The 72,089-nt window shown below is 45.9% G+C and overlaps 1 protein-coding gene, 2 long non-coding RNA genes and 1 pseudogene across 11 annotated transcripts; 1 reads left to right on the forward strand and 3 right to left on the reverse strand.

Annotated features, from left to right (window-relative positions):
• The first annotated feature begins 4,838 nt into the window (after positions 1 to 4,838).
• On the forward strand, positions 4,839 to 6,827 carry LOC140222227 (uncharacterized; annotated as a pseudogene).
• A 17,521-nt stretch (positions 6,828 to 24,348) lies between these two features.
• On the reverse strand, positions 24,349 to 26,815 carry LOC140222116 (uncharacterized). 2 transcript variants are annotated; one of them, XR_011897669.1, is made up of 6 exons: positions 25,589 to 26,815; positions 25,319 to 25,494; positions 25,129 to 25,237; positions 24,966 to 25,038; positions 24,791 to 24,892; positions 24,349 to 24,684 (listed from the first exon to the last, which is right to left on the reverse strand). It is a non-coding gene; the product is annotated as an uncharacterized lncRNA (long non-coding RNA). The 2 variants fall into 2 exon arrangements; XR_011897670.1 differs by having other exon boundaries at positions 25,315 to 25,494.
• Positions 26,816 to 27,646: 831 nt separating this feature from the next.
• LOC117848154 (uncharacterized) lies at positions 27,647 to 30,702 on the reverse strand. Of its 8 annotated transcripts, XR_004638820.2 has the most exons (7): positions 30,414 to 30,701; positions 29,133 to 30,321; positions 28,966 to 29,034; positions 28,432 to 28,858; positions 28,271 to 28,322; positions 28,073 to 28,188; positions 27,647 to 27,940 (listed from the first exon to the last, which is right to left on the reverse strand). It is a non-coding gene; the product is annotated as an uncharacterized lncRNA (long non-coding RNA). The 8 variants fall into 8 exon arrangements; XR_004638818.2 differs by having other exon boundaries at positions 28,432 to 29,322; positions 29,410 to 30,321; XR_004638817.2 differs by having other exon boundaries at positions 28,432 to 29,034.
• A 17,466-nt stretch (positions 30,703 to 48,168) lies between these two features.
• Positions 48,169 to 48,630, reverse strand: LOC117849197 (copper transporter 4). Its single transcript, XM_034730770.1, has one exon. The coding sequence runs from the start codon at positions 48,628 to 48,630 to the stop codon at positions 48,169 to 48,171; it is 462 nt and encodes a 153-aa protein (XP_034586661.1).
• Positions 48,631 to 72,089: the final 23,459 nt, after the last annotated feature.

Here is a 72,089-nt window from a genome sequence, read left to right on the forward strand (position 1 = left end):
GTTTGGACAAGAAGAGTTTTTTCTTTTGAAAAATATCACCCTCCCCCCTTTGTCCTTTTTCACGTAGGTGGTTTAGCCTGAGGATGGGTTACTCCAAGTGTTATACGCACTTGCTGTGGCCCTTCTATTCCTGAGCTGAAGCTCGAGGCTAATCACCGTAATGTCTTAAGCGAGAAAATACGTTTCCCCACATATAGTGCGCTTTCCAACGTTAGGCTATGCAGCATGCTTTAAAGTATGTTGCGTAGAAATGCAAATTTTCAACGCGTAGAAACACATGGTTGGGCAACTTGTTGTTGCATCTGAGATTTGCACAGAAATGCAAGTTTTCCTTCACGTGGAAACGTGAGGTTTAGGCAACTTGTTGTTGCATCTGAGACTTGCGCAGAAACGCAAGTTTTTTCAACGTGCAGAAATGTGAGGTTAAGCAACTTGTTGTTGCACTGAGATTAAGATCATGGGGGGGAACTTCATTTCATTGAATGATGAAAATTTTACAAGGATCTGCCTCATTAAAAACCTTACCTCCGGAAAGGAGCCCCCTTAGCAAGGAAAACAGTATAGTCCAAACTCGAAAATGTGATTTGCTAAGAAGCAAAATCATTACCCTTGGCATTATTTAAAACTTCACAAGCCGAGGGTATCAATGAACAACATGCTAAGGATAATACATACGTAAGCTATCAATATTCCAACAATGTGGCAGCTCCATGCCAAGCTGGTCCGCAAGATTGAAAGACCCTGGCCTGTTGCTTCGCGTGACGATGTATGGCCCTTCCCCAGCTTCCTGCAGCTTTTTGGGGCTTTCCCAATTTTTCTTCCTCTTGATGACAAGGTCTCCTACTTTAATTTCCTTATGCACCAACTTTTTGTTTCTCCACTTTCTTATTTCTTGCTATTACTTGTCCATGTTTTCTGCGGCTTGCGGTATTTCAAGCTCTATCATGTCCTTTTCAATTTTTACATTGTCTTCATTGACTTTAGAGTGCAATACTCTCAAGCTGTTGTTCTTGATTTCCTCTGTTGTAACATCACTGGACCCGAAGAGCAGCCTGAACGAGGTCAAGCCCATCACTCAAGACTCAGTGGTGTTGTGAGACCAGATTACTTTCTGGAGTTCATCGACCCACTTTCCTTTCTTCTGATCAAATAGACATTTCTTGATTGCTAGGAAAATCAAACCATTTGCTCTTTCCACTATGCCATTTGACTGGGGGTGGTATACTGAGGCGAACTTTACTTTTGTGCCGAGGCTGGCGCAAAATTCTTTGAAGTCATAACAATCAAATTCCTTGCCTTTGTCCACAGTTAGCTCCCTGGGTACCCCGAACCTGCAGACAATGTTGTGCCAGAAGAATTTTTGAACTGAACCTGAGGTTATCATCGCCAGCGACTTGGCCTCAATCCACTCTGTAAAGTAATCCACTGCTACTACAGTAAACTTGCAATTGCCCTGAGCTATTGGGAGAGGGCCTACTAGATCCATTCCCCATCTTTGCAAAGGCCAGGTTGGTGGGATGAGTTGTATTGGCAACGATGGTGCATTTCCCTGGTTTGCTTTTTTTTGACAGGCTTCGCAGCTTCGCATGAGGCTTTGTGCATCGTGGATAGCTGTTGGCCAGTAGAACCCTTGCCTTAATGCTTTGCTCACCAATGCCCTTGATCCTATGTGTGACCCACAAAAGCTGATGAGGACATCGCTCCTTTAGTTACACATGACACTCCTCCAATTGTTCTGCAAGGACCAATCACTAGAGCTCGAGCTAGACAATTGAATCAACAGGTGAGCTCATTCTTGTGTACTTCTTTTGGTAATTTTGAGAATGGGTTGCTACCCAATGATGTTATTGTGCTCAGTAATAATGGACATGACCAGGGAGTACTTGAGCAGAAGCATGAAGGTTGAGAGGTCCAGCAAGGGGTGTCCAAGTCACACAGAGGCCCAATGCACATCAACTTCGAGTCCACCTCGGAGTCGAGGAGCAGTTTGCCTTAGATTGGGTGCCCATGCTGCATACGGAGTCGGATTGCAACGTTCTATATAAGGATGGAAAGATAATTTTATAGACCTTCCATTGGAGTTGGTCCCATGCTAAAATTCGATCAGAGTCAATGGGAATCGTCAAAACAAGTGGATGTCCAGAATCTATCAAGATGTTGCACCACCATCTTTCCAGCTGTTGGGCCATGTATCGTGTTGGAGCCCATTAGGGGCGCGTCCAGGGGTCTTGCACGCCCCTAAATACTTTAGATTTAGTAGAGTTAGCCAAGTTATAGTTTGGATTTTGCTTAGATTATTTCTGTCATTGACAGTCGCCGTTCATCGGTTTGTGAGACCCCAACTTCGTGTGCTTAAATTCAATGTTTTCTGCAATTGAGTTGCATTCTTCCTTGCCCTTGGTTGTGATCTCGATTTGCATGCAGGGGATAGCCTTCGTGGTGTGGTCAACCGAGCTGTGCAGGGTTGATAGCCAAAGGAGAAGTGGTGCTTCGATTGCGGGTTTCGGATCTTGCTAATTAGAAGCCGGATCGAGTGTGTTGTTTCTCCACTATATCAAGAGTTACCCTCACCTGACGGAAGATCGGGCACCCTAGTTCCCATCAAGTGGTAGTACCGACTTACCCTAGTTTAGTTTGTTTTCACCTTCATCCAACAATCCATGAAAAATCCAAAAAAAAATCGTAGTCATATTTTCGTGTCCTACAACCTTTTGCTTAACCTTTGCACAATTTGGATTCGGAGTCCGCAGTTCTGAGTTTGTGTCCTTAGGTCGAGTCTGGTTGCTAGTTTAGATTGTTCCTGTTTTGTTTTTGTTTCATCAATCCGTCCGCTGCCATCCCCATCCACAATACCCCCCCGGAAATCCACTCAAAACCCTGATTCAGAGGTGCTTTCTTAAAATGGCCATAACTTTTCGCTATAGTCTTGAAATCAGGCAATTTTTTTTCATGTACATCTACATAACTTTCTTAAATTTTGGTTTTTCGCTAGCAGGGTTTGGCTGAAATTATATTTGCCAAATTTGCCTCAGAAGATTGTGTTTTTGAGCCGACAAGTTTGAAATTGATTTCCTATGCACCTTGCAGTTTTTCTATAGTGCACATCTTAGCTTCGTTTGAGCTCAAACATTTTGTGGTTCCTTCCTTTATCTCTAAACAAATATCAAAAAAAATTGAAGAAAACAATTGGAGTGAAAATAAAAAAAAGAAAAAAGAGAAAAATAGTTGCACAATGAGAAGAGACCCATGAAGTGGTGCTGTTTTGTGCTGTTTTGTTGGTGTTGAAGCTGTCCATTCATACTTGTGCTATCTTTGTGCTGTTCCTTACTTCACATACCTATTCTTGGGAATTTATATAGGCTAGCAACTAGGACAAGTGCTTTTGGACATTTATTCAGCATTGCTATCTGTCTCTACTTTGTGTGCCACATACTAACATATTTTTTGGCCGCCCAAGCTCCACATACATACACTTGTGATTAGTACAGCTTTCAACCCTGCAATCGCCTCATTCACTCCCTCAAGGTGAGAAACAACTACCGGTTGTACCGTCCACTGCACTGTGTTGGTAAGATCCTTGTAAGAGCTTGGTAAGATATGTGGGAGTGGGAGAGACTCCACTTCCCTTTCCTAGTAGTTGATAGGAGTAATCCTATATTCTTCTTCTGTTGTTTTGTGTTATTAACCATGACCGGAGAGGCAAACTTGGAGGAGTGCATCCCACGCAATGAGATGAAGGGATACATGACAGACTTCATGAAGGAGGTCATGCAGAAGGTGAACATGGCCATTGAGAAAGGGGTCATTGCAGCTTTTCAAAAGCTGGACATTGACAACAGCCTTGAGAGGTTGGACAAGCGGGTTTCAACAATGACGACAAGGATTGAGGCATTGGAGAAACACCCACCATCCACCACTACCACCGACACCACCAAGGTCGACACCACCACCAACACCAACAACTTCACCGCACATGATGAAGATTTGGGGTACACTATTGATGGTGAGTTCGATGAAGCAGCAACACGTGAGAAAACTCTACGTCGACGCCTTCGTAACAACACTCAAGGTATGGGAGGTAACAATAATAATGACCCATTTGCTAAAGTTAAGTTTACCATTCCATCCTTTTCTGGTGCTTATGATGTGGAGGCATATCTTGACTGGGAGATGACCATAGAACAAAAATTTAACTCACACCAGCTTACTGAGATACGTAGAATTCGACAAGCTACTACTAAATTCAAGGATTTTGCTATCCTCTAGTGAAATGAGTTGGTAGTACATGCTTAAGACCTACTAATTGGGAAGCATTAAAAGTTGCTATGCGTGATAGATTTGTTCCTCCTTCCTACCAATGTGATTTGCGTAAGAAATTGTAGCGTTTAGAACAAGGTAATATGTCTATTCAGGAGTACTATGCCGAGCTTCAAAAAGGTATGATTCGTTGTGGGGTAGTAGAGGAAACTGAGGACAGGATCTGTCGTTTTTATGGTGGGTTGAGGCATGAGATTCAGGATATTGTGGATTATAAGGAATATACTATTGTCAACCATTTGTTTCAGCTTGCTATGCTTGTAGAGAAGGAATTGTGGGGACGCCAACAGAAGAATAGGAGCACATTTGTCTATTCCTTCATGCCCAGAGCGGGTGTACTTGGACCCTCTCACACACCACCGCCTCCAGCGATTACGCGTCCTTCACCACCAGCACCTTCCCCAACACCGGTTGGTAAATCTCCTTCTTTGCAGGATCCAGCAAAGGGTGCCTCCACCACCACTGCCACCGGACGCACCTCGGGCATTCACTGCCACCGCTGCCATGGACTTGGCCATGTCATGAAGGATTGCCCCAGCAAACGGGCATATATTGCTAGGGATGATGGTTATGTTAGCATTGATGATGTTGAAGCATCGATAGGGCATGTTGACGATGATGATGAAGCTACTACTATGAGTACCGATGAGGGAGTTGCTCTTGGTGGTGCTGCCACGGAGACTTATAGGAACATCATTGTTAGTAGAGTTCTTAGCACTCACGTGCTACAAGCAGAGAAGCAACAACGCCACAACTTGTTTCAGACTTTCTTCGTCATCAACAATAGACATGCTCGTATTATCATTGATGGAGGGAGCTACAACAACTTGGTGAGTTCAGATGTGGTCAAGAAGCTTGGCTTGACCACACGTCCACATCCACATCCATATCTTCTTGAGTGGCTTAATGATTCTGGTCATACTAAGGTAACACACACAATAAGGGTGCACTTTTCCATTGGTCCATATTCTGATTTTACTGATTGTGATGTGGTGCCAATGCAAGCTTGTTCTCTTTTATTGGGCTGACCATGGGAATATGATACTGATGCTATACATCATGGTAGAAGTAATAAATACACTCTAATGCATAAAGGATAGAAAAATACCTTGTTACCATTAACACCTTCTGAAATTGCACAAGCTGAAAAAAAGAGAGCTACTGCTGTGAAACAAGAGCTTCATGTTAAATCTGAAATGCAACAAGGCATTAAATTGAAAGGTTCTGTTCTGCTTGCAACTAAATCTGATCTTGATGATATTGATGCCTCTACTGTGTGCTATGATTTGATATGCAAGGATGCTTTGTTTTCCATTGATAATATAGCTAGCACTTTGCCTCCTGCTATCACTAACATTTTGCAGGAGTATGTGGATGTGTTTCCCAATGAGCTACCACTGGGGTTGCCACCTTTGAAAGGCATTGAACATCAAATTGACTTGATTTTGGGAGCTACATTGCCCAGCCGAGCTGCGTACCGGGCAAACCCTCAGGAGACTAAGGAAATTCAGTTCCAAGTCCAAGACTTTTTGGACCGCGGGTATGTACATGAGAGCCTTAGTCCTTGTTCTGTTCCTATGCTTTTGGTTCCTAAGAAAGATGGTACTTGGCGCATGTGTGTAGATTGTAGACACATTAACAACATAACTATATGATACCGTCACCCTATACCTAGCTTGGATGACATGCTTGATGAGTTAAGTGGCCCTATAATTTTTACAAAGATTGACTTGCGTAGTGGTTACCACCAAATTAGAATGAAATTGGGAGATGAATGGAAAACTGCTTTTAAAACAAAATTTGGTTTATATGAATGGTTAGTCATGCCCTTTGGTTTAACTAATGCACCTAGCACTTTCATGCGATTGATGAACGAGGTCTTACGTGCTTTCATTGGCAAATTTGTGGTGGTTTATTTTGATGATATCTTGATCTATAGCAAGTCACATGAGGAACATCTTGATCATCTACGTGCTGTTTTTGATGCTTTGAGGATAGCGCGTTTGTTTGCTAACCTTGAGAAGTGTATCTTTTGCATCGATCAAGTTGCTTTTCTTGGTTATGTTGTGACTCCACATGGCATTGAAGTGGATGGAGAGAAGATTTATGCCATTAGGAGCTGGCCGACCCCTGAGACTATTACACAGGTGAGAAGTTTTCTTGGTCTTGCAGGCTTCTATCTACGTTTTGTGAGAGATTTCAGCACCATTGCTGCCCCACTACATGAGTTGACAAAGAAGGGTGTTCTATTTCATTGGGGTCCAGCATTAGACCAAGCTTTTGATGCTTTGAAAGAGAAGCTTACTTTAGCACCTTTGCTACAACTTCCTGATTTTGGTAAGACTTTTGAACTTGAATGTGATGCTAGTGGAGTTGGCATTGGTGGACTATTGATGCCAGAAGGTAAACCAGTTGCTTATTTTAGCGAGAAATTGCATGGGCCTAGTTTGAATTATTCCATGTATGATAAAGAATTTTATGCTCTTGTTCGTTCAGTAGAGACGTGGTAGCACTATTTATGGCCTAAGGAATTTATTATTCATTCTGACCATGAATTGCTTAAGCACCTTCGCATGCAAAGTAAATTGAACCATAGAAATGCTAAGTGGGTTGAATTCAATGAATCTTTTTCGTACATCATTAAACACAAGAAAGGGAAAGATAATATTATTGCTGATGCTTTGTCTCGCCACTATACCTGTTGTCTCAACTTGATTATCATATTTTTGGACTTGAATCAATTAAGGGGCAATATGAATTTGATCCTAATTTTAAAGATGTGCTTTTGAATTGCAAAGAGGCACGTTCGTGGAACAAATATGTACTGAATGAGGAATTTTTGTTTAGAGCTAACTGCTTATGCAATCTAGTTGGATCCATTCATATTTTGTTGTTGCATGAGGCACATGGCTGGGGTTTGATGGGGCACTTTGGTGCCAAAAAGACAGAGGGAGTTTTGGCCACACACTTCTTTTGGACAAAGATGAGGTGAGATGTTGAGAGGTTTGTGAATCATTGCACTACATGCTAAAAAGCTAAGTCACGCTTGAGGTTGTATATGCCTCTTCCTGTTCCTTCTATTCCTTGGGCGGATATTTCTATGGATTTTGTTTTAGGATTGTCTAGGACTAAGTGTGGCGGATCCACTTCGGATTAGCTTGATTAAGCAGGGTTAAGCCGCTTAACATGCGACACTCCTGCCTAAACCAAGTTAACACGAAATGCCGTCGGATTTCATCCGATTTAACCACTTGAACAGGATCGAGTCTAGCAAACCCACACGAAGGTGAGTGGTTCCAGAGAATACAACGAGTCCACTGAGTTAAACAAGTTTACCCATTTAGCTCGGCCATAAAATCCAACATCAGAGTTTTACAGGGTTCCAAGGAAAACAGCAAAAGATAAAACCACTAGCGGAAGAAATCGTCGGGGTCGGACATCCCTGGTGAGGCCAACCGGGACGTCACAGGTTCCTCTCCTCGCGTCCGAGGAGGGGTCCCACTCGACCGTCCAGCCCGGCGGGAGCTGGGGCGGCCAAGCGCCAGCAAGAGAGGGATCGGGAGCAGCAACTTCGCCTGAAAAACAGGATCCACAACAAGGCTGAGCTACTAAGCTCAACAAGACTTAACCGATAGGAGTAAGCTACTCCACACTTCTAGACATGCAAGGCTTTTGGCTGAGGGGTTTGTTTGCCAAAGCACTAAGTAAAACCTTATTTTCCAGTTTTAGCTCCAGTTTTAAGTTCATTAGCCGGTCTAGGTTTTGCAACCTATTCTAAGCAATCATAGAGCCAAACAAGAGGTGTAGATATATCAACAAACATGCCATCATCAGATTCCTCATTTACTCAGGGTGACATAGCGATCAAGCAATCTCAAACTGTGAGAGGCAAATGAATCGATTCGAGTTCTTTAACCATGCATGGTGAACCTAGCCTCACGTCCTCCGCGCACCCGGAGGTCGCTTCCTGTGTCGGCCTTCCCCATCAATCCCTAACCCGTGTCGGGCCCATTTCCTTTGGTGCAAGGTTCCACAGACCCGGCCTCTGCCGTCCTGTGACCACGCTTGCCACCACGTGCGACAACTAGCAGGGGAAACTCCGTTCCAAGAACAATGGGGCGACCGCTCACGTCTAGGTTCAATCCGGTACTAGGCTTCCTCATCCCATACTAAGTATGAGGCTAGTACTTTCAAACAATTGATCACGAACACCACCACTGTCGGGCCTTAGCATGTTTTCATAGACAGACGGGGCAACCATCCGTCCACCAAAGAGTTACCAAAACCCTGCCCCGTCCATCATCCTTATAGTTATAACAGGAGAGTAAACATACAACTCCTACAACTCGCGAGTGACAGGAGATCACTCGACTTTTACCGTCTCCTAGTTAAGCAGGGCAACTACTCGGTCCAACAGCTAGTGCTCAGATCATGGGGATAACTAGGTCATGCATCTAGGGTTTCAAACAACTCCTATACGTAAATGCACAAGCATGTTACAGAAGGCATGCGCAAGTCTGGTAAAACACATAGGGTTTTCATGCAACCGGGGCTTGCCTTCGAGCAAAGAGGAAGGAAATTGCTCGACTTCTGGGGCGACTTCGGCTTCGGCGGGCAGGAGCTCGGCTACACCTTCTCCTTCTGGTGCCGGGTGCAGCTCGTAGAAGCCGTCGGCGAGGTGCAGCTCTACACGAATGCAATGCAAAGTTAGCATAGACGGTTATTTCAACAGCAACACTGGCTCGCCTGAGCCCAGAAACTCGCGACAAAGAGCAGGAGGGTATGGAGGTTCAAGTGAGCTGGTGATGATCAAGAGGCAAGGGTCGGAAAGGAACTTATGATCTGATCCTTGAACTAGAGAATGTGATGTACTAGGGGTCCTCGTACGCAAGCGCTGGAGGGTTCCTAAATTTTACACATACACCCTCGGGTTGAAGAAAAAGATCACAGCCGAACCCTCGGGCGAGGCGGATAAGGGTCGGCGGAACAGACAGGGTCGGGCGAGACGGAACCGGGGTCGGGCGGATAGGAGGGGTCGGGCGAAGCGGACTGGGGTCGGCAACTCACCTTCTTCCTGAAAGGAAAGCTTGGGGTCGGGAAGAAGCAGACTTGGGCGGGGAAACTAAAGCTTGAACAACGGCTAAGACTGGGAATGCTACGGTGGCGGCGATGCTTCTTGCAGATCACAAGAGAGCTTTTACGCAGCAAGGAGGAGCAAGCGGCTGGGTGACTTGGAGAAAACTGAGAGAGAATCTGAGAGCAGAGCTCCTCAAGAACTTGGTGGGTGGCTCTAGGAGCTTGAGCAGGGAGCGAGAGAATGGCTAAGGCAACAATGGCGGAGGGAACTCCGGCGGCTGGCGCATTCCTTTTATAGCCGCTGGAACTGAGAAGGAAGCGGCGCGGGAGAGAGAGAAGGGGAGCGGCGCGAAGGCCGGGGAGAAGCAATGGAGTGCTCTGCCGGGGCGGCGATTGAGCGAAGAGGGTGGTGGTGCAGGACTCCGGGGGTGACGCCAGCAGTCATTGGGCTCTGCCGTCAGGGCGGCGTAGAAGCGGGTAGACCGGTGGTTGAGATTTGGCGGAAAGCGGGCGTCGCCGTGCAGAAGATTTGCTGGAAACGACCGGTTTAACGGCGCTAGAATCGAGGGCGCACAGGTGAGAAGACAGGCAGCCGCGGGAGCGCGGGCGAGCGCGGAGCAACAGATTGTCGGGCGGCTTCTGACAGGGCGGGGAAAGGAGCTGTCGCTGCCGCGGTCGGGGTTGGCGATGGGGGAATCGTCGTGTAGCGGAGACCAGGCGGCGCGACTGCGGTTGAAGTGACGAAAAAGACGGGCGACATCGGGCTCTAGGGCCGGGATCTAGCGGCGTGATGATGGGCGCGGGAGGCGAGGTTCTGCAGAAAGGGTGCAAAGGGGCTTCCGCTGCCATTGGGGAAGGGGGCGCGAGAACCCACTTGGTCGCGAGCCAGAGACAAAACTGCGCGGCGGGCGTCGGAGAAGACGAGCCACGCGGCAGGAAGACTCTGAAGTGGGCATGCAACTCGAGTGCGCCTGTCGCGGAGGATCTGGGGAAAAGATTCTTGCGGGTCCACCGGTGGATAGAACGGACGGTTGAGGAAAACTTAACAGGATCCGACGGTGGGCTGAGCTCGCCGGGGTCGGGAGAGGAGCGAAACGGGAAGGGGTCGGGTCTTCCGGGGTCGGAACCGGGCGGAAAAATGAGCACTCGGCGCGGTAAAACAAGACAGATGACTATGATCAAGGGCTCCGATTGAGATTAACTTGGAAGGTTTAGGGGTCGGTCGTCACACTAAGATGGGGAGGGATAGCATTTTTGTTGAGGTTGATCAGTTTTCTAATATGGCACATTTTATACCATGTCATAAATGTGATGGTGTTGTCCATATTACTAACCTCTTTTTCAAAGAAATTGTTCATTGCATGCTATGCCTTCTACTATTGTTTCAGATTGTGATGCAAAATTTTTGAGTCACTTTTGGCGAATGCTATGGAATAAGTTGGGAACAAAGTTGTTATTTTCAACAACATGTCAACCACAAATAGATGGTCAAATTGAGGTTGTTAATCATACATTATCCAACATGTTGCGATCAATCTTGAAGAAGAATTTAACGATGTGGGAAGAGTGTTTGCCGCATGTGGAATTTGCATATAATCGGGCGGAACACTCTACCACCAAGGTAAGTCCTTTTCAGGTAGTGTATGGGTTTAATCCCTATGCTCCTGTTGATATTTTGCCTCTACCTTCATCTGAGCGTGTTCATCATAATGCTAAAGAGTGTGCTGATTTTATTCTGAAAATACATGAAACTACTAAAGATAACATTGAAAATATGAATGCCAAGTATAAAATTGCTAGTACTCACGGTGATTTTGTGTGGTTACACTTAAGAAAAGATAGATTTCCTGAGTTGAGAAAGTCTAAGCTAATCTCAAGAGCTGCTGGTCCTTTTAAAATAATTGACAAAATAAATGACAATGCATACAAACTTGAGTTGTCTCCCGAGTTTGGGATTAGTCCCACATTTAACATTTCAGATTTGAAGCCATACTTGGGCGAGTAGGATGAGCTTGACTCGAGGACGACTCCAATTAAAGAAGGGGAGGATGATGAGGACATCGCTCCTTTAGTTACACATCACACTCCTCCAATTGTTCTGCAAGGACCAATCACTAGAGCTCGAGATAGACAATTGAATCAATAGGTGAGCTCATTCTTGTGTACTTCTTTTAGTAATTTTGAGAATGGGTTGCTACCCAATGATGTTATTGTGCTCAAGAATAATGGAGATGACCAAGGAGTACTTGAGGAGAAGCATGAAGGTGGAGAGGTCCAGCAATGGGCGTCCAAGTCACACGGAGGCCCAATGCACATCAACTTCGAGTCCACCTCGGAGTCCAGAAGCAGTCTGCCTTAGATTGGGCGCCCAGGCTGCATATGGAGTCAAATTATGACGTTCTATATATGGATGGAAAGATAATTTGATAGAGCTTCCAATGGATCTGGTCCCATACTAAAATTCCATCAGAGTCAACAGGAATCGTCAAAACAAGTGGATGTCCAGAATCTGTCAGGGTGTTGTGCCACCATCTTTTGGGCCATTGGGCCGTGTATTGTGTTGGAGCCCATTAGGGGTGCATCCAGGGGTCTGGGTTTGGGTTTGGGTTTTGCATAGATTATTTCTATCATTGACAGTCGTCGTTCATCGGTTTGTGAGACCCCAACTTTGTGTGCTTAAATTCAAGGTTTTCTACAATTGAGTTGCGTTCTTCCTTGCCCTTGGTTGTGATCTCGATTTGCATGCACGGGATAGCCTTCGTGGCAAGGTCAACCAGGCTGTGCATGGTTGATAACCAGAGGAGAAGTGGTACTTCGATTGCGGGGTTCAGATCTTGTTGATCAAAAGCCGGATCAAGTGTGTTGTTTTTCCACCATATCGAGAGTTACCCTGACCTGATGGAAGATTGGGTACCCTAGTTCCCATCAAAAGCCCGTGTGGATTTCAGCTAGTAGCTCTTTTCCACTTTCTAAGTCAATGCAGCAAAGCCAAGGTGTTGATATTCCCGCCTTGTACAGCTCCCCATCAATGATTGAGTAGCTCCTGGCCTTTTGCTTTAGCCTGGCTAGTTCAACTTTGTCATGAGGCTCGAAGTACCCTCTCATATAGGCTATGATTTGAGCTCTCCAATCGAAACTTTCAATTTCATTTATCATCTTCGAGGCTAGCTCTTTTGTTGGCGGAGTGTGAATGACCTCAAAGAACACATCTGGGGGCATAGGTTGATTCTGTGCTACTGCTTTTGCGAGCGCATCTGCCTCATTATTTTCTGCCCTCAGGATATGCTGTACAGTGAAACCCCTGAAATGCTTTTCCATCGTTCTCACTGCAGCAAGGTACTTCACTAGCTCCGGCTGTCTGGCCTCGCTGTCCTTCTCTATGTGCTCTTTGATTACCTTAGAATCCGTCTTTGCTATGAACACCTCCTTACCTAGAGCCTTCATTTTTCTTAGCCCCAGGAGCAGTGCCTTGTACCCGCAGCATATCTTATTTTAACTCCCGATGGAGAGGTTACAATGGTTGAGATTCCAGCCCTCCTGTCAAACCAAGAACCATCACAATGCATGACCCACGGAGTTTCAACCTTGTCTTGGCTAGCACATGGGGAAGTCCAATCAACGATGAAATCCGCTAGGACCTATGATTTTATGGCACTTCTCCTCTCAAAGTCCACAACAAACTCTGATAATTTCGATGCCCATTTGGTGATCCTCCATGAAGCTTCCCTATTTGAGAAGAGATCTTGGAGAGGTTGGTTTGTTACTGCCATGATTCTATGACCTTCATAATAATGGTGTAGCTTGTGCGCTACGATGACCACTGCATACGTGATTTTTCCTAGCTCTGAATAAAATAGCTTCGACCCGGTGAGTGCCTCTGATGCAAAATAAACTGTGATCTGTTTCAGCTTGCCATCAATCTCTTTTTCTTGAATCAGGGCAGCACTGTTGGCCATGTTCGAAGCTGAGACATAAAGCAATAGAGGTGATTTTGGTTCCAGAGTGCACAAATTGGTCATATTCCCCATGTAATCTTTTAGCTGTTGAAAAGTTTCACTCTGTTTCTCGATCCATTCAAACTTTTTGGAGCTTCTTAAGACCTTAAAGAACGCTAAGCTTTGCTCCACGGCTCGCGGATGAACCTGTTAAGGGCAGCAACTCTTTAGGTCAACCTCTAGACATCCTCCGAAGTTGGCTCCCTCATGTCAAGAAGCGCTTGGGTTTTATCCGGGTCAGCTTGGATGCCCTTTGTGGTGACTAGACATCCCAATACCTTGCCTCGCTGAACTTCAGATACACGCTTCTCAGGGTTGAGCTTCAGGTTCGCTGCTCTTAAGTTAGCAAAAGTCTCCGCGAGGTCAAGGATATGGTCTCTCCTCTTGTCATGTTTTACAACTATGTCATCCTCTTAAGTTAGAATGTTTCTGTGAAGCTATTTTGAAAGGATGATTGTGATAATTCTTGAGAAGGTTTGGTCCGCGTTCTTCAACCCCTATGGCATCCTTACAAAGCAAAATATCCCAAATGGAGTTACAAATCCCGTTTTTCCCTCGTCTTCTTCTTTTATTCTAATTTGATGGTAGCCTGAGAATAGATCCAACAATGACAACATTTCACTATTGGCGGCATCATCTACTACCTTGTCCACCCTTTCCAATGGGTAATCATCTTTCGGGCAAGCCTTGTTCAAGTCAGTGAAATCTATGCACATCCTCCACCTTCCGTTCTTCTTTTTGACTGGAACAATATTGGCTAGCCATTCTGGATAAATGATGGGCTGTATCATGTTAGCTTCGAGGAGCCTTTCAACCTCAGCCTTCACCCCTTGGGCTTTCTCATCGGACATCTTCCTAAGCTTCTGCTTCTTTGGCTTCGCACCAAGCTTGATATCGAGGCTGTGTTTTATTATCTCCTTGTCAACCCCTTGGAGATCACTCACGGACCAAGTGAAAACATCTTTGTTCTTGTTCAAAAAGTCGATTAACTCCTTCTCCTCTTCTGGCTCGAGGTTAGCCCCTATGGTGATGTGCCTGTCCATGATGTAGCCGTCCAAGAGGACTCTTTTGGTTTCACCATCCGCACTTATCTTTATCTTCTCTTTGTCCCTCTTGGGCTCTACATATGGCTTCTTCTTTTCTTGCTCTTCAGCCTCGTTAGGAGTTGTGAGATGGTGGACATTCTTTTGTCCCGGGGTTACACCCTTTTCTATGTTCCTTGCGGTTTGTTGATCACCAGAAACCGTGATGACTCCCTTCAAGGCTAGGATTTTCATGCACAAAAATAGTTGCCGGATGGCTGCATCAAACTTGTTAATAAACCCTCGCATGAGGATGGTGAAGTAAGGGTAGTACATTTCAACCACGTCAAATGTGATGCACTCTGTACTTGCATTGTCAAGGTTCCCAAATGAAATTGGAAGTGCTATCTTTCCCAGAGCCTTGACCGGCCTTCCCCCGAAGCTAAGCAGTAGGACTTCTGCCAGCTCAAGAAGGTGTGGATCAATTTTCATCTCTCTGAATGTATTGGCGAAAATGATATCTGCAGAGCTACCATTGTACACCAAGACCTTCCCTATCTTCCAACCAGCAATGATAGCCTCGATTACCATCGCATCTTTATGCAAGGCTGTCTTGAGCTTGAAGTCTTCTTCTGTGAAAGAATTGGCATGTGTGCCCACTCTAGCTTTGCTGAGGTGCCATTAGGTATGATTGTATTCACTTGTCTGAGATAATCTCTTTTTTGTATTTTGTTTTCAAACTCGATCGAAGAACCACCAGCAATTAGCATTATCATGCCATAAGTTGGTATATCATTGGAGCTACCCTCGCGAGGCCTGGACTACAAGGATCCCCCTGAGATTGGCATTATCATGCCGTAGGTAGGTAAGGCTTTGGGATTGTTGTTTGGTGGGTTGGGCTCAGCTTTTGGAATTTTGTTGGGCAGATTTGGCGGTGGAAGTGGTATTTCATGGCAAGGCTGTGAGGGTGTGAAGTTTGCATTCTGCGAGGTTGGTTGAATCTGAGGCTGGAACTGTGGTGAGTGTTGCCACGTCATGGTGGGCTAGAAAGTTGCGAGGTTGGTTGCGTTTGCGTAGTATGGTGGATGTGGCCAGAAAGTTGAGTCTTCGGTGCTTGGGCTGCTGCTTGGACTGCAGCTTGAGCTGCTTTCTTTTCTACTGCTAATCTTTTGTTGGTTTCTTTGACTATCGGGCAGAAATTCGTTGCATGGTCAAGTTGTTTGCCATGGAACGTGCAATAGAATGGTCTGTGCTGTCTAGTTTGGTTGTTTGGCCTCAGAGGGCCATTGCCTCAGCCTCTTCCTCTTCTAGCATGGTCGCCTCTTTGGGCATTCTCGAAGCTAGGTTGATGTTGGTGATATTGGTTTTGGTTCTGGTAGTGGTTTTGGTTTTGGTTGTGGTTTTGGTTTTGGTGCGAGGGTTGATTGCCTTCAATCGCGAGTACTTGCTAGGTTGGGTGTGGGTGGTGATGTTGTTGGTGGTTGTAGGGCGAGGTTTGCCAGTTTCTACCCTTCTCAGAATGCCTTTGGTGGTTTCTTTCTGCCACCCTTCTTCTGTGGTCCTCATCTAACTTGTCGTATTTTTCTAGCTCTGCAAACAGGGCTTCCATCATTTTTGGCTTTTTTATTGTTAGCTTCAAGGTTGTTGGACCTAGATTGAGTCCCAAAATGCAGGCTGATATAGTGACACTATCGTCCACATCTGGTGTTTGCGATCTGAACTGGACAAATCTCTTTACATAACTTGCTAGGGGCTCCTTGTCCCTTTGCGCGCAGTTGAAAAAATCCGCTTCGTCAGACATGGCTTGATGAAATCCTTGGAAGTTTTGAGTTCACTTGGTTTTTAGGTCAATCCAACTGTATACTGATTGTGGTAGGTGCAAAGAATACCAATTCAGCATTGCGCCTTCACACGCGATGATGAATGATTTTGCCAATATGACATCGTCTCCCCTAGCCAAGGCTATGGCCACTTCATAGCTCATGAGGAACTGGCGGGGGTCTGTTTGGCTATTGAACTTGGGTAATGTGACTGCCTTGTAGGTTGCTAGCCATGGCGCTGCTTGTAGGCAAACAGACAGCGTAGAGTTCTTGTCAATAGTTGCGGACACATTCGTTGTTGCTGGAGAGTTGTGCCCATCGAGGCTAGGGTTTGGATATATCAGGGGTGTATTGTTGATGTTACAAGTTTGAGGTGGTGGCTTCTGTGACTGCTGCAGTGTGTTGCGCAGGTACTCTAGCTCATTTAGTTCTTGTTGCAACTCTGCCAGCTGCCTTTTAGCCTCGTTGAGTCTTGCGAGCTTGTTGGCCGCCAGCCTTTGAGCTTGTAGTTCTTGAGTAAATCTCTCTTTTTCTTTCTTTAGTGCCTCTAGTTGTTTCAGTGCCAAGGCTAGCTCCTCTTCAGTTTCACTAAGCGATTCATCTTGCGTGCTTGTTTGCTGTGAGGTTTGGTTTCAGGTCCTCGGTTCAACTCCCTTTCTACGACCTTGTTCTTTGGTTGTCTTTGACTCTTTTGAGTTTTTCTGCTCTCTCAGTGTTGGTTGGTTCGACTGGGACAAGCTGCCTTTCTTGTCCAGCCTCATCTTCAGTAGTTCTCTTCTTCTTGTGGTGTGGCATCGTGGGTTACTTAGTCGCTCAGAACATGGTGGATGCCAATGTTGGGTCGCTAACCTCGGTAAGGTTCAGGCACAATGGGGTATGAGGAATGCTTATACTTTCATTCCATAAAAAAGTGAACGTAAAATTTTCAACGGGGTAGGACTCCCCTTTTATAGTGACTCAGAGGGCACTTTTCATTCCACATTTACCCCTACCCAACCACTACATTCCTAGAATATGCTTTACACGAAAGTCTTTTGGAGATCACGCTTCTCACGCCTCCTGACAGCTCCGAGAATCATGCTCTCACATAGTTCTATGAATTCCGCCTTGACTGCTTCAACGCTTCCATGCTTCTTGACCTCGTGTCTGAAGTCATGACCTCGTGTCCAAAGCTAGCCTAGCTTTGGGGGCCTGGATCATCTTAGCTTCGCATCCAGGAAATGCACAACCCTGCGCTTTGCTCCCTGGTCCAAAACTACAATCCAGCACAAGGTAGCAGACAACTCGGTACTCGTGGTTAGCTTCGAGTCCTCGAGGTCAGACTTAGTCAAAAAGATCGGCGAATGTCTCTTGGCTTTAGGACAAGGTTGCTTCTTAGCATTATGTTTTCCATCCGAGGTTAAGGGGTCTTACCCGAGGTTAAATATCCCAATGGGTTGATGACCTCGAGGGTGACCATCTTTTTGGGCGATCCCCAACAGACTGCTGGTTTTTCACATTAGTTTCTTCATTGGTGCCTGGGTCTTTCTGCATGGTTAGTAGTGGGTTGGTTCCGAGATGGGTTGCCCCATCTAATGGTAACTGCACTGACATTCTCTGGTTGCCTCAGGATTTTCCTAGGTTCTGGAATAGGAACATCAGCAGCAATTTGAGCTAATTGGGTTTCAATCAATTTATTAAAGCTCACTTGATTGTTAAAGGCTGAGGAAAGACTTTCTATTTTAGCATTGATACTTTCCAATGTTTTATCATTGGCAGCAAGCTTTTTAGAAAGAGATTCATTGATTTCCGCTTGGCCAAGGACAAGATCTTTTAGGGAAGGTTGGTTTGAATTGTAATTTGAATTATAATTACCATTATTACCTCCCTGGTATGGTGGACGCGACTATCGGGGATAAATCCCCAGTACCCGCAAGGAAGGAAGAAGACGGACTCCTACTAGGATTCCCCTGTAATCCTACTAGGACTCATACATTGTAATCCTACTAGGACTCCTCGTAACTGACTAGTAGTCCCGCCCTCTGAAGTATATAAAGGAGGTAAGGGTCCCTAAATCGGTAAGCCAAGACCTCATAGAACAACAATGGAGGACCAAATCCTCAATACCAAACAACACCCAAGCGTAGGGCGCAATATACAACATCCCAAATAGGACGTAGGGTATTACACTACTTTGGCGGTTCAAAACTGTATAAATCTGTGTCTTGTGTCCTCGCTCTTATCTTCAAGTTCCAGGTCTGACGATCCCCCACCAACCAATCTACTATCTCGGGATACCCCTCGGTAGGTTGCCGGGCATAAAACACCAACATCGGGGAACTAGTCCCTATAATCCTACTACTTCAACTACTCGTCTCGGCTGGAAAACTAGTTGAGGGTGGGCCTCATACTGTAGACAACTAGTCGAAATCAACTACATCTAATCTGCTTCATCAACAATCGTTGCGGCTTCATCGACAATCGTCCATGAATCAAACTAAGTCACTTTTTTTAATAATTATTTTTTCTTTCACTTGTTTTCAGCATTGTTGGCTAATGCGCTAACTACTTATTTGTGTACGTCTATCAATGAGAATTACCCTCTAGAGTTACACTTTGCCAATTATTCCGGGGGCATGTTAATCAACAGCCATATGCTTGGTACACAAAATTACCGAGGCTATAACCATGGATTTTGTGCACTGAGTTTCGGAAGCTCCGCCAATAGGCTTGGTAAATCGAATTTCGGAGGCTATAGCCACAGGTTTGGTGCACTGAGTGCTGGAGGCTCGAAGCGGCTACACTCTAAGGAGGCACAAATCCTATGCGCGGCAACACACGCTCTACTCGTCAAAAGGCAGAAAAGTCTTAATGACTACTTTACGCGCAATCGCGCTCTGTTTTTGTCATAATGTCGACTACTTATTTTTGTTGTCTCCTATTAGTGGTCACTAATCTACTCGAGCAGAACACGTCTGAATCCATGAAAGCCTAGGATCTTCTGTCATACCTAAATACTAGGACGCATACATGAGAGAAAGATCTCAGACGTGTAGCAGTAGTGCCAGTACCCATACATGAGACAAAGATGTCACACGCAATGGCAATAGCTAAACTAGGACTGAGAGCCCAAACATAATAGGCTAACTACTTAGGAGAAATACAAGAGTATGACATACAATATTTACATTCATTACTGAATAAATTTCGGTAGTATCTTCAAATTTCTAAAAATATGCTACATAATGTATGGATCTCTTTTTGCATGTCAAACTTTAGCGATTACTTTCCAGGATGCTCAGCGTACCTCCAATGGCTCCGCTACTCCCAGGCTCGAGGGCTAAGCACTAATTACTACTCGAAATATCTCCAGTAGCTTCGCTAGTTCTCAAGCTCGGGGGCTAAGCGCCAAATAACTACTCAACGTGGCTTCTACGGCTCACCTGGCGCATAAGCTCGGGGCTAGATGACGCAATACAACTCGAATGATGACTTGCGTGAAGACTAAAGACCCTTGGATTGATTATTTAATCATTCCAAGGCTCGAGGGCTGATAAACTATAGCCAACAGTTGATTTTTTCAAGACGAAGAAAGAAGATTCAAGATTTTAGTGACCTGAGCCTAATTCTTCGATTCAACATAAGGCTCAGGACCTACTCCATATGGAGTGCGATTTTCACCGCCCTCCATATCACATTCCAAAGATAAGGATTACAAAATCAAGATGATCAAGGGCATAAGCTCATGGCAGTTTTGAAGAACTTTGAAGATTCAGCTAGATAAATTACTTGAGAAGCACTAAACTACTTGGTGAGGATCCGAAAAATACTCAAAGACTGCTGCATTAGACTATGAAGCGCTCGAGTGCTTGTCGGGAATAGATCCCCAGTACCAGCAAGGAAGGAAGAAGACGGACTCCTATTAGAATTCCCCTATAATCCTAATAGGACTCATACCTTGCAATCCTACTAGTACTTCTCCTTGTAACCAACTAGTAGTCATGCTCCCGGAGTATATAAAGGAGGGCAGGGGTCCCTAAATGGAAAGGCCTCATAGAACCACAATAGAGGACCAAATCCTCAATACCAAACAACATCCAAGCGCATTGTGTAATATACAACACCCCAAAGAGGACGGAGGGTATTATGCTACTCTGGTGGCCTGAACCTGTATAAATCCGTGTCTTGTGTCCTCGCTTTTACCTTCAAGTTCCAGGTCTGATTATCCCCCACCAACCAATCTACTACCTTGGGATACCCCTCGGTAGGTTGCCGGCACCGACATCTGATTCCATCCTTGACCTCCTTGAGGACGGTACCCGTTGTTGTTGTTGTTCATGTAGGCGACAACTTCTCGGGTCTCGGGGCAGTCGTTTCCCGATTGTCCTCCATTTCCGCAAACCTCGCACGTGAGGTGCGAGTCCTAGGCTTGAACGGGTTTGAGCATGAGTTCTTGAGGCTTCTCTCGTTTGTCCATGCACTTGAGTAGGAGATCAAGCTTAGCGGCTAGCATGTCCGTCTCCTTGATGATGTGCCTGCCCCCCATACGAGGTTGGAGTCATTCTTTGCTCCACTCCTATTTGAAGGCTATCTTCTCGACCGGGGCCGTAGCCTTGGAAATGGTGAGGTCAAGGAAGGCTCCTCCAGCAGCAACGTCAACATGGGCTCATGGTGACGTGCTTAGCCCATTGTAGAAGCTTTGGAGGAAGAGCCCGTCGTCCATCCTGTGGTGTGGGCACGAAAGGATGCATTGTTGCAGCCTATCCGACACATCTGGGATCATCTCCATGCTTGACCGCTAAAGCTAGAAATCCTTCCACGAAGGGCATTGGTTTTGCCCAACGGAAAGAATTTAGCGAGGAACACCGTTGAGCATTTAGCCCATGTGTTGACAGCACCCTTATCCTTGTAGAACCACTATTTCACCCTCCCGAGGAGGAAGAACGGGAACATGTAGAGTTTGATGGCATCTTGAGTGACTTCCCTGATTGTGACGGTGTCACATAAGCCAAGGAAGTGTTAGAGATGAGTATTTGCATCCTCGTTCAGCTTGCCACAAGAGGGGCTAGCCTGCACCATGTTGATGAGGTTCGTCTTCAGCTCGAAGTTCACATCCCCAAGTCGACACCTAGAGGATGGAGAACTCGCGAAGAATCTTCTCAGCCATAACCTTAGGAGCGGAAGGTGCTGGGATGACTGGTTTAGTTGCCAAAAGAATGATCTGAGGAGGGATGGTGTGAGATCGGACCCTTCTCACAAGATGTTCTAGAGACTAATTAACGAGCTCCAGTAACCGTACGTTGGAGCTCCACGTTGAGACAATAACGAGCTCCCGAGACACCACTTAAGAGGCAATAACGACCTGGTATTTCTTTAACAAACTGATCGCCCCTCACCAGGCCAAGCTCGCCGGATACGAGAGGGAACTCATCGGCCTCGTAATCGCAGTCCGGCACTGGAGGCTGTATTTGTGGGGGCACCACTTCGTCGTCCCTACAGACCACTGCCCTACGTTTCCTGTTGGATCACCGGCTTGCCACTATTCCTCAACACCAGTGGGCCAGCAAGCTGCTTGGGTTCCATTTCTTGGTACAAGCCAAGGTGCTCCAACACGGGCGCTGATGCATTGTCCAGACGGGATGAGCTGCATGATGAACTCCTCGCCCTCTCATTTCCCCACTTTGACCTCTTCAACGAATTGCTCCAGGAGATTGAGCAATCAATGGACCTATCCACGCTCCATGCGGCCATATTAGTAGGTGACAAGCCAGCATGCTGGTCCGTGGTGGATGAACTAATCATCTTCGATAGAGGGGTGTATGTGGCACCCACGTCTGCATCCTTGCCTGTTGTGTTGCAGCTCTCACATGGGGTTGGTTAAGGGGGAGTTCAGAAGACATTGCATCGCCTCCGCCCAGACTACCATATGGTCAATGACCGCTGGGCTGTCCAAGAATTTGTGCGCGCCTGTGTCGTCTGCCAGAGGACCAAGGTCCAACACCTTCAGCACGCTGGGTTGCTACAGCCGCTTGAGGTGCTGTCAGCAATCTGGACGGACATATAGCCATGGATTTCGTGGATGGACTGCCAAAGGATCAGGGAAAATCGGTGCTCCTCACCGTGGTCGATAGATTTTCCAAATAGGCGCATTTTATTCCACTCGCTCATCCGTACATGGCCACATCTGTTACCAAAGTCTTCATCGCTTAGATCATGCATCTGCACGGCATACCGGTATCCATTGTTAGCAACCGGGATCCTGTGTTCACCAGTGGGTTTTGGAAGGAGCTATTCCATCTGTCGGGCGTCCGGTTGTAGCTATCCTCCGTGTTCCACCCATAGTCGGATAGCCATTCAGAGGCAACCAATTGCATCATCGCCATGTACCTCCGTTGCCTGATGGGAGATCGGCCGCGCCACTGGCTCCAGTTGCTTCCTTGGGCCGAATTTTATTGCAACACGGTGTTCCAGGCATCGCTCCTCATCGCCGTTCCGGATTGTGTATGGCAGGGACCCACTGTCTGTTCATTCCTATGAACCAGGCTCAGCCCGCCTGCCTGCCGTCTCCGAGACCTTGTTCGAGCGTGGTGAGTTTCTGGCTGAGGTGAAGAATTGGCTTGAGCAGGCGCAACAGCAGTACAAGACCTTCTAGTATATTTGGAACTATATTTGGTAGTTGCAGATATGCGTATTGTAGACTACTATATGTATTGGGGAGCCTTAACATCAAGTCTCCGTAATCTATATACCGGCCGAGACCTCGATGCAATATAATACATCAATTATATACAATTTATCCCTCCTACATGTATCACGAGTTTAGCATTTTTTGATCTTAAACCACAACTTCCACTGTCCTCGCGCGCCCTTGAGGAGATCGATCTCTACCAGGGGCAGCCCCTTTTTCAGTGGCAAATTCTTTCATCCTTCTGCCTTGCAACGTCTCAAGCAACAACAGATCGGAAGCGGCGACGTCGAGGTTGTCGCTGTCGCAGGCTCCGCAGTTGGGCCGTGCGTCACTCCGCCCGTCGGACTCCGCGATGCCGGTTGCCATCCTCAGGCTCTTGCGTTGGCGTCAGGCTCTGCTGTGGGATCCATTGGAGCGGCCCGACCGTCTTGAGTGGCCTGCTGCTATCTTCTCCGTTCTCTCTCTGTGCCAACGCTCGGTCAACATGAGGAAAGGAATATAAGGTGCTAAGGGCTAGGAGCACCCGCATCTTTACCCGAGATGTGGTGCTGTTTTTTTAGTTTTTTCGATCCGAGATCGGGTTTGCGTTGCCCACCGCAAATTGACTCTGCGCACCTCTTCTTGGACATCATCATCAGCCTTCTTCTTCGACACCCGTGTGCCCCGGGATGGCATGCAATGCGCGTAGGGACACCTCCAGCATGGCCGTTAGGCCCCTCCACCACATGGTCCCCATGCAGGTCGTCCCGGCATCGCCGCCACCACTCCGACCTACGCGGCATTGTCATCCGTCATCTCGTATGTGCGCTCTCGGTCTGATTAGCCGATCAGTGCACGGTCGCGGCACGTGCGTATCCTGAGTACGCGTCCATCTCCACCGACACGAGGGTTGCAGCTACGTCACCTCTTCAGGCAATAGCGCCGCCCTCCTTGGTCCTCCCCGTCATTGCATCTTCATCGTTGTCGATTACGTGCTCGACCATGTCCATGTCATCTTCCTCGACAATGTCTGCGACCTCGTCCACGACTATGTCATTGTGTGCATCGGACGCATGGTCTTCATCAAGCTATTTAAATTCTTTGCCGTTTCCTTCGAGCTCCGCTGCCAAACCATCCCCTCAATGTGTCACCGTCTTCGTCTTCGAGGTCTTCCCTTATGTGCCACCATCCTCCTGGCACTTCCTCGTGCGCCCGCGGCTTCACGTGCGGCTTCCTCATCTTCAGCAACCTCGATAGCTACATCGACCACGACTATCCTACGCACAGCATCCTCAACCATAGCTATTGACACTCATCTCGGCTACAAAAGGGGGGTCCTTTAGTCCTGGGTCATTCACCCGGGACTAAAGACCCTGTTAGTCCCGGTTGGTAAAACCAACCGGGACTAAAGGGGGCGCCACGTTCAGGCGCATGCACGTACCCCCTTAAGACATTTTTTTAATTCTTTTCCATATTAATGCTAATTGTGGCTTCACATATATATACGTATACATACTTAGTGTACACTACTTACATGTATACGCTCGTATTGTATGCATGTCGTACATATATTTCATGATAATACTCTCTCTCTCTATATATATACACACATCAAACTTATACAATTACTATATATATAATAATTTGTCATCTTCATTCTTAGAATCCTCCCATCGTAGTGTTGCTCGGTTTGGCTATTGAATGTCCGTCATAATAAAATTCTCCCGCGGGATTTATCATCTTGTCCACCAAAAATTCTATGAGACCTTCTTGGATTGCCAAAATCCTCTCCTTCTCCAAGAGTTTTTCTTGAATTTGCATCATTTGTAATTTGAGAATATGTGAATGTTACACGAACAATTAAATATAAGGAGCTAGAAAATAAATAATTATTAATAGTTTTATTTTACGTACATGTATATATTCCGACGATATCACCTTTTCATGCACAAAATTATTCATGTGCTCACAGACGCAGTATCCACATAAATTGTTGCCTTGCTCCTATCTCAAGCACTTTAATGGGAAAAAACAAGTTATGAAATATTCGTATTATAGAATGTACAAAATGTGCAAATTTCATACGTACCGGGAACGTAGTATTGAATGTAAGTTTTTCTTTGAATTCACCATGGTGAGTCATACGAAATCATTTCCATGCGCTGTGGATTAAAATAATGAATGATACAGTGTTAGGTGAAAATTTTTAGGAAACAAACTTTTGCATAGAGATAAAGGTCCAGAATTATTACAAGTTTAGCATGTCCTGAATGTCTTTGTACTCCGCCGGTGGTTTACTTAATGAATTGAACAATAATGTGGCTCTTATCAATCATAATTACTAGGAGAATCCAGTGAAATCTGCGTACATAATTGTTCATATTAGAACTCACTAACATTAATTAGGAAAGGAAAACGAAAACGAAAATAGACGCTACCTACACTTAAAGTTGTATGGCAGTAGTATGTATTCCTTGTATTTTTGTTTCTCCAAGAAATTGTATATTGCGTCCAATGTAGGCTTTGGCTGATCCTGTATCCGAACTTCATTAACGAGAAATGGATCCATGAAGCCAACGTTGAAGTACGATTCTCTACGGCACCTCTAAATTAGCATCCTACATAAAATGAAAGACAAAGTTAGTAGAGCGACCCATACACATAAAATAATCATCTGAGCTAAAATTTACATCTTGATAAACAGACACTTACAGAACCCAAGTGTTGATGAGAGAGACGTCAAGGGCATCCTAATGGTACACTTCATATATCCTTGAATTGCATCCACAAGAGTTTCTCACTTTCGCCGAAAAAATCAATCGGTTTAACACGGAGAGCGAACATGAGCCTTTCCTTGGCCGACTGCTCCATGTACCATTGATGGAATTCGTACATCTTCGCTGAGAGCTTTCGTACCAATTCAGACCTTACTGGAGGCTTGCCTATCTCAAAGGGTCATTTAGGTACAATCTTTTCTGGAGCTGGCAGTTCAACTTGCCCTAGAACTTTAGCAAGCGACATACCTGTATCTTCCATAAATGTAATGACTTGAATTTGTTATTCTAAGGGCATTGCTGCTATAGTTTGAGCGTCTTTATCTGCTTGCTCCTCAAGTTGGGGGACAGTACGACTGGAAGACGACTCTCCTCGCTTTTTCTTCTGATCAGACTTAACAACAAATGCTCGTAGTTCGATAGTAAAATCTTCTTTACTTCTTTTTTCATGCCAATAAATTTTTTTAATTTCACTGGATCTACTGGTTTTGGCTCCATCTCCTTTTCTTTTCTTTATTCAGTGCATGCTTTGAAGATCTCCCTCACCGTTGCTTGCGATGCCTCCCGCAATTCCTCAATAGTCATATCGGCAGGTAGCTTCTGAATAGGTTCAGACTTCTTTCGCCTTTGGCTGCCTTGGCTTGGAAGACGGTGGTCGCGACTTCTTGACAGGTGCTGCAGGTTCCTTGCTCACACCAGAGTTTAGTCCCGACGACGGTGACCGGGGAGGGGTGTTTTGGTCATCGTTGCAGCATCACCAGGATTCGATGGAGATGGAGGCGGTGATCGAGCAGGATGCGACGGTCCCGGTGATGACGACAGTCTTGGAGGTCGATGTGCTGGAGATGATGGTCTTGAGTTATGAGGATCTATGGGAAGCAATGATGCCTCTTTGCCAGGGATGATGATGTAGCATTTGCGCCATAGAATGATCCTGTGAAGTGCATCTCATAGTGTCCTTTCCCTGACATCTCCCGAGAGGTCGATCTCTAGGCTTTCATATTGACTATCACAAATCTACTCTAGGCCAACGCTGGAGTAGCCATGTGGAATCTCCATACCATGGCTTGTCTGCCCTGGCAGGATTGGTAAAGCACTTCCGTATGCCACCTGTACATATAGGAGAAATAAAGAAGTTATTAAACTCCCGAGGCGTCGATCAAGTGAGAAGATTGCATAAATTATATATATATATATATATATATATATATATATATATATATATATATATATATATATATATATCACTACTAGGATCCAGCCCTATCGTGACGCCTATATTGGGTTGCAATATGGCTATTTTGGTTGCAATAAGGATCAATTACATCTATGTATGGTCGTTGACAGGTGGTTGCATTTGGAACGGTGCAATAGATTTTTTCATCCTTTTCGAGTGGTGTTGCAATATGCTGGTTTTGCAATACACATAAAAAAACTAATGCAACTGCGATTTAGTTGCAAGCACGGATATTGTGACCAACAGAATGGTTGCATGAATTATTGTTGCAATGAAATACATGGCTGCAATATGACAGTATTGCTATGAACAAATTTATCGCAAAATAGGTTTATTGTCACCCCGTAGTTACATGGGAATATGGCCATATTGCCATGCAATATGCTCCATTGCATCAAATAAATATTGCAACGTAACAAATTTGGTGGCTAGAGTCACAATTGCAACATTCACTTGCTGGTAGCAATAAAAAGTAATGCAACAAATCATTGTTAGTGGTAATAGATGGAAAATGCAACGAATCATGGTTGGTGGTAATAGATGAAAAATGCAACGAATCATTGTTGGTGGTAGACACGTCCTATAGCAACACATAAGGTTTGTGGCAATAATGTATATTGCAACAATAAACTCTGGTTGCGTAGTGGTTTGTTGCAACAAGGGCATTTTGGCTAGCATCTTTTTAATTTCGTTTTGTAGCTAGAATTTTAATTATTTTTACAAAATAATTGTGCCATGAGCATATATTTCATCATCACATATAAGAACTCAAACCTTTAACTTGAAATATATGTCTCAAGCAAAGTAATAACACAATAACCATAGTGCTAAAATAAACATGACCACAACAGAATAAAAACATCATCTCTGACTACAAGTTTGCAACTATGTTTGGCATAATAAAATAAAACTAAATATGAGTTCTCTTATTGATATATTCATGCCCCCATCGGCACCAGCAGTCACCAATAAACGAATTACATTCTTCTAGCTGTCCATCACCAGCATATAGACATAAAGCTTTCTTTAAATATTTTGGTTGTCCATGCTTTCCTACAATTCATAAAAACACATAGAATTTATTAATTTAATATAGGAATCTTGGTGATTAAGTGCATGGAATAACTAAACACATGCAAACTAAATGATCATAGTGACATAGTAAAGATATAAAGTAAATTATACCATCCAGCTTCAAGCCTGACACTTGCTAAGTTAGTTTACAACCTGACACTTCTACTCCGTTTGCAATCATTCAGCTTCAAGCCTTCAACCCTAATGCTCGAAAAGGATGGCATGACCTACAACAAACAGAAATGATAAGAACATGAACTCTCAGGAAAAAGGTTTGATTGACTACTAAAAATATTCTGATACAAATACCATGAATCTGAAGTGAGGGAAGGGAAGAGGACAAGGCAGATGAGCAATCATTCTGCCAAGGAGTGTAGAAAATTAGAAATAATTGAAATTGGACCTGATTTCACAAGAACAGGATATAGACTATCCGATCAGGAATTTAGGAATGAACCGATGAAGCATACATGTTTGAACAATACTCTCCATCAGCTTTGAGAAGGATAACTGCATACTCTCCACAACAAAGAGCTTCCAATCATCCTTGGAAACAAAAAAATGTGTGGTTTTGCAATACAGCCAGTCAGCCATGATGTCACAGTGAATGAAACGGAAGAAGCCATTTTAATTTAGAAAGGGAAATCATCCCTACCTTCTTTGGAGGCTATTTTGTGGGTGTCACGGCATTAAGCATGAGAAGAAAGAAGAATAAATTTACTACTGAATAGATGGAAAAAAATATGAGTGCTTACTTGCTGCAGGTAATTTAGCTGTGAGTGAAGGATACAAATAAGCCATCTCAATTGCATACATTGATGGCCTTATTATTGGTTGTTACTGATTACAAGAGTTCAGACAACTAACATTGAATTGCATCTCAGAAAAAATGAAAACCTAAGAGAAATTTCTAATTAGAAGGAAACTGGAAATAAATTTTGTAGGGCAACAAAAAGCTAGGAAATGTTAAATGAATGCAAGAGAATGGAGGGAGAGAGACTTACATCAGACATCAATCATCAATGATCTGAATGCCAAGAGTTGCCATAACAGAAGAAAATAAAACGTATTCCCTAAACAAAACATTTTAATAAATGTTTTAGTAGAGTGAAATTAAATAATTAGACTGAGGACTTCAATCAAAGTTTTTAATTTAGCATTGGATTAATACCCAGAGATGGCTTAGAAGCAAGGACCATGATTTCGATTATTCTACTACATAAGTCATAAGCTCTGTCATATTTTGCCCCTTCCCTTTATATGTACTTTCTAGAAGATAATTCTCAGTGGAGGAGCTGGAGATGAATGGGGAAGAAAAGCAGCTCTCAGAGATAATTCATAGACTTGGTCTCTCCACCAGACTGCATTATAAAAATTAAGATATTTGACCTATCAATTTAGCTCTTGCGAAGAATCAGATTGAAAAGGGGTTCATAGAGCTGAATCACCTCTCAATGGAAATGAAAGAGAATAGCGAGATAATTGCCCTCCAACAGGTGCTAGTCGTAACGAAATGTCCTAAAACAGGTGCTAATTATTCACTACACCAACACAGGTATTTAAAGCACGGCAAGCACCCATTCACCAACACAGGTATTTAAACCACGGCAAGCACAGATTCATGAACTGGCTTCTCCTGTCACAACTGACAAAGTAACCATTGGAAACAAATCAAAGAAATTTAGTTCAGCATAATTATTCAGGAATCCAACTGTTTCATAACATCGAGAGTCAGTATTGGATGCGTTCAGACAGCAAATCAATAACAAATTGGTTGCTGGGGCTTCATTTCAGGAAAAGTTTCACATTCAGTGATTCAGGACAAGTCGACCACAGAAAAATTGTACAACTCCTGATGGAACATCTGGATCACAGTATAGTGGTTTCTAAAAGGTATATGCTAGCACGTATCCCACCAACTTGTTGGGACACTAAAGAGCAATAAGATTAGGTTCTTCTCAAAGGAAAAAAAACTGCAGAGCTTTTACTGTAATGCACAAATGCGCGGTAAAAAAACTGTATCTAGGCTAAGGCATGGAACCTGATTGAGAAAACTTTAATGACCAGATGAAGTTCTTTTTTCGTATGCAGTAACTCTACCAGCATGTAATCAAGGGAATTGATCCACAAAATAAATGCACCAGATTAGCTATACCACACATCAATTCAAGTATGGAACCCTAAATTTCAGTAAAGCATCAAAAACTGAAGCACAACAGAGCAATGGTAGATACTGAAAACTGGGAAGAACAAGGACTGGGGGTTGATTAGTGAACTAATCTGAGTCCAAATACAAAAATTGATGCAAGGGATCGACAGCCATGCCGTGCAGCGCAGCAGCAGCTCCCATGGACGAAACCCTAGATCAGGAATCAATTCAATCAGAGGGAAATCAGAGAAAGGAAGGAGAAGAGAGATTTGATGCGTGAAAGAGTAGTAGGAGGTACTTGACCTGGAGCTAACCACCACACCATGCTCGACTCGAGCGGCCAAGCGATGCCGAGCTCCCAGACTATGGCGGCACAAGCTGCTGCCTCCTCCTCCCTGCTCGACCCGATGTGTCGGGCTTCGGCCGCGATGGTGGGCACGGGGACCGGGCGCACACCGTGCTACCATAGAAGTTCTTCATGGATGGATCTAGCGTTGTGCGTGCTGCAGGACTGCAGCCGCTGCGCGCTGCCCCCATCTCGGGGAGAGGAGAGATGGGAGAGGGAGGGAGAGAGAGAGAGAGGAATGAGACGAGGGTCAGGGGAACAAAAAGGATAAGATCGTGGAGGAGGGGGGGGGAGGGGTCAAGTGCAAAAACACCGACGGGCGCCTACTTGCAAAGTTACCACGACCACGATTTCTAAATTTTCTGTGGTTGGTGTTGAAATATTTTGGAACACAGGGGGTGTCTCAGAATAAAAATGAACGTATCTACTATGGTCGGAGGGCCTCCCTTGACCCGACCCGATTAGCGAAAAATTTAAGAGTTTTTCTGAACTGTTAGGTATTTTCCTCTATTGTTCAATATTATAAACTGATCTCTTTTCTTGAAAGATTCTTTCAATATTATAAGCCGATCTCTTTTCTTGACAGATTATTTTTTTAAATAACTTTTCTTGAAATATCACAGAGTAGTTTCAAAACACAAAATTGGACAGATACGATCATCATATACATATATATACTTAGGCAATAAAACACCATGCCATGTATATGCATATATTATGAGTCGAACTTTTCATCTCAGGTTGTGGTCGTCATATGATGATCAATCTTCATTAATGTGACACTATTGGCTCACTCAAGAGCACGTACTCAAAACTTTTATCTCACATCATAGTCGTTGTATGATGATCGATCTCCATTCATGTGTTGACATTATTGGTCTTCTCGCCTCTTCCATGAGAATGAGGCATAGTTTGGGCACACAAGTTTAGACAAACATGATCACCATGTATGTGTATATATGTACGAACTTTTATCTCACATTGTAGCAGTCGTATGATAATAGATCTTCATTCATGCCGATTCATGCTGATAGTATTGGTCCTCTATCGCTTCCTCAAGAACACTGTGTATAGTTTGTACACACATGGTTCGATTAAACTAATGAGCTCATACACATAGTGAGGTAACATTAAAGAACATATAGAAATTAATCTATATTACTTGGGTAAAATAGAAAAAAATGGTTGTTTTGCTCAAAAATGAATTGAAACAGAAGCAAAAAAAAATTAGAATGTAAAAAGAAATAAACTTGACCCAACTTGCAGGTTTGAACTCAGGACCTTAATTTTGGTAGAACCAAACGTTAACCATTGAGCTATGTATCTCGGTATGTGTTTTCAAACTTTCATGGGTAAAAATATTTTTATCAAAAGAATAGAGCTTTTCAGGTTGCATTCTCGTGGACCATTATGCACTAGACACCGGACGGCAGGCCTCGCGGTCACGCGGTTGCCAGATGGCCCAGAACAAGTCCAGCTTGTCGCACGACGTGGAGTAAAAAGGAAAAGGTGCAGGGTTCGTGAGAGCAGAGCACGCTAGTTGTGGACCCCACCTTAGCTCTTCCCCTTCCCCTCATTGTTCTCTCCCCGCACCGCCATCTGCCTCTCCCCTCCCCGCCCGTGACACCGCTCCCGTCCTCGCGATCCATCCATGCCACCCACGGGCCCAAGAGGAAGCGGGCGTAGAGGGCGGCGTAGAGGGCCGGCGGCATCTGCGCGGGGGCGAGGAGGACGCCGACAGGCGATTGAGCGGTGGCGGGCATGCTTAAGGCGGCCGGTGGCGGCGGCCCAGCGCAGGCGAGCCTCGCGTGCGTGCGGTGCTCCAGCTTCCCCGCACCCAATCCCATCCACGAGCGGCGTCCTCGCCCATCCCGCCGCCTTCCGTGCGCGTGTCCTCCTCCTCCTCCCTCAGAGTCTCATTGTCGTGTGCGTCCTTATGAGACTCATCGTCGTGCGCGTCTACGGCCCCGACGGCTGCCCCGTCGCGTGGCGCCTCCGCTTCTCCCTCCTCTACAAGGCGTCGGCACCCCTCCACTTCACGCCCTCCGAGGTGGCCCCGCTCGGCAGCCCCGTGGTCAGCCCCTCATCTCCGTCACCGACCCGGAGGTCTACAACACCCCCTGACCTCGCGCTCCTCCTCACCATGCCGACGACAACATATTCATTAAGGATGTCTCCAATTCTCCTATTTAAAAATTTTGCCTGGATTTTCTTGCATTCTTTTGATTCTAATAAAGTTAAATTTGCAAGTAAGATTGGAAGATAAGAAATTGGTAGGTCTTTTGGCCAGCAATTTTTGGTCCGAGTTCTATTGATTCACTACAACTGAGATCTGTTTTGACTTTTTTTGATGATCATGCATTATTAGCTCCGTAAGCTACAACTTTGTCTCAATCTACTGCCAATTCTGTTTAAGGTGGCTGTTCTGTATGCATTTACAAATGTATCTGTATGCTAAATTGAAGCAACTAGCTGTTGTATCCAATTGCATTTTTTTGGCCTGAAATATGTCACTCCATGTCTATTGCATGCCCTGGATGTTTAGGCTATGCCATTTTAGATATTTTAGCCAGTCATTGGTTGCAATTTTGGACCAAATATCATGGGCTCCCAGAGATGGATTTTGTTTTTCATCTGCACATGTTTACTTTCCTTCTTACAAAAATGTAAGAATTAGTAACTTTTCTTGTCTTTAATTGCAGCACAGAGGACCGTGTAAGATTCTGAGTAGTGGTGCGTGCGCAGAGGCTCTGTGACAATGATCCTGGAGTGATGGATGCAACCTATGCCCCCTCTACGACCTGATTTTGGAGGAACCAAATTCATAAAAGGATTTGATTGTTAGTGTTGTTAACATCCTCAAACAAGCTGCGGTGAGGAGGCTTGACTTCCTATGATTATCACCAAATGCCTACGAATAAATTTTAGTGGCAATACAAATATTCTAACAACCAAATATACTCAAATGTTGCCACATATGATGTTGGTGGCAATAGAACCTCAACAGATGCAATGAACGACTTTTTCAATGCAATACAATAAGATCTTTTGCAACGCAGAGCAAGATTAAAGCAACACAGTTTCATCATGGCCATATCCACAACTACTTGCAACTAATCTTTTTTGGATGCAATATAGCAACAACTATTGCAATGCATGTCAAGATTGAGACGATGTAATTACACCGTGGCCATATCCACAGCTACTTGCAACCAACTTTACAATGGTAGCAACGACACCTAGCTATCGCAACACAAAATCAATATTATCACAACTCAACACTAGTCATGGCAATAGGAACCCATACACGCAACCACCTTTTCCACCGTAGCATTATTGCCTTCCTCTTGCAACAGAGCTTATGACTAATGAAACGTGCAATTTTTGTGGCCATAAGGCCCATATATTGCTACCAATTATGCCGTTGGTTGCCATAGAACCAAATATTGCAACCAAATGTGTGGTGTTGCGAAAACAAGTGGTGCTAAAAGGATCAAATCCTTGTAGTGTATACACCTTAATAGTGATGTTGCCAGATGGTCTATACAGCTCTCATGAGGTGCACTAAGTGATGTTATCCACAGGGTGCCGTTGATCGTCCTGCGCAACCACGGGTAATCTTGGCATGTTCTCATTGGGAACCCCTGTGGAAGCATAACTGCTTCGGCGTTGAGAAGGGCTGACGACGTTGGGATCCGGCAGTGCTCGAGATTGAGCCATCTAAGTAACTGCTAGGGCCACTCGCCGATTAATTTCTTCCTGTATTCTTACTTCTTGTGAATGTACTTAAGCTTCTAACATGCACCGCTAAATGTCCTCTTGTTGTTCCTTTTTTCTCTTCCGGCTTCTTTACGTGTCGATGTCCCTATGGAAAGCAAACTTCCATGGAACGACCGCGAAGCCTGGACAATGTCTTGGGTGTTCAGGATTCCCGAGCACCAAAGTGAGCTCTTCATTCTCTCTATCAACCTTCAACTTTCCCGCTTTAGCATCTTCAATATTTTGGATAAGCCTTTCGGCCTTCTGACGTATTGTTTCGTTGAACATAAGTGTCCCATCCTCTTGGCTTAGGTTGCCTCCGTGAGCATAATACTAATTCTTCAATCGATCGGGCCAATCAATAGTTGCTGGTAAAATACCTCAATCGAATAGGTCTTGTTCCATCTTTTTTCATTTGGGAATTGCACTCATGTAACCACCTCGCCCTAGACGATGATGGTACTCCTTCTTTCGGGGATTGGTTGAGTTGACATGAACCTTGTTCGCACTACCTTCACTCATCATGTATTCCAGAAATGAGTTATAGTGGTCCCTTAACTTTCACCACCCATCGAAATCTGGAGTTCAGCCCTTCTTGATAAAGTTCGCATCCAGATTCTTTTTGAAGGTCTGGAATTGGGTTGCCATCTTCTTCAGTGTCCACTCTTTCACAACTTTTTCTTTGACACCTTCAGGAAGTGTGAAACGTTTCTTGACATCTGCCCACACACATATCCTTCTGTGTTTGCGAGAGCACATATGGATCATTTTGTTTACCCTTCCATTCTCTAATGCTGATGGGCATGTTGTCCCTTACAATAGCCCCGCATTGACTCACGAACTTTCTAGCTAGATTTTCAGAGCAATTGGCTTGCCCTCTTCTGTCACTTCGGTGATGTGAAATCTTTCCTCCATTATCTTTGTACGATCTCATGACTTATTTCGCTTTGTCGATCCAGAGGGCTAAAAGTTCAAGATTCGTTAATTAGTACATAGTAATAATGAATATGAAATTATAGATGGTGTAAAACAATGAAAATGATATATACCTCGCCGAAACCTTCCATCATGGCAATGTTTTGTTCTGCATTGTCATCAACGTTGTGCTTGGGCTCGTCATTACCATCATCGGACATGTTGAGGAACATGTCCGGCTGGCTACCCTCATCCTTGGTGTAGGTTCTTGTAATGTCAGACCACTACCGCCAACAATAATCTACTCCATTATATACCTTGCATCCTCTTTGTCTCCCATATCAACTAATAATGACATTAGTTAAACAAACATGTAATCATAGAAACATCAAATTAAAAATTGTACAAAATATACTTGTGAAATATACACATGAAATATAATTGAGACCCATTAATTTGGAAGCATAAATCTTCACAGGAAGCCTCTAATAAGATTTCTCATAGTAAGCATGCAGATAAGTACAAGTGAAAGCATCTTACATACTGGAACTTTGATGGACCATAAATTCATAAAATACCTAATACTTGGACATTGATGCCAAAAAAGCCAAGTGCATGACTGTTTATTTTCTAAATGACCTTTTGTTCACGTTGACTACCAACGAGTTCTAAAAATCAATATCACACTAATGGCATCTGTATACAATGAAAATAAACTTGTGTAATATACATTTTTTTAAGTATTTAAACTAATTTGTACCATTTTTCTAAGAAGTTAAACCAATTCATACTAACTTTCTAAGGATTAAATGTAATTTATACAAATTACACATTAAAAATAGTAATTACACATTAAAAACAATAATAAAAAGGGCACTTGCATCAGCAAGCCCCGTTTCGAGGGGGGGGGGGGGGGTGCCCGGGGCGGGCGGACGGTGAAGGGGCGCGATGGTGGATGGCGGCCGGGGCGTGAACGGCGGATGGGGCACGGGTGGATGTCGGTCGAGGTGAGGACGGCGGACGGATGGTGGCTGGGGTGGGCGCGGGTCGGCGGCGGATAGGGCAGATGCGCATCGATGGTTGATGGGGCACGGATGGCGGGACGATGATCGGGGGAGATGGCGGGTGGACAGTGGATGGAGACGAGCTGAGACAACATGGGGCGGCGGATCTAGCAGTGAAGTGAGGGAGACCAGGCAGGGAAGAAGGGGGCGGGTATGCTTTAACCCCCTAGTCCCGAGTTGACTTTGCAACTGGACTAAAGGGCCTTTAGTTCTGGTTGCAAATTCAACCCGTCACTAAAGCCCCCCTTTAGTCCCGGTTGCAATTTCCAACTGGGACTAAAGGGTGCTTTTCACGCGGGAGGTGAATAAGCACCCATCAGTCCCGGTTGGAATTTGCAACCAGAACTAAAGGCCCCCTTTTCATTTCCCGCTGCTTTTGCAATTTTAATTCATATATGTTTAAGTTGTTTTGCACTGGTTTTATTAAAAAAAATAAAAACTTTACATATTTTGAACTTGCAAAAATATATTAATTAGCAAGTATATTTAAAATAAGTTTGAATCAGTCATTAATTCTATACTAGTTGATTAAGTTTTTAAAATAATTATTTTAATGTATCACTATCATCAACAAACTCTTCAATTAAATAATTTCAACGTGCAAAAAATGCAATTGATGTATGCGGTTGAGCTAACATTGTTTATATTGATCGAATAAAGATTCACCATAGAGCATTACTATATAATTCAAAGGTTCTGATAGCCATAGAACATTACATAAAGGTGCACCATATTTAGTGCATTACAATGTAATGTTAAAAAACTTCTTCTTGACCAAAGTTCCTTGGTCATGATCGCGGTGTAAGTATGAAGCCTCTACTTTGACTAGCATGATGCTTGGGTCAACTTTGACAACGAATGGAGGCATGCAATCACACTGATCATAATCATCTGACTAGTTTGTTTTGTTCTCAACTCCCACAATTTTTCTTTTACCTGTAAGAACTATGTGGCACTTTGGCTCCCATAGTTTTTATTTATCTTCTAAATTTTTCTTGGGTTTTCTAGACATATCCTTCACATAGAAAACCTGATGCACATCATTGGCAAGGATGAATGGTTCATCATTGTATCTAGTCTTGGTTAGGTCCATTATTGTCATTCCGTACTGATCTCAGATCTCCTCTATGAAACCATAATACGAGTCCTTGCTCCTGTTGCTGTCTATGACATCTATACGGATACCACTATTTTGGTTGGTGCTTTTTTGGTCTTGGGCTCTCGTGTAAAATGTATAACCATTTATCTCATAACTTTGGAATTTCACAATTGTGCTAGATGGTCCCCTGGCTAGCCAAGCGAGTTGTTCATGAATCATGGAGTTACCCCTAAGGTGTTGACACAACCAAGAGGGAAAAATATCCATGTGGTGATGTACAATCCAGGCATTGAATTTCGTCGTGTATTGGAAAAATAGAATCTGCTTGTGTTCCTCGATATACGGAGCCACAAAGGATGATTATTGTAGAATCGTGAAGTGTGCTTTATGGAACAAATCAGTATCATTGCTCAAACTTGATTTCTTTCCATGGGTGCCTGTTCACCGTAGCCTCCCCTTGTAGTGTGATGTTGAAGAAGGAGGTGTGTCATAATGTTGAAGAAGGATGGTGGAAATAACAACTCAAAGCTGACAAGACATTGTACCACATCGTTCTATAGATTTAGTCGCTTGGTTGGATCGATTGCCTTCTACGAAATCGTATTGAGAAACGCACATAGCTTTAAGTGACAATCGTACATTCTCTGGTAGAATACCCCTCAGTGCAACCGAAAGCACTAGGTCATCAACATGTGGCAGTCATGGGCCTTTAAATTTGTGAACTTCTTTTCTTTCATATTTATTATTCCCTTTATATTCGAGGAGTACCCAGACGGAACCTTGATACTATTCATGCATTCAAACATGCTATCCTTCTCTTACTTTCTGACAATGTAACTGGTAGGACGTAGGTAGTGCTGTCCTTTATCTCTCTTTTTCGGATGTAGGTCATCTTATTGGTTCATACGTTTCAGGTCCTATGTATCTGTTGAGTTCCCATAACAACCCATGAAGCCTAGCATGTTCACGCAAAGATTCATTATCAGGTGCATCACATCTATTGCATTGCAAACCTCTAGGATTTCCCAATAAGGTAGCTCCCAAAATATAGACTTCTTCTTCCACATGGGTGCACATCCGTTGTCGTCATTCGGAATAGGTTCGCTACCAAGACCCATAACAACCCATGAAGCCTAGCATGTTCATGCAAAGATTCATTGTCAGGTGCATCACATCTATTGCATTGCGGACCTCTACGATTTCCCAATAAGGTAGCTCCCAAAATATAGACTTCTTCTTTCACATGGGTGCACGTCCATTGTCATCGTTCAGAATAGGTTCGCTACCAAGACCCTGTCCAAAGACTACCCTTACATCCTTTATCATCTTAACTACACGCTTTCCATTATGGTATGCAGGTTTTTTACGATGGTCTGGCACCCTTTGAAATGCATCCCTTTCTTTCTTAACGGGTGGTTAGCAGAAAGAAATTGACGATGGCCCATATATAGACCTTCCTACAGTGTTTCAAATACATGCTGTTAGTGTAGTCTAAACAATGGGTGCATGCCCGATATCCCTTGTTTGTCTATCCTGAAAGGTTACTCAGCGCAGGCCAATCGTTGATGGTTATAAACAACAATGCTCGTAGGTCAAAGCTCTCTTATTTATCCTCATCCCACGCACATACATCTTCTTCCTTCCAGAGCACGTAGATTGCAATGAAGATTCGAAGTAGAAGGACCCGAGGAACTTGAGGGACAACCATCGACGGACAGCTGGGGGCCGTGTAGTTGCTTGGAGACTAACTTAGGCTAGGTTCTAGTCGGCGTGATCACCCTACGAGGAAGATCCACGCCAGAGTTCTAGAGCTAGGATTCAGAAGTCGCAGGTACGGCCTCGGTGGATATCTTGTGATGAACAATCATTCATTGTGAAGTAATAGATTGGTTCTGATTCAATAGCAATCTATATGTCTCCTTTTATGATTTCTCCTGTTATGAGTTTGCTTATTTCAATCTATTTACGTAGTAAATTGCATAGGGTGTTCTTGTAGTTATGGTGGCTAGAATTGCATGCCTAATCTATCAAAATAGCTAGACATATGCTTTATGTTCATGCCCTTAGACTACTTGCACTGATAGGCAGGATCGTGATAGGATCTGATGCTGTGTATGGTGGGGATTTTTGGGAGTCAGACCGGAGGTGGTGGTTTAAAGAAGCTTTGAATGAGAACCATGTGCTTGCTTGCCATCTAGCTAGAACTACAACATATGCATAGTCTAGGCTTTGTTCTAGATTAGTTACCTCTTATTTATATCTGCTCATGCTTTGTATCTACTCATGTCTATTCATCCTTATTCACAACCATCTTGCAACTAGAATCATGTTTCCTAATGCTTAGTCAGTCTAGATCCTGTGACCTTATTTTCATGGATTGATGAACCTTGTGGGAATACTCTAAGAGAAAAGCTTCCACTAATCCGTGCGCTTGTTGTTCAAACTGGCATGCTAATTGCCATCAACAAGTTTTTCTGTCGCCATTGCTAGGGAAACAGGTGATTAAGTTTTAGATTAACTTATGCATCTGTAAATATTTTTCTTGTTCATAATTTTCACATGAATATTTTTCTTATATATTATTGATCTTGTATAGCTCTCGTATATGTTTTTCTAACCCTAATATGAGATGGACTTGTGCCTCTCAAAAAAAACAAACAAATATTTTCTTTTGTTTTTGTGCATGGAAAAAAACTAATAAAAATTGCAGGCAAAATCATGCGAGCAGCTGCAACAGGAACATCAATAGTTAAGGACGAAGAACCATCTCCATCAAAGAATTCAGCCAAACCTCAACAACAAGTAGCAATGGGAGAACAGCAGCTCGAACACAAGCTTAGCGAGCTTTGAACACCGAACATCGATGATCTACCGATCCTGAACATAGCTAAAGATGAAGTCACATTCAAGATCAACACTTCAATCATTGAGATGGTGTAGCACAATCCATTCACTCGTAAGGAGGATGCCAAACTACATTTGCAGTCCTTCCTACATATTTGCAACACCATCGGATTGGACGGAGTCGACAACAATCAACTACGTGCAAGATGATTCCCGTACTCGCTGTTGGGCAAGGCACTTCAATTGTTTACATTCTGCAAGCATCAACGGTCAAGAATTGGGAGAGCCTGGTGCATGAATTTTTTGGGAATTGAAGATGATAAATGAGGTATGCCGCTATGTCAAATATTTTTAAGATTAACGTTTCTTGGAGATTTGTTTGTTCAAGCAACAGGTGTTGGAAGCGACCATGTCAAGGAAAGAGGGAAGATTGGAGAACCTCTCTACACAAAAGGAGATGATCTGGAGGTGATAAGGACTGGAGAAAACAATATTAGAAGTACCATGACACTATTAATCTTCTCTAGTGGGATGCTCAAGAACTTCTAATTGATAATGCAACCAAGAAAACTACTCAGATCATCGACACAAAGCGCAAGAGCCTCCTCTAATCATGGCAACTTGGCTAAAGTAAGAATTATGGAGAACACGCATCATTGCCGTCATGGTACTCGCTGGTGCAGAAATGGTTATGACCTTGAAGCCAAAGGGTGCATGACATAATGCCTCGAAAGACCACAAGATTAAGATCATCAACATCTCCGGATCAATTCGCAAAGAAGCTTTTGTTGTCATCAAGATTTTGCATGACCTTAGAAGAAAACAATAGAATATTTCTCGATATTAAGAAGCCCCATGATGTCTATGTTCCAATGAATCAAGAATCAAGGTAATTGGAGGTTCTTACAAGCGGTTATGGCCAAATCATTGAAGGTCGCCCGTCATGAAATCAAGAATCAAGGTAATCGGAGGTTCTGGACAGCACGCAGCGCTTAAATAAAATGGGCATAACTCTCTCATTTGAACTCCATTTTAGATGAATGTCTGTTCATTGAAAAGGTAATTTCATAAACTTTTCAATAGAGCTATATTTCGGTATAAGTTCTATTCTGCATGCAGAGGAAAATCCATGAAGAAGAGGCAGCAGCAAGACAATGAGAACAAGATGGAGGAGATGAAAATGACAAAAATAAAGAGGAGCTTGGGCATTGCTTTTATCAAGCGTACATGATCAAATTTAGAAGCTTAGAATATAAACAAAATCTCTAGAGCATTGGCAAATGAAGACACAAGTAGGCAACATTCAATGCATGGAGATGTTAGAAGCATATCATGATGAATTACAAAAGGTAACATCAAGATGCAAGGATGCTTTGAATTCTCATACTACTCACCAGGGAAGACACAGATTCTTCAGAATCAGATATCAAGCTTCACCCAGTACACTATGGAGACCATCTCTGAAGCATTCGAGCGCTTCACTGTCCACATCGTAAATATCCAAGAGGGGACTTAGTTGTGAAGTTCTACGACAGGTTGACAACAGCTTCACGTGCAATCATCGATGCATCCACCGGAGGTTCCATTGTTGACCTCACTCCCACTCAGGCTAATGCTTTGATCAAGAAGGTTGGTAATAATGATGCCTGGGCATTGTCAGAAAACTGCAAAAGGTATGCTAGAAGTGGAGCATGTTGGATCATCAACATCTTAGGTTGAACATTATTGTTGTGAACAATTTTTTGCCCATGATCAGAGATGTACAATAGAAGCAAATAGGATATTCAGAAGCTCCATCAAGACTTCTTTCCAACGCATCAAGAATCATCAAATTTGGAGATTTGTAGAAGGAGTTATGATAAAATCTTTCAACGCCACACGTTCTGAAATCAGCTCAAGACAGAACACAGTGCTGGAGTAAAAGGGGCGTAACTCACTAGTCTGGAGTCTGTTTCAGGTGAATGACTACTTGTTAGAAAGAGAATTTGATGTACTATTCAATGGAACAACAGTTTTGTACATGTTCTATTCTAGACATAGAGGAATTCAATAAAGAAGAGGTAGCAGCAAAGAATGGTGAAGAAGAATGAAAACATGGAGGCCAAGGTCGACCAGTTGATGAGAAGAATGGAGAAGCTAGAGAAGAGCAGCCAGTTGCATAGCTCAGGGGAGAATGCAAGCTTGTAAAAAAATGGAAAAAGAGAAAATAAAAAAGAGAGAGAGGAAGAAGATTGCAGCACCACAACAGGATGTTGGGAAGAGCAGAAACCTAAAGGTCCAGCTATAAACAATAAACAAAGCAATTTGCGGGAGGCAACCTGAATGTCAAGTCAGGTAATAAGCTTTTGGGAGTACAACCCAATTTTATTTGAGTCATTTGAGTTTTGCTACACTAGTCACTTCTTGATCTTATGGATATTTTTGTCGAACACTTTGACGCATGATTTTTTTGCTTGGTCATTAACATTTTGTTTCTTTTCAAACCTTTTCAACCAAACCTGTAACATAACCCATCCTTTTTTGTTTCTTTTTATCACCCATGAAAAATAGAACCAGAGGAGCTAAAAACCCCTCAGGCTGATCGGCCTGCTCCCACATGAGCCAATCGGCCTGGCTTGTTTTTGTGCATCCAGAGCCACATCTTTGAGTAGAGCCTGCGTATTATTTTTCATGATTTATTAGTATATACGATACGCATGCTGGGCTTGTGAAAAAATAGGACCAAAATCTCTTTTGGTATATGCTTATTGAAAATCCTGTTTTTCTTGTTAGAGTTTTCTAAGCCTTTTATTTTTGTTTCTTTCAAAATTCTCTCTCTTTTTCAGCCAAAATTAGGAACCCAATCCCATAACCATGCATGGGAAAAATTAAAGACTATTTAATGTGATGAAGAATTCTTGATTTACATTGTTTTTTGACTATGAACTTCACCTCTGATTTACGTAATGGCTCGATGATTGCATTAAGCATGATTTTATTTTTAAAATCAAATCTGAATCTTCATGTTGAGAACAATAAAACCATGACCAAGTATTGATCATTTTGAGCCTTAGCTTTAGCATTTTGCTTTGCTTCCTCACATCGCCAAGAAACCCTGGCGTGCTCTCTGTTTATGCTCTCTGCAGGAATCATGAAAGTATTATTGAGCAAAGAAAATAGCAAGATGAAGAGAAAGTCCTTAATTGAAGGATCAGCGCCAAACCATTCTTCAAGTTGATGTGAGGACATGATAAGGAAGAACAACAGCTGGGAAACGAACGGAATGTCCATTGGAGAAGGGAGAAGCGGACGAAATAAATTCACACTCATGGTTTGCATATCTTTCTCCCTTCCTCAGTTTTCATATCACAAGTTGTGGTAGTGTTATCATGTTTTCAATTTTGTTTTCTGCGTGTATATCGAATGAAATATGATGGATGTTGCATAAATTGACACTCATGGTTTACATATCTTTCTCCCTTCCTCAATTTAGTTTTCATCACATTGAGCTTAACTTCATATGATTAATATTGATTATGTTGTTTATGCCTTATGAAATATGATGGATGTTTCCGCCTTGTTGATTGTTGTATTTAGTTATGCATAGCTCGATATGTGCTCCATGAATATAATTTAAAATGAATTAAATGCCATCTAATTTTTGTGGAGGTTAAATGACTTTTACTAAGACCCATATAATTCTTGTTGCTATCTTGTTTAAATTTACTAAAGGCTTGTTTTTGTTTTCATGAAATAAATTCTTTATGCTGGTCACTTCAGTAATAATTCTTGCAAGAGCTCTATCCTATCCAAAGCCATATTTATACCTTCATGATAAACCTTAGATTGCAAGTTTATATTTCAGATGAATTGGATTAGGATTGATTTCTGTGGTATGAGACTTAGAAGCTGATCATTCCTTTATGTAACTATTTCTTGCTAGCCTTTCTATCCATGCATTGTGACTTTTCTACACTGGAAATTTCGCAAACCTCACTGAGCATCCAACAAAAACCCCAAATATCTTTTTATGACTACCCTCCTTGACCACAACCCAATATGAGTATGGAATAAATCCTCGACATCAATTCAGAAGATCCATTGGCACCTTTTCCTGATAAACAAGATTTGGAGGCCATGAGTTGTGTGCAGAATAAATATCGAAGGAAAAAGGGGAAAGATAGGGCCAGGCCAATCGGCCTGGATACCCTCAGGCCGATCGGCCTAGGTGGTTTCCTACTCTGTAAGTTCTAATTTTTGGCGTGGAGGACCTCCCTAAAGAATCAAATATTTTGCTGCAGAAGACCCAAAGGTTTTATACTTACGTCAGCAGTCATTTCATTCTCTCTTTCATGCTCGAGGATGAGCATCATTCAAGCATGGGGGATGGAGTCATCGTATTATCTCTAACTAAATCTGAGTAAGTATTATGTTGCAAAAAGTTTTGAGGAGGCCAAAAGAAAGAAAGAAAAAGAAAAAAAATGAGATGAGAAAAAGAAGAAAAAGAGCAACACAAATAAAGAAAAAAAGAGAAGAAGAAAATGAGAATTAAAATTCTCCTCTGTTCTTTAAGCTCCATAAGATTTCCAATGCCCTGAATGATAGTCCATACTCATTTTCCAACCATGTGCAATCCAATAACGAGGACATCATTTGTGCGTCGGGATCATTCATTTGCTACTTGCACATGTCCACCTATCTAAAAAGTGTGTGTTGCATTCTCTTCCTCTCCATAAGCAATTATTTCTCCATGACCTTTTTAACAAGTCTCAATAAACCTAGTAGAAGTTTTCTTTGATTTGATAATATTCTGAATATAACACTTTGCTAGGACTGTTTTTACCAACCAAGCTCCAGATAAAGCCTTCAACCTATTTATATGAGTAGAATAGGTAGACAATACTCTAGCACATGCTTTGAGAGACTTGATGAGCTGAGAGTTTCCAATGAGTAATTGCAAGAATTTTGTTGCTGATGTTGATCTAGCTCCTTTTTGAAAATTGTGCTCTATTGAAAGAAAAGTTTTGAACTTGATTGAAATTTGAGAGCACTGTTTATAATTCTTTGTGGCTTGTTCATCATTGAAAAATGTCTATCCTCCATAATAATAAGCTGGCTACAACTTGAATACTAATTGAATATCTAAATGAAGCACCATGTCTTGCTATGTATGATTAAGTGCAGGGTTAACACTGAAGGGCAAGGCTGATTTCTATTGAGGACTTGCTTGAGGACGAGCAATGTTTAAGCAAAAGGTATGCTAGAAGTGGAGCATGTTGGATCATCAACATCTTAGGTTGAACATTATTGTTGTGAACAATTTTTTGCCCATGATCAGAGATGTACAATAGAAGCAAATAGGATATTCAGAGAATACTTAGGAGCTAAGTTTCACAGGATTTGGCAAGTTCACTTTGGGATCAAAGATGGAAGCAAGCAGGACTTTGAAAAGATATCAAGATCCATCGTTACGGTGAGGCTATTGACTTGCCCAGACCGCATGCAAGTAAAAATAAGTTTCCAAAATATTAGAGAAAACTTGGCGACGAAGCTGGACACGAGATGGTAAAAGGAAGGGCCAGGACGATCGGCCTAGGCCTTTCCCTTGACCAATTGACTTGCCTTTTGGGTGACGGCCTCTCCAGACTATAAATACCCTGATATTTCATCGAGCACGCATATTGGATTGATGATTCAAAGCAGAAGGAGCCGAGGAACTTGAGGGACAACCATCGATAGAGAGCTGAGGGACATGCAGTTGTCCGAAGGCTAGCTTAGGCTAGGCTCTGTTTGGCGTGATCACCCTGAGAAGATTCACGCCGGAGTTCTAGAGCTAGGATTCACAAGTCGAGGGCATGGCCTTGGTGGAGATCTTGTGATGAACAATCATTCATGGTGAAGTAATAGATTGGTTCTGATTTAAATGCGATCTATATATCTCCTTTTATGATTTCTTCTATTATGAGTTTGCTTATTTCAACCTATTTACGTAGTAGATTGCATATGGTGTTCTTGTAGTCATGGTGACTAGAATTGCATGCTTGATCTATCATAACATCTAGACATGTGCTTTATGTTCGTGCCCTTGGACTGCTTCTGCTAATAGGCAGGATCGTGGTAGGATCTGATGCTGTGTAAGGTCAAGGTTTTCGGGAGTCAGGCCGGAGGTGGTGGTTTAAATATGCTTTGAATGAGAACTATGTGTTTGCTTGCCATCTAGATAGAACTACAACATATGCATAGTCTAGGCTTTGCTCTAGATGTGTTACTGCTTGTTCATATATGCTCATGCTTCGTATCTACTCGTATCTATTCATCCTTATTCACAATCATCTTGCAACTAGAATCATGTTTCCTGATGCTTAGTTAGTTAGATCCTGTGACCTTGTTTCCATGGATGATAAATCTTGGGGGAATACTCTAAGGGAAAAGCTACAACTGATCCGTACATTTGTGGTTCAAACTAACGTGCTAACTGGCGTCAACACACTTGCTCTCCAACATGGCCCCCATCCATTGTTCATGTCAAGTCTGATGCTGGGGAGCTAACTGCCTAAGTCTAAGTAGCTTATAACTCAAAAGTGTAACCAAACTGAAAAGACTCGCACGCGCCCATGTCTACCACTTTAGCTCACCGGCTTTCTGTTGCGCTATTCTCCGTAACCAGTAAAATAATCCAACTCAAATCTCATCCCAGCCGGACCACGCGGTGCTTGCCAAGGCCCCGCGACTTGCAATGTCCTCCGCTTCCGTACTAGCCTGCCTTGCCTTAGCTTTCTCCGTTGCTCCCTATCGCTTCTAAGATCCAGTTAAACAGACAACGCAACGCGCAATGCACTCCCTAGCCGCCTTGCTCGCTAACTTGCACGCCAGGATGTCGTCCATGCATGCGTCCACCTCCCAATGGTGCATCATACCACCACCAGATCTTCTACATCAGGTGGCTCAACATGCTAGGTGCGGCCGCCATACTAGCTTTTTCCACCACGATTCCACTCTCGGAGATCGCCTTCATGGTGCTCCTTCTCCCATACCTCGTCGCCTTCTCCAAGTTGAACTCCCAAAGCGTCCGGGCAAGCCCAACCTAATCTCGCCCATCTTCCCAGCCTCAACAGGCAGCTCCACCTCATGGTGCACACAACAGTAGGCTTCGTCATCCCAGCGCTCTACATCCTCGACGGCCTTCATGCTAGGGACACGGTTGGCATCGCTGCCACAGCAACACACGCGTTCCTCCTCTCCATGAATAGGTATTCACCGGGCTGCGGGATGGCAGGGCACGTTCTCACTCCCTATAAGATCTGTGGTGCAGCGTCCACTGACAGGGCCGTCGTTGGGCCAGCTGAGGTCGGCACTCCAGCACACATGCTCCGTGGGATGGAACCAATAGCTCATCGTGGAGGTTGCCGCTGCCCTTCGTGGGGTTTGCAACCTATGGCAGGAGGGTGACTGAGATGGTGGCGCAGCTAGCGGATTTTGTCATGTAGGTTGTAGCCGCCAACGCGTGCACTATGCACATTTTGACATCTCTCCGCCATTCACGATGCGTGCACGGTGCGCGTGCTTCTGCATGACAATGAGGACACCGGGAGCGGCAACGGCGCGCGAGAGCGGCTAGAGTTCTGATTTCTGCCATAGGGACACCCGTCATCGAAGTTATGAGTTCTGGCATGGACACCCGGGGACGAGGAGAGAGAGGGAGGCAGGCACAAGTGGTGGTTGATGGGGAGAGCCGTGGACAGGTAGAGAGAGGGAGCTTGATGCTGGCAGTTGTGCGACGAAGGAGGAAGGGCAGCAGCGCAGGTGAGGAAGAAATAGCGATGGATCACATGATAAAAGCGATGGACCACTGGATTGCGAGTTCACTTAGAAAAAATCTAAAACTTTTACGCAAAATGTGGTTGACGGTTGGAAGAAGCACGTTGCCCTTTTATAGTAAGGAAAGATTAATGAAAACATACAAGTTTCCTCCTCAGCAACAGATGACAAGCAACGTTCCGTATTTGGATTTCTCCAACACAAAAAAAATCTTCTTCCAATCATTAAGAATACTTAAGGTTTTGGCTCTGATGGAGGGAGAGCACCGTTCGTAGGCACGTCGTCACGTGTTGCAGCTGGGCCTATCATCCCTTCCCGCGAGAGCAAGAACCCAGCCGCGTGGCCAGCCAAGACGGCTAGGAAGACCCCGCCATTAAAGGACATGACGGCCAGCATCACCAAGTACGAGAGACCCATCTTCACTGCGTGTATCCCCGTCATCAGCAGGGCTCCCAACGCGTTGGAGCCACGGCTGCGACGGGAGAGGCCACGGGACGCTGCCGAGAGCACCTCGACGAGAGCAGCGAGCACAGCCGCGACTAGGACACAAAGGACATACATGCCGACCCCATCACGGTCGCCTGGCCAGTTGGAGAAGAGCACCTGCACCCGGTGGCCCCAGAAGAAGGCCATGCGCATCGCGGGCATGTCCATGTTCTGTTCTGCAGGCGGCGGCCCCATTGGCATCGGCGGCATCGGCATCGAGCTTTCTTGGCAATTGCTGCCGTAGTAGAGTGACTGTTATTTGCTATAGCTACCAGGTAGCTAGTGAGCACTTGACAGCATGCTGTAAATAAGAAGTGTTGCTGCCAGCCTGCTACGAGTTGGGGAAACTGGAAGCGTCAAGTCCTATGAAATGGAAAGAGAAGGGATGACAACAAGAAAGAGGAACAGACAAGCAAAGTTCTTAGTTTTGTGGTGTGTTTACTGCTTAGCATAGATACATACACTGGGGATATGACGGAGAAAAAGAGGCACTGTTTTGTCCTGGAGCTCAGTGGCGCTGAGTTTAAGCTGGGTAGACGGGGTCAAATAAAAATATACAGATAATAATTCCCGGGGCCCCAATTTGTCATTAATTTGAAGTGTTCGTTCGGATTATAGGACGGCGGGCATATCGAGGCAAAGCAACAGAGGCCCAAAAATTAATGAAACCGGCCTTGGTGCTGATCTCAAACGAATTTCATACTGAAGAGATTTAGGTTACAATGGAAACAATGTTCACTTCTCAACTGAAAAAGTTATCTCCCTTTCCAATGGGGTAGGACTCCCTTTTATAGTGACATTTGGCCTACTTTACATTTCAAAAAATATTCTCATTTAACCACTACATTCTTGAATATGACGTACATAAAGGTCCTTAGGGAACACGTGTACAAATTGAACTTCTCCACGTGTTCAATTTTCTCGCGCCTCCTGCCTGCTAGCCTTGGGACTTCATCTGCATCCTGAGCTGACCGGCCAGCCTCGAGGCGCCAACTTCACAATGCCTCGATGAAACAGCTAGCCTTGAGTGGTGTTGTTGCATATCCATTCCTGCACAAGAGCCAACACACAATAAACCGCGACTCGAGGGTTAGTTTCAGAGAGATGAGTCATCATTGTTACCATTCCTTAACCTCGAAGCATCCTTGTGATTGAAAACATGTGAGGGTTCGAAACTTGTATTGAGGAGCATTTCCATGCCTCTATGGAATATGCAAGGTTACGGCGTTCCATGCTCCTTGTTGCCAGTACGCAACTTGCGAGGTTAAGTCTCCGAAGCCAAAACTTGACATTCGAGGGTACTTAGTTTTTTGGCGATCCCCTACAGTAGCGCCTCGAGGGTGAGGGCTGACTCCGACGGGCTGAACCCTCAAACTTTGAGATCACCTTACCAAAGACATCACCCTCGAACATTGGATGAGAAATGAGCCAATGGTAACAGTGGATTCCTTATGTGTCATTTTTTAATTGGATGTCGCTTCGGCTTCGGGTCGCGGTTCGAGGCGCCCTATCACGCCCGATAGTTACCCTATAAAAGGCGAGGGCAGGGGTCTCTCGAGGCTATCCTTGCACTTCGCTGAGAGCTCCTTCTTGGTGATTTTAGCGCTTTAAGATTCGTGCTTACCCTCACGGTCTTTACTGCCTCGAAGGTAATATTGTTTTGATTTATTTTGTTTTATTCTTTCGCTCTTTATTTGTTTCCTTGTCCTTAAGTTTTATTTATTCTTTTTTTCTTTTTTGTCACCTGGCTCGTACGAAGCAGACTGTGAGGCTAATGACATCTGAAGGGAAGAGCAATCGAGGCTGCATGAGCTGGAGGCTTCTTCTAGTGCTGATAGTGAGGGGGAAGACTTATCCAACGTTGAAGCCGATCCCTCGGAGCTCATGGATGGCAAAGAGACTTTTGAGTCACCACTTCGTTTTAGTACTTCACTTGTTTCCCATAGCATAATTAATTTTTATGTTAGCAAGGGTTACTTTTTTGAAGGAGGTCCGAGGCCGCCTGGTGAAGAAATTATTCCAGATCCTCAACTTGACGAGGCTGTTGGTTTCCTATATTTTTTTACAGCCAGCTTGAGATTCCCATGCAATAAGATGTTGCCTCAGATTTTAGATAGGTACGGAGCTAAGCTTCATCAGCTTACTCCAAATGCCTTTGTGACTCTTCCAAAGTTCTTCTAGGCTATTCGTACTTTTGGTAGGGTGATTGATGTGGATGGCTTTGCAAGGTTTTTTTGAACTTCACATATAGAAAAAGAGGGTTCAGTTCGATGATGATGAACAGGTGTTTGAGACTCATTTTGGTCATTGCACATTCACAACCCGAAGAAAGAATGAGAATAAGAAAATCTATAGGGTCGAGCTTTCTTCTGCCCAAAAGAATAGATGGGATGACGAGTGGCTTTCTTACTGGTTCTACATTACAGTTGACATACCCCAAGCTTCTCGTAGCACAGCTTTTTATCCTTTTTACAGCACTATGTCTCCTCTGAACATCGTTACAGTTCCCTATTTTGGAAGGACAAAGAGCTTCAGAAACTGCAAGGATGCTTTTGTACTCGCTTGCTCAGTTATTACTGAACGTGACCTGGTCGGGGAGTTTCTTGCTGCGGACATTTGGCCTCTTTCTCAAGGATGGGTGCCTAAGGAAATAAAGATGGAAACTGTTGCCTGGTATCATAAGCCAGTTCCTTACCCTTGTTTTGGTGTTAAATTTCCAGAAGGGATGAATGGTGGTCCTGTTGTGGAAGAGCTTGAAAGGCGCGCGGTTGAGATCCTCGAGCCTTACCATGAGAATGAATACCTGTCAGATCGTGACATAGGGAGTTTGTGTCAACCGAGTATTTTTTGAAATTGGAGTGACTCTGGAACCCCGTGCTAAACCTCGTAAGCCCTCGAAGCGGATGCGTGCGCCTAGTATGACTGGCTCTAAGGTCATTGGCGGTAATGGTGGCAAAGGGAAAAAGAAGAAAACTGTTGAAGATGTGCCTGCTCTATCGATTGTTGAGGTTGGGAAGAGGTCCAAGACCCCGAGCCTTGAAGCTGTTAAAAGGAAAAATCTTCTTGGGCAAGGTTCTTCCAGTGAGCAGAAGTTATGTTCTGCGGACAAGAAAGTGGACACAGCCAAGAGTTCAAAGTCTTTATCCCACAAACCCGAGGCTAAAATCGTTGGCTCAAAATCTGAGCTCGAAGCAGCTGGGGCCTTGGCTGGTTTGAAACTAAAAAAGGCTGGCAAGAAGTCTGGTGTGAGAATTGTGGATGCTCTGGAGGACGATGATGGCAAAGTTGACTTCTTGGATGATAATTTGTCTCTTGCTTCGCCTTTGCGAGGTTTGCTTGAGGATAAAGTTTGTAATGTCTCTGTTGAGAAAGATTTGAGATCCGAGGGTGCGGGAACTATGGACGCAACTATCAGTATTCCGCTGGTTATTCCTGAAGTAAAACAAGCCCCTGAGCAAGTGCTGCCTTGTCACGCAGGTAATCCTGATGGTATAAACCCGGCTAGTCTTAGCTTTGCGGATCTTAGCGGAGCTTCCTCTAATTTCTAATGGACTTGCAAAACACAGTTGGTGCAGCTGGGGAATCCTATCGTGAACCCTCGTATCTTCTGTCGTGACCTTCAGGCTATGTTGGATTATAATAAGTCTTTCAACACCGATCTGAAAGAGCAACTACTAGCCGTTCACATTCCTGGCGTAGGTGAGGATGATGATCCGTTCAATCCTCCACTGCTATGGAGATTGCCGGACTCACTTCGGGTTGAGGTGAGATGGTGGAAGCGGTTTTGAAGAACAAGCCAAAAGATGGTGTTTCTTCCAAGGTTCTTGAGGAGGGTGAACTTCCCAAGGGAACAGAGGCTACTGTTAAAGACCCTCAGAGCATTAAAGTTCTCGCTCCAAGTGACTCTCGGGGTAGCTTCTTCGATCCTGAGGGTTAGTCTTTTATCTTTATTGTTGCACTCTTGTTTTTCTTGCACTGTTTGCTTATACCTTTCCACGACTCTGCAGAATATGAACGATCTCTTTGTTGTTATAGCCCCGATCACTTAGCGAGGATCACTGCTACACTAGGCTGCAAGGTAAAATTTTCAGCTCTCTCTCTCTCTTTTTAGAATTGCGAAGTTTTTGTAAACTTTTTATTTTTAGCATAATCTAAGATATTTTCTTTTGCAGGCTGTAATAGCTGGGAAAGTAGCTGTTGACAAGCTTCAGGACAATGAAAAAGCTATGGTTGAACGTAGTACTAAAATTCTTGAGCTTCAGACCGAGGTTGCTCGTTTGCAGAAGGAGAACTCCACGTTGACTGTCATCAGGTCTTTGCTGTCGGAGGAAAATGCTGAGCTAAAGTCTTTTGGTGACGACGTGTAGTGATCTAGCCGCAAAGGTTGAGGCCCTAGAGAAAAAAATCTGGCGACAATCTTGGAGTTTTGGAAAAGCTTTGTGCGACAGTGGAGAGAGATTCTTTAACCATTAATGTGGCAGATCCAGCTCGGATTAGCTTGATTAAAGCATGGTTAAGTCGCCTAACACGCGACACTCATGCCTTAGTCAAGTTAACACGAAGCGCTGTCGGATTTCATCCGATTTGACCACTTAACAGGATCGAGTTAGCAAACTCACACGAAGGTGAGCGGTTCCAGAGAATACAACAGGTCCACTGAGCTAAACAAATTTGACCATTTAGTTCAACATCAAAACGAAAATCAGAGTTTTACAAGGTTCAAAAGCAGCGGAAAGATAAAACAGCGGAAGCTACTCGTCGGGGTCGGACGTCCTTGATGAGGCCGATCAGGACATCAGTGATCCCCTTCCTTGCCGTTCGAGGAGGGATCCCACTCGACCGTCCAACCCAGAGGGAGCTGGGGCGGCCAAGTGCCAACAGGAACAAGCTCTGGAGTGGCAACTTCACCTGAAAATAAAGCCACAAACAAGGCTGAGCTGCTAAGCTCAACAAGACTTAACCGACCAGTGGTAAACTACTCCACCACTTCTAGACATGCAAGGCTCCTCGGCTGAGGGGTTTTGTTTGCCAACATCGACTACAGTGGGTCCTTGCTTTCAAGTTTTAGCTCAAGTTCTAAGTTCATTAACCAGTCTATGTTGGCAACTTACTCTAAACAACCATAGTTTTCCAACAACAAAGTATAGAACAAGCATCGGGTTCATAGCATCATCATGTTTCATCTTTTTACTCAGTGTAGCATAGCGATCAAGCAGTCTCAAACTGTGAGAGGCAGACGAATCGATTCGAGTTTCTTAACCATGCATGGCGAACCTAATCTCACGACATCCGCGCACCACAAAGGTCGCTTCCTGTGTCGGCCGTCCCCATCAATTCCCAGGCACGTGTCAGGTCCAAACTTCCCTTGGCATGCAATGCTCCACAGTCCTGGTCTCTACCATACTGTGACCGCACTTGCACCCACATGATGCACCATGGGAACCTCGTTCCAGGGACAGCAGGGGTATAAGCCACGCCCTAGTTCAATCAGGTACTAGGCTTCCCCATCCCATACTAGGTATGAGATTAGTACTTTCAAAACACTTGATCACGAACACCAACACTTTTCAACCTTAGCAACTTCATATAGACAGACAGGGCAATCCACCAACCACCAAAAGAGTTCACTAGACCCTGCCCGTCCATCGTCCTTATAGTTGCAACCAGAAGGAGAACAACCAACTCCTATGACTCGCGAGTGACAGGAACTAACTTGACTTTTACCGAGTCCAATTAAGCAATGCAACTACTCGGACTCCTCAGGCTAGTGTTCAAATCAAGGGAACTGAGTCATGCATCTGTGGTTTCAAACAACTCCTGTACTTAAATGCACATACAAACAAGGAAGGCATGTGTAAGTTTAGAAAGTTGGGCTCATGCTCCGGGGCTTGCCTTCAAGCGGAGGGGAGGGAAACTGGTCCTCAGAGGGTTCTCCTGCAGCTCCTGCGGTCGGCGGCTCAGCTACTGCTCCGTCTTCTGGCACCGGGTGCAGTTCGTAGACGCCGTCGGCGAGATTTAACTCTACATGAATGCAAATGTAGGAGTTAGCACTTAGAGGGTTATTTCAACAGCAACACTTGCATGTTTTAGCCCAGAAACTTTTAGCAAAAGTTACGGAAAAAGTGTGGAGGTTCAAGCTTCAGTGGATAAAGAACAGGACCAAGGGTCGGGTTGGAAGAAACTCATGATCTGACCCTTAGACTAAAGGAATAGCTATGCTGGGGGTCCTCAGACTTAACGCAGAGCAGTCCCTGATTTTTACACATATACCATCGGGTCAAGGAAAAAGATACAGTCGAGTCCTCGGGCGAGGCGGAAAAGGGTCGGCGAAACAGACAGGGTCGGGCGAGACGGAAAAGGGGTCGGACGAACAGAGAGGGTCGGGCGAGACAGAGAAGGGGTCGGATGAACAGAGAGGGTCGGGCGAGATGGAAAAGGGGTCGGAAGAACAGAGAGGGTCGGGCGAGACGGAAAAGGGGTCGGCAGCTTACCTTCGGTTTATAGGTGAAGCTTTGGGATCGGGAAGGAGCGAACTTGGGCAGCGGTGATGTCCGGCGGTACTCCGGCGGCGGCGGTGCTTCTTGTGGACAACAAGCAAGCTCTAGCACAGCGCGGAGGAGTAAGCGGCTAGGTGGATTGGGAAAGGCGGGTGTTGAGCGAAGAGGAGAGTTCCTCAGGAACTTAGGTGGCAGCGCTCGAGCACGAAACAGAGGAACAAGGCGGTAAGGTAGCGATGGTGAAGGGAACTCCGGTTGGACTCGGGCGTTCCCTTTTATAGCTATGCGGGAAGAGAGAGAGCTGGAGCAGCACGAAGACCGAGAAGGAAAAGAATGGAGTGCGCTGCCATGGCGGCGATTGAGCAGCGATGGGCGGTGGAACAGGACTTCGGAGATGATGCCTTCGGCTATTGGGCACTAGAGACAGGGCGGCGCAGGCGCAGTTTTGCCGGTGGTTGCGGTTTGGAGGAGGTGGGCGTCGTCATGCGGCGGATCTGATGGGTGTGTCAGGAGGAACGACGCTACAAGCAAGGTTGCACCCGGTGAAAAGACAAGCGGGCTGCGGTTGCGCGGGTGAGCGCGAAATGGCGGTCTGTCGGGGCACAGTTCTGACAAGGCAGAAAAGGAGCTGTTGCGGCCGGGGTCGGGATTGGCGACGGAGGAAATGTCGCGTTGTGCAGTCCGGGGCGGCGCGACTGTGGAGAGGCGGCGAAAAAACCGGAAGGCATCGGGCCTTGCAGCCGGGGGTCCGGTGTGGTGATGATGGTCGCGAGCCGTGAGGTGGTCTGATGCAGCAGGCGGCAAGGTTCTGCCACAGCGGTGACGGAGCACCAAGGCGCAGCCGGCGAGGGCGCGAGCGAGACGGGACGCTACAGAAAGGTTGCAGAGGGGCTTCCACTGCGATTGGGGAGGAAGGCGCGGGAATCCATCTGGTCGCGGCCGGCGACTAGGCGGAGCGGCGGGGGTCGGAGGAGTTGAGCCATGCGGTGGGGGAACTCTGAAGTGGTGTAGGCCGCTCGAGTGCGTCTGTCTCGGGAGATCTGGGAAAAGATTTACGGGTCCACCCATCAGTCTTGGTTTCTCCTCTGCCCAAGATTGAAGGGGACACTGTTGGCGAGACTTAGAAGGAACCGGCGGGGTGGGTTGGGGTCTTCAGGGGTCGGAGCTGGGAACCGGCGGAGAGGGGTCGGGTTCTCAGGGGTCGGGACCGGAACTGGAGATTGAGCACTTAAGCTCGGGGGAGCTGAGTCAGCGGGATTAGGGACTCGGATTAAGATTAACTTGAAAGATTCGACCAGGGTCGTTACAGCCTACCCCCTTAAAAAGAATCTCGTCCCGAGATTCGGGTGTAGGGGTAACCAGTGGGGGTGTGCAGTCCTTACCTCCTTGGCTGGAAAGAAAACCTTGGAAATGCTTGTTCTGATACTCTTCTGTTTCCCAGGTTGCTTCTTCTTCTGTGTGGTTGTTCCATAGTATCTTGTACATTTTCACCACTTGTCGTCGGGTATGCCTCTCCTTGCGGTCAAGAACTTTGGCCGGGTACTCAGCGTAGGTCAGGTCGGGCTCGATTTGAAGTTGATCTTGTCCCAAGATCTTAGTTGGGACTTGGACACATTTCTTCAGCTGGGAGACATGGAAAACATCATGTATGGCCGAAAGCTGTTCAGGAAGTTGGATCCGGTAAGCAACGGGTCCACAAATTTCCACAATCTCATAAGGGCCAATGTAACAGGGAGCCATTTTTTCTTTTACTCCAAACCGTTGCACTTCTTTGGTCGGGGAGACTCGAATATACACATGATCACCAATATCAAACTGCAGGGGTCTTCTTCTCCTGTTGGAGTAACTCTTCTGTCGAGATTGGGTGGCCTTGAGATTCGCTTGAATTACCTTCACTTGTTCTTCTGCTTCTACCACTAAGTCAGGGCCAAAGGTCTATCTTTCGCAAATTTGTGACCAATTCAGTGGCGTCCGACATTTCCGACCATATAGGGCTTCAAATGGTGCCATCTTCAAGCTAGTTTGGTAGCTATTATTATAGGAGAACTCTGCCAATGGTAAGCACTTATCCCAATTTTTGTCATAATGGATGACACAAGCTCTCAACATGTCTTCAAGGATTTGATTTACCCTTTCGGTCTGACCATCGGTTTGGGGGTGGTAAGTCGAGCTATGAATGAGCTTGGTGCCCAGTGATGCTTGTAGCTGTTCCCAAAAACGCGCTACAAACTGAACTCCTCGATCAGAGATGATCGTCCTAGGCACACCGTGCAGGGAAATAATGCGGTCAAGATACAACTCCGCATACTTCTTGGCCGTGTAGGTGGTGTGGACAGGAAGGAATTGGGCAGACTTGGTCAGGCGGTCCACTATAACCCAAATGCATGTCGCGGCGATGTAAGGGGCAGTCCAACAATGAAATCCATGCTAATATCTTCCCATTTCCAGGAGGGAATAGGCAGGAGCTGCAGGGTACCCGCTACCTTTAAATGGCTGGCTTTGACACGTTGACAAGTGTCACATTCTGAAACATACCGTGCAATCTCTAGCTTCATTCCACTCCACCAGAAGATTTGGCGGAGATAATGATACATCTTATTGCTGCCAGGATGGATTGAGAACTTGGAAAGATGAGCCTCACTAGGAGTTGCTTTCTCAGATTGGGGTCCGATGGTACAACAAGTCTATTCTCATAGTACACTCTCCCATTCTCATCCTGTCGGAATTGCTTATACCCTTCATCCTTCCATGAAATCTTCCTTTTGATTTGCCTTACTTCCTCATCCTCTAATTCTGCTGACCCAATTCGGTCCTCCAAAGCAAACTCAAGGGAGATGTGACTGAGGGTTCCACGGGAAACGATTTCCAACTTAAGTTTTCCCATCTCATGATACAGAGTCTCGGTGAAGTTGGTTTCCGACAAGCAATTGCAAAGGGTCTTGCGGCTAAGAGCATCTGCCACTATGTTGGCCTTGCCGGGGTGATAATGTACTTCCAAGTCATAATCCTTTATCAACTCCAACCATCTCCTTTGGCGCATGTTGAGGTCAGCTTGAGTGAAGATATACTTGAGGCTCTTGTGATCTGTGTAGATGTTGCAGTGGATGCCCATCAGATAGTGCCTCCATATCTTTAAGGTATGAATCACGGCTGCCAACTCAAGATCATGGGTCGGGTAGTTCAGCTCGTGACGTCGTAACGCCCGTGAGGCATAAGCAATGACTCGGTGGTCTTGCATAAGAACACACCCAAGTCTAGTGCCAGAGGCGTCACAGTACACGTCAAACGGTCTAGAAGGGTCGGGTTGAGCCAAAACCGGGGCTGAGGTCAGCAAGTGCTTCAGGGTCTTGAAGGCTTCTTCACACTTGTCGTTCCACACAAATTTGACCTCTTTCTTTAGCAGCTCAGTCATCGGCTTAGCTATCTTGGAGAAATCCGGTATGAAGCGCTGATAGTAGCTTGCCAATCCAAGAGAACTTCGGATCTGATGAACTGAAGTGGGAGGCTTCCAGTCCATGACTTCCTGTACTTTGCTGGGGTCAACTACTATGCCATCTCGAGAGATAGTGTGTCCCAAGAACTTGACACTATCTAACCAAAATTCACACTTGGAGAACTTGGCATAAAACTAATGATCTCTCAACCATTGAAGAACCACATGAAGATGATCGGCATGTTCTTCTTCGTTCTTCGAGTACACTAGGATATCATCAATGAACACCACCACAAACTTGTCCAACTCAGGCATGAACACCGAATTCATGAGATACATGAAATAGGTGGGTGCATTGGTGAGTCCAAAAGACATAACCATGTACTAATAGAGTCCATATCTGGTGGAGAAGGCAGTCTTGGGAATGTCACAGGGTCGGATCTTGATTTGGTGATAACCAGAACGAAGATCGATCTTGGAGAATACTCTTGCTCCAGATAACTGATCAAACAGATCATCAATGCGGGGAAGGGGATACTTGTTGTTGACAGTCACTGCATTGAGGGGTCGGTAGTCCACACACATGCGTAGACTCTCATCCTTCTTCTTCACAAACAGGGCTGGGCAACCCCAAGGTGAAGTGCTGGGTCGGATAAAGCCTTTTTCCAACAAATTCTCCAACTGGGTTTTTAACTCGGCCAGCTCAGCGGGCGGCATCCGGTAAGGCCTTATGGAGATAGGGGCGGTGCTGGGGATCAACTCTATGGAAAACTCCACATCTCTATCGGGCGGCATGCCCGGCAAGTCATCGGGAAACACGTCGGGGTACTCACAGACTACAGGGATGTCCTTCGGTTGGGTCTCAATTGCGGGATACGCACAAGAATTCACATCTTATTGGCGAGGTAATTGGATAACAGAGGGGCCTTGGTGGGGTGAGTTGACATGGATAGCTCGGGCTGGAACATTTAGCACAACCTAGTGTCTGGTCATCCAATCCATCCCTAGAATGACATCAATCCCCTCTAGATCGAGAATAACAAGATTCTCCTTAACAAGGGTTCGGCCTAGCTGGATAGGCACATTGACACTCATCCTATCAGATGTGATTATTCCACCCGAGGTGGATATCCTAAAAGACCCTCTTGTTTGGCATTCCTGTAACCCACACTTGTCGTGGGTCTTTCTTCCGATAAAACTAAGTGAGGCTCCTAAGTCAAACAAAACCAAAGCTGAAAAACAGTGAATCAGAAAGGTACCCATCATTATCGGCGCACCTTCAGGAAGCTCTGCTGCGTTGGTGAAGTTCAGCCGACCTTGGCGAACTTGCATCTTGGGCCTCTTCCCTTTGTTGAGCATCGCATTGCTCTGCCCTGGGCGCTGATTCTGATTTCTGGGGCAGTCCTTGGCGAAATGCCCCACATTGCCGCAGGTGAAGCAGCGGTTACCATTTGCAGGGCGCGGTGGCAGCGGTGGGGTCGGCCGCGGAGCCTGAGGTTGAAATCCTGGATAACGAAGTGCTGCTGCTGGTGGGGGTCGGGCAACCCATCTTCCTGACTGCTGGGGTCGACTGGGCGCCTGGGGTGGAACCATTCTGAACCTTCGAGCGGGGTAATGCCACGGAGGCTTTTCTCTTCTGGTCGGCTTTGAGAGCCTGCATGCAGTCCTCTTGTGAGATGGCCAAGTTGACCAATTCATTGTACGTATCCACCCTTATCGGATTTAACCTTTCCTTGAGCTCCAGGCTCAGCCCTCGGCGGAACCTGTCCTGCTTCTTCTCACCTGTGTCCGCATGGTACCCAGCGTACCGGCACAGATCATTGAAAGCTTGCGCATAGTGCAGGACATCTTGATTTCCCTAGGTAAGGGCCAGGAACTCGTTGAGCTTACGCTCCAGGAGACCTTCCGGAATGTGATGCCCTCTGAACGCGGTCTTGAACTCTTTCCAGCTGACAGCATGGTCGGCCGGCAACATAGCATGGTAGTGATCCCACCAAAGCCGGGTGGAACCACGCAGCTGTTGAGCCGCAAACCGGGCTTTGTTATGGTCGGGGCACGGGGCGGTGAGGAGCTCGAACTTGGATTCAATTGTACGAACCCAAGCGTCGGCGTCGAGCGGGTCTTGTGTCTTTTGGAACAAAGGAGGCTGCATGCTCAAGAAGTCCTCATAACGAGCAACTTGGGGTTGTTGATGGGCTCTCCCTCCATGGGGCTGCTGTTGCTGTTGCCCTTGTACGATGTGCCTTAGCAGCTCGGTTTGAGCCGCTAAGATCGCCTCCAGCGAAGGTGGGGGTGGGGGCGGGGGAAGATCCTGCCTCTGCTCGCTGCTGCTGGGCACAAAGCCAGATCTGGTGTGATGCGCCATCTGCAAGAGTCAACATCCCATTAATTCCATAACCTCAGAAGTATTCCAATTATGTGGGAACGCATATGTTAAATCTGCAAATGCGACTCTTTGCCGATAAGGCGACACAACCACAACTCTTATTAAGGAGATACACACTTCCTCTTGCCATCTTAGTTAGCAACTATCTTAGTTCTGCACAAAACTTTGGGCGAACCATAACCATATCCCAGGAGTTCCACTATATCCGACCTTAGGCCAAGGGGTCGGGCTAAGCGAAATAGCACAAGAAGGGGTCGGGCGGGGCGGAGAACTGCCTCGAGGGGTCAGGCTAAGCGAAACAGCACAAGAAGGGGTCGGGCGAGGTGGAGAACTGCCTCGAGGGGTCGGGCTAAGTGAAACAGCACAAGAAGGGGTCGGGCGAGGCGGAGAACTGCCTCGAGGGGTCGGGCTAAGCGAAACAGCACAAGAAGGGATCGGGCGAGGCGGAGAACTGCCTCGAGGGGTCGGGCACATCCGACCTCGTGACCCGGTGTCGGCCAAACTCTGGACAGACCCTCAGAAAACGGGTGGGGGGGGGTCGTAGCACAAACTCACACAACCTGGCATCCCAAGCGTGTCGCAAAAGAGTCAAAGGTCAAGCTAAGCTCTGACTTCACTGAGGTCATTAAATTGCTTGTCTTAAAACACAGGAGGAATACTCAACTCAAGGCTAACCTATTACATCACTATCCAAAACTTAGGTTGCCGAGGAGTATAACAAAAGATGAGATCCTTACAGCTCCCGACCTACGAGGGAACACTGTGAGTTGGAGAAGGGGCGTCGCCATCCTCAATATCTATGCTGGACGCTCCCATGACCTCCTCAGGGTCTTCTTGCTCGTCCAATTGCATCTGAAGGGCATGCATGGCATCGAGCTCGGCGTGGTGCTCGTCCAGATGAGCATTAGCAACTTCTAGCTCCATCTCGACCTCCATCTTTTCTTCGGACAGCTCGATCATGCCATCCACCAGGTCCTTTACTTCTCCCTCAAGTTCAGAGATGCGGTCTTGCATGTCGTGGATCTGTATGCCTCGCTGGATGAGTTGATATGTTTGTCCCACCAAGTCTCTCTTGGCGGCGTTGAAGTGCCCTTGGGTGTCTATGGCTATCCGGGCCAAGACAGCCATTGCTCGGCCTTGAAGCTCGATCAACCGATATAAGGCTGACATGCATCTGGTGGTGGTGGATATGGTGACCAGCGAATGAGAGGTTGCCAACACCTCTATGTTGTTGATGCGATCAAGCCAAGCCGGGTCCATCCGGTCCCTGGCAGGAAACAAACCGATTGGGTCCAAGGTGACCTCAAGCGGATGCAGTTGACAAACTGGGTGAGGATCTACAAAGCAGCTGATTCCCACGTATCTTCCAGAGCGTGTCTGTAAGTCGAGACTCCGAGCTGGGGCCACTCGGGCTGCACAGGGGGTGGAGGTACCACCGCCTGCACGTTGCACCTCTGTACTCCGTGCTCCAGGTACATCCGTCCCATGTACAAAGGCGGGGACTGATACCCGAACCACCTTAAGGTGTCCCACATAATAGCAGGAAAACCCTCAAAGTGTAAGCACGTCGAGTGGGAGAAGCCATCGGCGCCGTACAACACGTGTCCGGGGGCAGCCATCTGGAACCAAGAACCACAACATCATAAGATAGAAACTCTAAGAAGAAAGGGGTCGGACAAAAAAGTACTCGGAGTTGACCGAGCACAAGCTGGAAGGAAGCTAGAAATCCTTAAAACTGAAGAAGAGCTTTTCCAAGGCAAGGTTGTTTTAGGGAGGGTTTCTCAGATTTTTGTTGATGACGCATGCACGGCCTACCTCGTTGTAACGACCGACCCCTAAACCTTCCCAGTTAGTCTTGATCAAGAGCCCTTGATCAAAGTCATCTGTCTTGCTTACCGTGCCTGAGTGCTCAGCCTTCCGCCCGGTTCCGACCCCGGAAGATCCGACCCCTCTCCGCTTCGTTCCTCTCCCGACCCCGGCAAGCATAGCCCACCGTCGGATCCTTCTAATCCTCCTCAAACATCCGTTCTGTTCACCGGTGGACCCGCAAGATCTTTTTCCCAGATCCTCCGCGACAGCCGCACTCGAGTTGCATGGCCGCTTCAGAGTCTTCCTGCCGCATGGCTCGTCTTCTCCGACGCCCGCCGCTCAGTTTTGTCTCTGGCAAGCGACCGAGTGGGTTCTCGCGCCCCCTTCCCCAATGGCAGTGGAAGCCCCTCTGCACCCCTTTCTGCAGAGCCTCGCCTCCCGCGCCCATCATCACGCCGCCAGATCCCGGCCCCAGAGCCCGATGTCGCCCGTCTTTTCCGTCCCTTCAGCCACAGTCGCGCCGCCCGGTCGCCGCTACACGACGATTCCTCCACCGCCAACCCCGACCGCGGCCACGACAGCTCCTTTCCCCCGCCCTGTCAGAAGCCGCCCGACAATCTGTTGCTCTGCGCTCGCCCGCGCGCCCACGGCTGCCTGTCTTCTCACCTGTGCACCCTCGATTCTAGCGCCGTTAAACCGGTCGCTTCTATCAAATCTTCCGCACGGCGACGCCCGCTTTCCGCCAAATCTCAACCACCGGTCTACCCGCTCCTACGCTGCGCTGACGGCAGAGCGCAATGATCGCTGGCGTCACCCCCGGAGTTCTGCACCACCGCCCTCTTCGCTTTTAGTCCCTCCGCCCAAGTCTGCTTCTTCCCGACCCCAAGCTTTCCTTTCAGGAAGAAGGTGAGTTGCCGACCCCAGTCCGCCTCGCCCGACCCCTCCTATCCGCCCGACCCCGGTTCCGTCTCGCCGACCCTATCTGTTCCGCTGACCCTTATATCCGCCTCGCCCGAGGGCTTGGCTGTGATCTTTTTCTACAACCAAGGGTGTATGTGTAAAACTTGGGAACCCTTCAGTGCTTGCGTCTGAGGACCCCTAGCATACCACATCCTCTAGTTCAAGGATCAGATCATGAGTTCTATTCCTACCCTTACCTCTTGATCATCATCAGCTCTCTTGAACCACTATACCCTCCTGCTCTTTGTCGCAAGTTTCTGGGCTCAGGCGAGCTAGTGTTGCTGTTGAAATAACTGTCTATGCTAACCCTTGCATTGCATTCGTGTAGAGCTGCACCTCGCCGACAGCTTCTACGAGCTTCACCCGGCGCCAGAAGAAGAAACTGTAGCCGAGCTCCTGTCCTCCAAAGCCGAAGTCGCCTCCGAAGTCGAGCAGTTCCCGTCCTCCTTGCTTGAAGGCAAGCCCCGGTTGCATGAAAACCTTGAGTGTTTTACCAGACTTGCGCATGCCTTCTGTACCATGCTTGTGCATTTACGTATAGGAGTTGGGTGAAACCCTAGATGCATGACTTATTTGTCCCCATGATCTGAGCACTAGCTATTGGACCGTGTAGTTGCCTTGCTTAACTAGGAGACGGTAAAAGTCGAGTGATCTCCTGTCACTCGCGAGTTGTAGGAGTTGGATGTCTACCTTTCTGTTACAACTATAAGGACGATGGACGGGGCAGGGTTTTGGGTAACTCTTTGGTGGATGGATGGTCGCCCCGTCTGTCTATGAAATCTTGCTAAGGCCCGACAGTGGTGGTGTTCGTGATCAAGTGTTTGAAAGTACTAGCCTCATACTTAGTATGGGATGAGGAAGCCTAGTACCTGATTGAACCTAGACGTGAGCGGTCGCCCCATTGTTCTTGGAACGGAATTTCCCCTACTGGTTGTCGCACGTGGTGGCAAGCGTGGTCACAGAACGGCAGAGGCCGGGTCTGTGGAACCTTGCACCAAAGGAAATGGGCCCGACACGGGTTAGGGGATTGATGGGGAAGGCCAACACAGGAAGCGACCTCCGGGTGCGCGGATGTCGTGAGGCTAGGTTCACCATGCATGGTTAAAGAACTCGAATCGATTCGTCTGCCTCTCACAGTTTGAGATTGCTTGATCGCTATGTCACCCTGAGTAAATGAGGAATCTGATGATGGCAATGTTTGTTGTTATATCTACACATCTTGTTTGACTCTGTGAATGCTTAGAATAGGTTGCAAAACCTAGACTGGTAAATGAACCTAGAACCGGAGCTAAAACTTGAAAATAGGGTTACTTAGTGCTTTTGGCAAACAAACCCCTCAGCCAAAAAGCCCTGCATGTCTAGAAGGAGGAGTAGTGTTACTCCTATCGGTTAAGTCTTGTTGAGCTTAGTAGCTCAGCCTTGTTGTGGCTCCTGTTTTTCAGGTGAAGTTGCTGCTCCCGACCCCTCTCTGGTTGGTGCTTGGCCGCCCCAGCTCCCGCCGGGCTGGACGGTCGAGTGGGATCCTTCCTCGGACGGCGAGGAAAGGAACCAGTGATGTCCGACCCCGACGAAGTCTTCCGCTAGTGTTTTTCTTTGTTGTCCCTTTGAATCTTGTAAAACTCTAATGTTGGATTTTATGGTCAAACTATATCGGTAAATTTGTCTAACTCTTTGGACTCGTTGTATTCTCTGTAACCACTCACCTTCGTGTGAGTTGCTAAACTCGATCCTGTTTAAGTGGTTAAATCGGATGAAATCCGACGGCACTTCGTGTTAACTCGTTTTAGGCAGGTGTGTCGCATGTTAGGCGGCTTAACACTGTCTAAATCAAGCTAATCCGAAGTGGATCCGCCACACTCGTCTTCTCAACCAAAACAACTGCCAAAACTTTGGTCTTACGCAGTCAGTGCCGGTGGCAAGGCAACCAGTACGTCTTTCCCTATAATAGCTAGTCGGGTTCTAGGAGCGTCTCCTAAGCGAGCGCGGTTAGTGTACCTGCAGAAAACACAACCACATGAACCTTTCGTGCCAGCACCCACGAAAGCGTCCCCAAGCATTACCGTTCACTATAGAAATGGCACCCATGCGTTTAAGGCTACATGGACAGCACAACAACTGTGGAAATAGGTCCCCTTTGAATGGAACCGTATAACCCTTCGCATACTCGTGATGCGGAATCAGCGCACATATAATAGACGTGGGCGAACAACCGTGATAATAGGCTCGTTGGAATCGAACCATACCACCCTTCGTATGAATTAGCATACGGAACCTGCGCACGTATGATAAACGTGGGCGAAACAACCGCGATGATAGGGTCCTTTGAACAGAACTCCCTATCAACCCTCGCATACTCGTGATGCGGACTCGGCACACGTATGATACACGTGGCGAAGTGCTGGAGGTTAGCAAGATAACCAATAAGTATTAGCCACCTAAAAACAACCCCAAAAATCCCCTAGGGCCTCTCGTGCTAAAGTCATCCTTAACGACCATATGGGATTTTCAACAATTTTCTTTTGCAAAATTGTATTCAAAAGAAGTGTTTAGGGTCTATTGTGTTCTCTGTCTTGCTAAACCAGCTTTGATACCAGCTGTGGCGGATCCACCTTGGATTAGCTTGATTAAAGCACGGTTAAGTCGCCTAACACGCGACACTCATGCCTTAGTCAAGTTAACACGAAGCGCCGTCAGATTTCATCCGATTTGACCACTTAACAGGACTGAGTTAGCAAACTCACACGAAGGTGAGCGGTTCCAGAGAATACAACAGGTCCACTGAGCTAAACAAATTTGACCATTTAGTTCAACATCAAAACAAAAATCAGAGTTTTACAAGGTTCAAAAGCAGCGGAAAGATAAAACAGCAGAAGCTACTCGTCGGGGTTGAACGTCTTTGATGAGGCTGATCAGGACATTAGTGATCCCCTTCCTCTCCGTCCGAGGAGGGATCCCACTCGACCGTCCAACCTGGAGGGAGCTGGGGCGGCCAAGTGCCAACAGGAACAAGCTTAGGAGCGGCGACTTCACCTGAATAGAAAGCCACAAACAAGGCTGAGCTGCTAAGCGCAACAAGACTTAACCGATCGGTGGTAAACTACTCCACCACTTCTAGACATGCAAGGCTCCTCGGCTGAGGGGTTTTGTTTGCCAACAGCGACTACAGTGGGTCCTTGCTTTCAAGTTTTAGCTCAAGTTCTAAGTCCATTAACCAGTCTATGTTGGTAACTTACTCTAAACAACCATAGTTTTCCGACAACAAAGTATAGAAAGAGCATCGGGTTCATAGCATCATCATGTTTCATCTTTTTACTCAGTGTAGCATAGCGATCAAGCAGTCTCAAACTATGAGAGGCAGACGAATCGATTCGAGTTTCTTAACCGTGCACGGCGAACCTAATCTCACGACATCCGCGCACCACAAAGGTCGCTTCCTGTGTCGGCCATCCCCATCAATTCCCAGGCACGTGTCAGATCCAAACTTCCCTTGGCATGCAATGCTCCACAGTCCCGGTCTCTACCGTACTGTGACCGCACTTGCGCCCACATGATGCACCATGGGAACCTCGTTCCAGGGACAGCAGGGGTATAAGCCACGCCCTAGTTCAATCAGGTACTAGGCTTCCCCATCCCATACTAGGTATGAGATTAGTACTTTCAAAACACTTGATCACGAACACCAACACTTTTCGACCTTAGCAACTTCATATAGACAGACAGGGCAATCCACCGACCACCAAAAGAGTTCACCAGGCCCAGCCCCGTCCATCGTCCTTATAGTTGTAACCAGAAGGAGAACAACCAACTCCTATGACTCGCGAGTGACAGGAAATCACTCAACTTTTACCGAGTCCTATTAAGCAATGCAACTACTCGGACTCCTGAACTGAGTCATGCATCTGTGGTTTCAAACAACTCCTGTACTTAAATGCACATACAAACAAGGAAGGCATGTATAAGTTTAGAAAGTTGGACCCATGCTCCCGGGCTTGCCTTCAAGCGAAGGGGAGGGAAATTGGTCCTTAGAGGGTTCTGCTGCAGCTCCTGCGGTCGGCGGCTCAGCTACTGTTCCGTCTTCTGGCACCGGGTGCAGTTCGTAGACGCTGTCAGCGAGATTTAACTCTACATGAATGCAAATGCAGGAGTAAGCACTTAGACGGTTATTTCAACAGCAACACTTGCAAGTTTTAGCCCAGAAACTTGTAGCAAAAGTTACGGAAAAAGTGTGGAGGTTCAAGCTTCGGTGGATAAAGAACAGGACCAAGGGTCGGGTTGGAAGAAACTCATGATCTGGCCCTTAGACTAGAGGAATAGCTTTTCTGGGGGTCCTCAGACTTAACGCAGAGAAGTCCCTGATTTTTACACATATACCCTTGGGTCAAGGAAAAAGATACAGTCGAGTCCTCGGGCGAGGCGGAAAAGGGTCGGTGAAACAGACAGGGTCGGGCGAGACGGAAAAGGGGTCGGACGAACAGAGAGGGTTGGGCGAGACGGAAAAGGGGTCGGACGAACAGAGAGGGTCGGGTGAGACGGAAAAGGGGTTGGCAGCTTACCTTCGGTTTATAGGTGAAGCTTTGGGATCGGGAAGGAGCGGACTTGGGCAGCGGTGTTGTCCGGCGGTACTCCGGCGGCGGCGGTGCTTCTTGTGGACAACAAGCAAGCTCTAGCACAGCGCGGAGGAGTAAGCGGCTGGGTGAATTGGGAAAGGCGGGTGTTGAGCGGAGAGGAGAGTTCCTCAAGAACTTAGGTTGCAGCGCTCGAGCACGAAACAGAGGAACAAGGAGGTAAGGTAGCGATGGCGAAGGGAACTCCGGTAGGACTCGAGCGTTCCCTTTTATAGCTGCGCGGGAAGAGAGAGAGCTGGAGCAGCACGAAGACCGGGAAGGAAAAGAATGTAGTGCGCTGCCATGGCGGTGATTGAGCAGCGATGGGTGGTGGAACAAGACTTCGGAGATGATGCCTTCGACCATTGGGCACTGGAGACAGGGCGGCGCAGGCGCGGTTTTGCCGGTGGTTGCAGTTTGGCGGAGGCGGGCGTCGTCGTGCGGCGGATCTGATGGGTGTGACAGGGGGAACGGCGCTACAAGCGAGGTTGCAACCAGTGAAAAGATAGGCGGGCTGCGGCTGCGCGGGCGAGCGCGAAACGGCGGCCTGCCGGGGCACAGTTCTGACAAGGCGGAAAAGGAGCTGTTGCGGCCGGGATCGGGATTAGCGATAGAGGAATCGTCGCGTAGCGCAGTACGGGGCGGCGCGACTGTGGAGAGGCGGCGGAAAAACCGGAAGGCATCGGGCCTTGCAGCCGGGGGTCCGGCGCGGTGATGATGGGCGCGAGCCGCGAGGTGGTCTGATGCAGCAGGCGGCAAGGTTCTGCCACAATGGCGACGGAGCACCAAGGCGCGACCGGTGAGGGCGCGAGTGAGACGGGGCGCTGCAGAAAGGTTGCAGAGGGGCTTCCGCTGCGATTGGGGAGGAAGGCGTGGGAATCCATCTGGTCGCGGTCGGCGACTGGGCGGAGCGGCGGGGGTCGGAGGAGTTGAGCCACGCGGTGGGGGAACTCTGTAGTAGTGCAGGCCGCTCGATTGCGTCTGTCTCGGGAGATCTGGGAAAAGATTTGTGGGTCCACTCGTCAGTCTCGGTTTCTCCTCTGCCCAAGATTGAAGGGGACACTGTTGGCGAGACTTAGAAGGAACCGACGGGGTGGGTTGGGGGTCTTCAGGGGTTGGAGCTGGGAACTGGCGGAGAGGGGTCGGGACTGGAACTGGAGATTGAGCACTTAAGCTCGGGGGAGCTGAGTCAGCGGGATTAGGGACTCGGATTAAAATTGACTTGAAAGATTTGACCAGGGTCATTACAATTAACTCTTTGAAGAAAAAGAAAGAAGAACTCTGGAAGGCTTGTTCTAAAAAAGGTGCAATGATTCATACGCTAGGGAAAAGCCTCAAGGATCAAAAAGCTTTTGTCAGTGGTGCGGAGCAAGTGCTGAAAATCTGATTTGCATAGATTTATGATGGATATAGACTTGCTTTGGCTGAGTTTGGGGTGGAACCTGTTGCTTTTCCTGCTGATGACGGTGCTAATGAGATGTTTGACTGGATGGACAAAGAGTTTGAGTCCCTGCTGCTTATAGAAGGTGCTAGTACTATGCTGCTTCCTTGTGCAGCGAAAGTATGTTTAAGCTGCTCGAGGGTGAAGGCTGTGAAGAGAATCTTTATGAAGGATTTCTGGAAAGCCTCTAGTCGTGACTATGCGAGGCTTGTTGCTCATGATCGTCTTGCGAAGGTTCGGATCTTTTTCCTTTATCATGCTTATACACTACTGCTCTTTTTTCTCATCAAAGTCTTTGTGACAGGTTAAGGAGACTGAAGTGAAGGCGAAAAATGAGGCGGAGAGCTCGAAACAACATGAGGTGTAGGCTCTATGCTAGATTTAATTGGAAACTAATCTTTTGATGTATAGCTTAGGGTCAAGTACTAAAACAGTTGTTGGTTGTAACTTAACTTGCGCAGGACCTAGGTGTCAGGCCTGCGCAGGATGGACTTCCTCTTCGATTTCATTGTGGAAACGTTGTTGCCGGTGGTCATGCTTGGCGTCTCTATCATTCTTTTTATCCCGACCCTAGTCTTCATGATTTCTTGTGCTTCTGCAGTGAACATTTTCTGTACAAAGCTTTATCTTGGGTCGCTATTTTGAGTCTCGCAATAGTTATGCACTTAGTACAATGGAAACAACAATACCTAAAGCTTCAATGGTGAAGGCTGAGCCCCTTAGCCCGCAAAGTCATGAGTTCGACTTTGCTTATGTTTGTGATGCTGCAGAGTTTCGAGTTGTCTTTGTAACCTATAATAGACTTCGTAGCATGAAGGAACAAATGCTTTTTTCTTTTCGAAAAAACGTCAACCCCACCTATTCCTTTTTTTGCGAAGATTCTATTGTATGTTAACAAATAAATGTGCATGGTTTTTTATTCTGTAAGGATAAAATTTCTTTGAGTGCAGCATAATTCGCCATGAAAGGAAAGAGCAGTTTTTTCAAGAAAAACATCACCCCCGCCCCTCTTTCCTTTTGAGAGGATTAAGCTGCGTAAAACACTTTATCTGTGATCGGGCTTACCCTTGCAACTTGGCATTCAAAGTGTCTTTTAAAGTAAGATTTTGAACTTTGATAAGATTTTGTGCCCCATGCTTTTGTATTCTTGTGCCGAAGCAAGCTAGGAAGAAGTTGACAAAAACTTGCTCCGAGTTTTGTAAACTTAGAGAAAATGGTTAGTCAGGTTGGAATCGCAACGCATGGTTGCTTTGACCACAAACCTCCTTGTGAACCCTCACTAGTGGAGCACTAACCTTTAGTCCCGGTTGGTAGGGAGCAAATGTCCCCAAAAACCATCCGGGACAAAGCAATCGAGACAAAAGAGGGGGGCCTTTTGTCCCGGGTAACTCAACTAGGACTAAAGACCCCCTTTTATCCAGGTTTGTAAAACTAACCAGGACTAAAGGATTTTTCAAAAAGAAAGATTTATATCTCGAAAAAAAAATATTAGAAATTCCCGGGAGGCCTCCCCACGTGCATGCGAAATATGCGCGTGTGCCGTGCATGGGATTCGAACCCACAACCTCAAGCCTCGCGCATAGCTTCCTTGCCATCCCACCTACACAGCCCATCTGACTACATAGGGGATGCAATCCTTTTGTATTAATTTGTGGGGGACCCTTTTATCCCGGTTGGAAACACAATCCGGAATAAAAGGGATCCCGGTTGGTATTACTAACCGGGATAAAATAGTTTGAGGGCTTTAGTCCTTTTTCAGCCACTCGTAGGGGACCCTTTTATCCCATTTGGAAATACCAACCGGGATAAAAGAACACACTTTTATCCCGTTTGGAAACACCAACCGGGATAAAAATACCGGTAGGTGTTACTCTCGGTTGGTGTTACCAACCGGGACTAAAGAGTCCTTCACGGGTGGTTGAATTTTTCACCCAGGACTAAAGGGTATCCCACGAGTGGCTGATTTTTGACCCGGGACAAAAGGGGCACCTTTAGTCGCGATTGGTATTTGACCCGGGACTAAAGCCCCTTTCATTCCGGGCCAACTTTAAACCAGGATAAAAGGGGTTGGATGGAAAGTTAATTTTCTACTAGTGCCTGCGAGGTTAGCTAGAATTGTTGGTAAGTGTTGAACTGTAAAACAAATGTTACAACTTATTTGTTGGCTTTTGGCCTTAGCTTGTATGGAGATGCAAAGCCTTGCATAGAAATGGAAAGGTTCTACTTGCGCAGAAATGCAAGGTTCAAGGTGTTTGCGTCCACTATTGGCATTGGCAAACCTTTCCTCTAAAGTTTGAGAGCCAAAGTCTTGATTGCGTAGAAACACAATTTGTCCTTTGGAGCCGATCTCGATTGCACGGAAACGCAATGCAACTTCCTTTCCAGGCTTGTAAAATGAGAAAGGTAAAAACACAATGCCGCAGTGTTTGTTCCTCTGGCTAATAACTCTCGAGGTTTGGGGAAGTGAATTTTCATTGAATTGTAAAGGTTTACATGGATCCGCCTTGCTAAAAACCTTGCCTGTAGTGTGGAGGCCCTA

This window comes from Setaria viridis, chromosome 3, assembly GCF_005286985.2.
Source record: "Setaria viridis chromosome 3, Setaria_viridis_v4.0, whole genome shotgun sequence".
In the NCBI taxonomy this organism is placed as follows: Eukaryota; Viridiplantae; Streptophyta; class Magnoliopsida; order Poales; family Poaceae; genus Setaria; species Setaria viridis.

Coding starts and splice junctions, on each gene's coding strand:
- LOC117849197 (XM_034730770.1), bottom strand. CDS start 48,630: ATGCCGCCGATGCCAATGGGGCCGCCGCCTGCAGAACAGAACATGGAC.